Source organism: Muntiacus reevesi, chromosome 22 (assembly GCF_963930625.1).
Source record: "Muntiacus reevesi chromosome 22, mMunRee1.1, whole genome shotgun sequence".
In the NCBI taxonomy this organism is placed as follows: Eukaryota; Metazoa; Chordata; class Mammalia; order Artiodactyla; family Cervidae; genus Muntiacus; species Muntiacus reevesi.
Genome location: NC_089270.1, coordinates 35643622 through 35715710, shown reverse-complemented (window position 1 = coordinate 35715710; position 72089 = coordinate 35643622).

Sequence of the window (72089 nt, the reverse complement as noted above, 5' to 3'; positions counted from 1 at the left end):
CTATGACCTAAGAAACATTATTGATTTAAAACTGAATAATATAGTTTTCTAACACACAGTTCTTTGGCCTAAATAACTTCTAAACTGAATTCTTTTACTTATTGTTTATTGAGTTCAGATTTTTCACTGAATCTCTGTATATACAAAAGGGAGAAAATAAAATGAACTAAAAACAGTGTGATTTTGCCATGTTACTTTTAATCTTGATATCAAGGTTGTATATCAAATCCCTTAAATTTCTTCAATTTATGAAGAGAATTAATCACTCTGGTGAATTACTGTATAATCACCAAATGAATTAAAAAATGCACAAAAATAAATGTTTCTTTGGAAAACAAGAAAATAAAGGAAAGAAAAATTTCAAAACTGCCAAATAGTAGGCTAGTGTGTAATAGTGAATGTGAAAGAGGCAAGTTCAGAAGAAATAAAAATTTTGAGAATTAAACTTAAGACAGACAGCTTTAAACACTGGTTAGGAAATTTTGTTATAAAAATCTATTACATGTCTAGAAAGGCTGTCCCCATTGTGTTTAAAGGTTAAGATTTAGTTTTAGACTAAACTAAAGGACAGGAAATCAGTTCTGAATATTCATTGGAAGGACTGATGCTGAAGCTGAAGCTCCAATATTTTGGCCACCTGATGCAAAGAACTGACTCATTGTAAAGACCCTGATGCTGAGAAAGATTGAAGGCAGGAGGAGAAGGGGAGGACAGAGGATGAGATGGTTGGGTGGCATCACCGAGTCAGTGGACATGAGCTTGAGCAAGCTATGGGAGCTGGTGATGGACACAGAAGCCTGGCATATTGCAGCCCGTGGGGTTGCAGAGTCAAACATGACTGAGCAACTGAGCAGACTGACTGAATTAGTATTAGACATTTAAGGCTCTTTGTGGTATATGAACCATTTGAAGGGACACCTTTTGAATTTATATATTAAACTGTGCCAAGAAAAAAACAGAGCTGCTCTTCTCTTAACAGAAATTTTCAAATAATGTTATCATGTTCCTACAAATATCCTGACTATATAGAATAAGCATTATTTGCTAGATTTATTTTTAGGCATAATGATTTTGTATGATCTGTTAATATGTGTTTAGGGATTATAAGCAAGAACATTAGAATTTTTATAACAGAATGTCAACATAGAATTAAAGGAGAATGAGTTAAGATGTTACTATGGGAATGGTTGTTTATTTTCTTAACAAAGAATCTTTTAAGATGACTTTATATACAAAGGCATCTTATCTGTGAATCTTATTCATCCTACTGAATATGTAGATGTCCTTTTATTTTATTTTATTCTAAAGATTCTGGGGCAAATTTATTAATAGTAGAGAAAGGAAACATACATTTGCCTAAAACTATGCAGTATTATTGATTTGAAATGCCTTATGCAAAAATAATCAACATTTCAGTGACAATATTTGCAATGACCTAAGAAAACTGTTAACTTCACCATGTAAAGAAGGACATAATATATTCAAAATAAAACTGCACATGATAATATATGAAATTACTGTCACAAAATATTTGAATATTCAGGTTTGTTTCCTTGAAGAATACTTTTTTAAAACTAGGATAGTTACAAATAGTGGGAGTTGTTAACAATCTGTCACCCAAAATCAGAAAACAATGAGGCATTATCTGGAAAATGTAAATTTCCCTTGACATAGTAATAAAATTCATATTCAAGTTTAGTGATTTTAAAATTTTTCTTTCAAATTATCAATAAAGCTCTTCATCTTCAAATCTAAAAATAAAATTAGACGTCATGGACAGATGAGCCTGGCAGGCTACACTCCATGGGGTAACAAAGAGTTGAACAGACTGAACATCTAACACTTTCACTTTCACACTAAAGAATAATAGAATTCTTCCAAAATAAACAAGAAATTTAAATATGAAGAAAATTCAACTAAAGTTATTTTGACTTGAAAACATCTAAACTACGCTCAAGATATTACTCATATGAGGGAGGTGTGATGTCTTTTTTCCTTATAAATTTACTCTCAAGTAGAGAAATGATTCTGTGATCATGTATGTTTAAATGCATCCCCATTCAAATCCATTACTAATATTCTCACTGAAAAAGCAAAATATCCAGAGCTGCTTTTCTGGGTTATTATACTAAGAACAAGATAAAGTTATTGTAGAAAAATATGGGCTGTATATTAAAAAAAAAAAAAAAAAAGTGGTTTCAAAACTAAACATCCAAAATGCAGGTTCAAGTTTTTTGTTTGTTTGTTTTTGTTTTTTTATGTATTAACCCGAATGCAAGATGGTATGTTATTAGCTTCGCTCTACAAATGAAGAAATTGACACCAACAGAGAGTAAGTAACCTTCCTGAACTAATCTGGCAAGTAAACCTAGACTAAAACCCAACCAATTTATCCACAACGTTCAAGTATTTCTCTGCTAGAAAATACTATGTATATATAGGGAAAGAGTAGCTCAGATCAGTTCAGTCACTGAGTTGTGTCCGACTATTTGCATCCCCATGGCCAGCAGCATGCCAGGCCTCCCTGTTCATCACCAACTTCTGGAGCCTAATCAAACTCATGGCCATTGAGTCGGTGATGCCATCAAACCATCTCATCCTCTGTCCTCCCTTTATCCTGCCTTCAATCTTTCCCAGCATCAGGGTCTTTTCAAATGAGTCAGCTCTTTGCATCAGGTGGGAAAAGTACTGGAGTTTCAACTTCAGCATCAGTCCTTCCAAAGAATATTCAAGACTGATTTTCTTTAGGATGGACTGGTTGGATCTCCTTGCAGTCTAAAGGACTCTCAAGAATCTTCTCCAACACCACAGTTCAAAAGCATCAATACTTCAGTGCTCAGCTTTCTTTACAGTCCAACACTCATATCCACACATGACTACAGGAAAAACCATAGCTTTGAAAAGATGGACCTCTGATGGCAAGTAATGTCTCCACTTTTTAATATGCTGTCTAGGTTTGTCACAGCTTTTCTTCCCAGGAGCAAGCACCTTTTAATTTTATGACTGAAGTCACAATCTGCAGTGATTTTGGAGTCCCCAAAAAATAAAGTTAGTCACTGTTTCCATGGTTTCCCAATCTACTTGGCATGAAGTGATGGGACCAGATGTCATGATCTTAGTTTTCTGAATGTTGAGTTTTAAGTCAACTCTTTCACTCTCCTATTTCACTTTCATCAAGAGACTCTTTAGTTCCTCTTCACTCTCTGCCATAAGGGTGGTGTCATCTGCATATCTGAGGTTATTGATATTTCTCCAGGCAATCTTGATTCCAGCTTGTGCTTCATCCAGCCCTCCATTTTGCATAATGTACTCTGCATGTAAGTTATATAAGCAGGGTGACAGTATACAGCCTTGACCTACTCCTTACCCAATTTGGATCCAGTCGGTTGTTCCATGTCTGGTTCTAACAACTGCTTCTTGACCTGCACACAGATTTCTCAGGTAAGGTGGTCTGGTATTCCCATCTCTTTAAGAATTTTCCACAGTTTGTTGTGATTTACAGAGACAAAGGCTTTGGCATAATCAATAAAGCAGAAGAAGATGCTTTTCTGGAATTTGCTTGCTTTTTATATGAACCAACACATGGCAATTCAATCTCTGATTCTTCTGAATTTTCTAAATCCAACTTGAACATCTGGAAGTTCATGGTTCACGTACTTTTGAAGTCTTGCTTGGAGAATTTGAGCATTACGTTGCTAACATGTGAGATGAGTGCAATTGTGCAGTAGTTTGAAGATTCTTTGACATTGTCTTTTTTGGGATTAGAATTAAAACTGAGCCCTTCCTGAGTTTTCCAAATTTACTGGCATATTGAGTGAAATACTGAGACCACTGCTGAGTTTTCCAAATTTACTGGCATATTGAGTGAAATACTTTCACAGCATCATCTTGTAGGATTGGAAATAGTTCAACTGGAATCCCATCACCTCCACTAATTTTGTTCATAGTGATGCTTCCTAAGATTCACTTGACTTCACATTCCAGGATGTCTGGCTGTAGATGAGTGATCACACCATCATGATTGCCTGGGTTGTGAAGATCTTTTTTGTACAGTTATTCTGTGTATTGTTGCCACCTCTTAATTTCTTCTGCTACTGCTAGGTCCATACCACTTTTGTCCTTTATTGTGCCCATCTTTGAATGAAATATTCCTTTAGTATCACTAATTTTCTTGAAAAGACCTCTAAGTCTTTCCCATTCTGTTGTTTTCCTCTATTTCTCTGCACTAAGCAGTGGGGAAGTCTTTCTTATCTTTCCTTGCTATTCTTTGGAACTCTGCTTTCAAATGTGTATATCTTTCCTTTTCTCCTTTGTCTTTCGATTCTCTTCTTTTCAAAGCTATTTGTAAGGCCTCCTCAGACAACTATTTTCCCTTTTTTTTTTCCCTTGGGGATGGTTTTGATCACTGCTTCCATCCATAGTTCTTCAGGCACTTTGTCTATCAGATATAATCCCTTGAATCTATTTCTCACTTCCGCTGTATAATCATAAGAGATTTGATTTAGGTCATGCTTGAATGGTTTAGTGGTTTTCCCTACTTTCTTCAATTTAAGTCTGAATTTGGCAATAAGGAGTTCATGACCTGAGCCACAGTCAGCTCCCAGTTTTGTTTTGTTTTGTTTTGTTTTGTTTGTGACTGTATAGAATTTCTCCATTTTCAGCTGCAAAGAATATAATCAGTCTGATTTCGGTGTTGACCATCTGGTGATGGCCATGGGTAGAGTCTTCTCCTGTGTTGTTGTAAGAGGGTGTTTGCTATGACCAGTGCTTTCTTTTGACAAAACTCTGTTAGCCTTTGCCCTGCTTCATTTTGTACTTCAAGGTCAAACTTGTCTGTTACAACAGGTATCTCTTGACTTCCTACTTTTGCATTTCAGTCCCCTATAATGAAAATGACATCTTTTTTTGTGTTAGTTCTAGAATGTCTTATAGGTCTTCATAGAAGCATTTAATTTCAGCTTCTTCAGTATTACTGCTTGGGGCATAGACTTGGATTACTGTGTTATTGAATTGTTTGCCTTGGAAAAGAACGGAGATCATTCTGTCACTTTTGAGACTGCATTCATGTAGTGCATTTCAGACTCTTTTGTTAACTATGAGAGCTACATAGCTTTCTTAGTGGCTCAGACAGTAAGGAATCCATGGGCAATTCAGTAAATAATCCATGGGCAATTGTTGTCCATAATGCATTTCATCATGAAATGGATCCTCTAATAAAGATTTCCAGGGAATTGGGGAAGGAAATTCGCATTAAGGACAACATAGAACCTTAATACAAACTCTTATTCAGAGATTTATATCTCTAACAATGCAAGGTCTTCCCCTTTCTTTTGAAAGGATATAAACTACTTTTTTATTAACCAGAATATTTAAGTTCAATTCACCCTTTCTTCAAAGCAAAGTTGGCTAGGCATATCATCCAAACACCAATTTTAATGGTACTGAAACATGCTTCATACAAGAATTTTCTTTTCCCTCTTTCACTAGTGAAAGTGAAAGTTGCTCAGTTGTGTCTGACTCTTTGCCACCCCATGGACTGTAGCCTGCCAGGCTCCTCTGTCCATGGGGATTCTGCAGGCAAGAATACTGGAGTGGGTAGCCATCCCCTCCTCCAGTGTGTCTTTAACCCTCTCCCCCTACAAAGTCCCCAAATTATCCAGTAGGTTAGAACCTAGAAGCAACTCTAATGGAAAGAGAATGAGATCTGTTTTTCTACATGCTGCATAAATTCAACATTTTTTTTGACATTTATCACATGACTCAAAGATTTCTAGGTATCAAATATACAGTAGTACAAATTACAAAGCTTTCAGAAGAATAATAGAAAACTAACCAAGTGGAAATACATTTGTTCTACAAAATTATATTGATATTAATAATTCACAGAACATTACTTTCTGAGGAGCTAAATAAAAATTAATCATGATGAATTTTATTTTACATTAGCATGTACAAAGAAATGTTTAAAACCATACATCTTATAGAAGAGAAAAAGTTGTCTTTGCAAAAATGAATCAATGAATTTGGGAGAGAAATATGTTTTAAGAGATGTGAAAGTGTACCCTTCCCTAATTGATAAAAATGCTACTATATGGCTTCCCTGGTAGCTCAGACAGTAAAGAATCTGCTTGCAATTTGGGAGACCTGGGTTTGAACCCTGGGTTAGGAAAATCCCCTGATGAGGGTGTGGCAATCCATTCCAATATTTTTGACTGGAGAATCCCCATGGACAGAGGAGGCTGGTGGGTTACAGTCCACTGGTCACAGAGTCGGAAATGACTGAATGACTAAGCTCACAAAGGTATAAACAAATAAATCATAAACAATGGTATCTGACAATAATGCAAGAAAATTTCAATTCTTTTATAAGGGAAACAGCTAATTATCAGAGATGTATTTTGATGAAACTTTTCTTCTTTTCCTTTCTGAAAACAATTCAACAAAATAGGAGCTTGTCACAGTAAGAGGATAAGAGAAACCTGCATGAAACGGAGAATTTGACATTTAGATATCACTTTTAATTTTATACAGACTTCTTCTTAAGGAACTCAACTAGCGTAATTTGTTGGTTGCTGAATAAGTGGATTTTGAACAAGATAATTTATTAATTTTTTTTTTTCAGATTTTATCTGTTTCTAGACTGTTTCTAACGGTCATATAATAATTCACGCTACCCAGTGTATTTCCTCTATTTCCCTTTCTGGTCCATTTCTTATTTTATTCTATTAATATTTAAACTCAGAAGCAGACTCATTTGTGATCAATGATTAATTTAAATTCTGTAAATAACAAATATTTTATTTAACAAAGAAAAAAATAGAAAACTAGTTCCCGAAAACTACAAATGTGAGAACTATTCTGAGATGAATGGACTTCTTATGCATTTAAATGACATCTGTCAAGAAATATAGTTCTATATTAATACTGCACAGGTCACTGCAACTTATACAGTAAAATTACCAAAGGGAAGATATACATCATCTAAAAATGAGCAAAGCAGAAATAGTTTTATAGATACTCTGAAAATTGAAACAAAACAAATACCACAAATGTATACACTCAAATCTATTAAATAAAATACAGATTAAAAAAAAAATTAGTTTTGGGAACATTTCAGGGACTGTAATAAATTAACAAGGAGATATTTCTTAGGTTGGTGATCTTATGAATTAAAAACTATCAGAGAATTTCCCAATGGCCCAGTGGCTAGGACTCTGTGCTTTCACAGCTGAGGGGCTGGGTCCAATCCTTGGTCAAGGAACTAAGATCCTATAAGCCACATGAAGCAGCCAAAGATAAATAAATAATCAAGCAGCTTTCTCTTATACAATAGTTCCAAAAATATTGAATGTATTTTCACAATATGTTCAAAAGTTATCCAGTGTATTTGTTCATTTTGGATAGTATTTCTTTTTGAAATCACAGACTCTCTATTTTTTATCACCTTTTAAATTTTATAGTTGTTTTAGATTTATAGACTAAATTGCAAATATAATACTGTGTCCCATATCCAGACACATCCAGTTTTCCCTACTGTGAACATGTTATATTTGTACAGTAACTTGTCACAATTAATGAACAGGTATTGATGCATTATTATGAACTAAATCTATACTCCATTTAGATTTCCATAATTTGTAACTGATGTCCTTGAGACTGTCCCAAGATCACATCCAGAATGTGACATTACATTTATTCATCCTGTCTTTTTAGATTCTTCTTGATGGTGACAAAAAACTTTCTTAATTATAATAACTGACTTTAGTTTCTAAGGCAGAAATTTTAAAAAAGTAACTTCTTTGTAAACATGTAAACCAGGAATTTTTTTAAAAGATTAATTTGGTAACTAATGTGAACTGATTACCTGACTATAAGTAATGATAAAAAAAAAAATCCTCATTCCTTATTTACAGTTCTGTTACCTAGAACTCACAAACCAAGGTATTTTGTTTGCATTTAATTTAAATATAGCATAAATATAAATAATAGCGCTAGAAATTTTTAGCTATTTGCTAAAAGTCTTTGTTCATATCTTCTTGGCACAATGGAACAAAATTTATATCATGTTTTAGAGTTAGGGGCTTCCTAGTTCGTGCAGTGGTAAAGAATCGACATGCCAAAGCAGGAGATTCAAGAAGTACAGGTTCAGTCCCTGGGTCAGGAAAATCCCCTGAAGCAGGAAATGGCAACCTGATCCAGTATTTTTGCCTGGGAAATTCCATGAACAAAAGAGCCTGGCGGGCTATAATCCATGGAGTCGCAAAGAGCCAGACACGAGAGTGACTGAGCACACACACATTTTAAGTTAGGGTTAAAGGATACTGTGAAGGTGTATCCAGTGCAGGAGCATCTATCCCCATGAAGTAGAAGTGTACTGCTGGGATGTTCTTCCCATCCTGTAGTTTAGGGATTTTTATGGTGGTTTCATAACGGATTCATGATCCATTGTTTACTCAGTTTCCAGCCATTCTCAGTGGATGAAATGTGGGACTAAAAGTTACAGTTTCTAATCATGGCTTGGGCTTTTTGGTAACCAATCACCATTCTGAAGCCATCCAAGTGCCTAATAAGATGCACTTTAACAGAACAAGTGACCCACTTGTTCTATCACCCATGAAACACAAAGGGATTTAGGAGCTCTCTGTCAGGAGCCAGGGTCAAAGATAAAAATTAGAACAGAAGATGTTCATAGCACCCTGATGAGTCAGGACATTATAAGAGTTTTAGAAGTTCTTTAACAAGAACCAGGATCCAAGAACAAATTTTAAAACAAAGATGCTCCAAGCACTTCTATCATTGGGGAAATTACAAAGGTTTTAGGAGTTTTGTGTCGGGGAACCAGGGGCAAAAGTCATATATTTCTTATTACATCTCTTGGGCTTCCCTGGTAGCTCAGACGGTAAAGCATCTGCCTACAATGCAGGAGAACTGGGTTCGATCCCTGGGTCTGGAAGATCCCCTGGAGAAGGAAATGGCAACCCACTCCAGTATTCATGCCTGGAAAATCCCATGGACCGAGGGCTACAGTCCATGGGGTCGCAAAAAGTCGGACACAACTGAGCTACTTCATTTCACTTCATTTCTGTTACATCTCTAGCCACAAACTCCTTATAGAAAAATGATCATAAAAGTCAAAAGACACTGGCACATTCCTAGAATCCAATTCAGTCATTAATAATAATCCAGTCCACCACCATACCATATTGAAAGGTTTTCCAGGGCAAGACCATTCCATTTTGCTTTTGATCTTGTCAGGTTCTAAAGGCAGAAATGGTCTTAGAAATACACAACTTCACTTCCCCTTCAGGAATTTGGTATAATTGATCTCTGAAATGACATCTCTTGTTGTAAGATTCTTTTGAGGTAATTAATGTAAGTGTAAATTTCTCTTAATAGTAACCAATTTATTTATTGCTTTATCCCCAGCTGCTCTTTTATTTTCCTCATTTATACTTAAACTCTTCCACCTCTGAAGAACACACTAAGTTAAGTCATTGTGTTGGTCTAGATTTCAGGAAATAATAATAATATAACACGTTTCTCCCCTTGAGCCCACTCCCATTCACATAGAGTAGGTTACATAGGTGTAGAAGGACTGGGGTATCTTTACTGCCAGCCAATAATACTGAATTCACTGTTAACTCTAATTTAGCCAGATGTAGCAAAGGCATAATTTGCCCCATAAAGTTCTTAGGTATTCTGACATAAAGCTTAAAATATAGCTTCAATTTTTGCTTAGGAATCATCCCTGCTCCTAGTACTTAAGGTAGTTTTTGGAGCCTTGGTCCTATGAAATCTGCATCAAGTAGGGAAAATAATGTTGATGTAATGTGAGCAAGAAAGAACAAAGTATGGTCTTTATACTAGCATCATCCAACACTTGTCAAGAATTGCACAGTTCTACCAGCATCCTGCCCACTTGCTTCCCAGATCCAGTAGAAAAACACAGAAATCTATCTGGCGTGGTGTCCCTTTTATTTCCCTCCACTTAAGTGTAAGCATGGGCTTATTACATGATGGCTCAGGTGATAAAGAATCTGCTTCCAATGCAGGAGACCCAGGTTCGATTCCTAGGTTAGGAAGGTCCCATGGAGGAAGAAATGGTAACTCACTCCAGTATTCTTGCCTGGAGAACCCCATGGACAGAGGAGCCTAGCAGGTTACAATCCAAGGGTCACAAAATCAGACATGACTGAACCACTAATGCTACACCCGCTTGAAAGCATGTAAGCCAGCTCTTCATGCCTATCTCTCTGTTTTAGACAACCAGTGTTTCAACTGCCCATTCTAATTCTCTATTAAACTATTACCCTGAGGAGGCTATCTTTGTGCCTACAGATGGACATTACAGGCTGTGCATGTGTGCATACTCAGTTGCCTCAGTCATGTCTGACTCTATGACCTCATGGATTATAACCCACCAGGTTCCTCTGTCCATGGATTTTCCAGGCAAGAACACTGGAGGGGGTTGCTATGTGCTTCTCCATGGGATCAGGGATTGAACCCATGTCTCTTGCAGTTCTGGCATTGCAGGCAGATTCTTTACCATTGGGCCACTGGAGAAGTTCCATAAAGTGTTTTCCTTGGTATGAATAAATGATGACTTGCCATCCAAATTGGCACAGTAAATACTATTCTGGTTCTTTATCATTACTCTTAGTTTGTGTACCTATCACCCTTAAAGCAAAATCTGGTCAAGAATTAGTGTCTTATTCCTATCAAATTGGAGTGCTCACTCACCTAGAGCCAGACATCTTGGAATGCAAAGTCAAGCAGACCTTAGGAAGCACCTCTACAAACAAAGCTAGTGGAGGTGATGGAATTCCAGTTGAGCTATTTCAAATTCTAAAATATGATGCTGTGAAAGTGCTGCACTCAATATGCCAGCAAGTTTGGAAAACTCACCAGGGGCCACTGGGCTGGAAAAGTTCATTCCAATCCCAAGGAAGGGCAATGCCAAAGAATACTGAGACTACTGCACAATTGCACTCATTTCACATGCTAGCAAAGTAATGCTCAAAATTCACCAAGCTAGGCTTCAACAGTTCTCAGTGAACTGAGAATTCCAGACGTTCAAGCTGGATTTAGAAAAGGCAGAGGAACCAGAGATCGAATTGCCAACATTCGTTGGATCATAGAAAAAGCAAGAGAATTCCAGAAAAAAAAAAATTATGATTTATTTATGATTCATTGACTATGCTAAAGCCTTTGACTTTGTGGATCACAACAAACTGTGGAAAATTCTTCAAGAGATGGGAATACCAGACCACCTGACCTGCCTCCTGTGAAACCTATATGCAGGTTAAGACATGACAGTTATAACCAGACATGGAATGACATGGATCAAAATTGGGAAAGGAACACAACAAGGCTGTATATCGTCACTCTGCTTATTTAACTTATATGCAGAGTACATTATGTGAAATTCCAGACTGGGTGGATCACAAGCTGGAATAAAGATTTTTGGGAGAAATATCAGTAACCTCAGAGATACCAATGACACCACCCTTATGGCAGAAAGTGAAAAGAAACTAAAGAGCCTCTTGATGAAGATGAAAGAGGAGAGGGGGAAAGCTCGCTTAAAACTCAACATTTAAAAAACGAGATCATGGCATCTAGTCCTATCACTTCACGTTAAATAGATGCGAAACAATGGAAACAGTGATAGGCTTTATTTTCTTGGGCTCCAAAATCACTGCAGATGGTGGCTGCAGCCATAAAATTAAAAGACGCTTGCTCCTTGAAGAAAAACTATGATCAACCTAGACAGCCTGTTAAAAATAAGATACATTACTTTGCTGACAAAGATCTTTAGAGTCAAAGCTATAGTTTTTCCAGTAGTCATGTATGGATGTGAGAGTTGGACCATAAAGAAGGCTGATCATGGAAGAATTGATGCTTTGGAACTGTGGTGTTGGAGAAGATTCTCGAGAGTCCCTTGGACTGCAAGGAGATCAAACTAGTCAATAATAAAAGAAATTAGTCCTGAATATTCTTTGGAGGAACTGATGCTGAAGCTGAAGCTCCAATATTTTGGTCACCTGATGCAAAGAGCTTACTCACTGGAAAATACCCTGATGCTGGGAAAGATTGAAGGCAGGAAGACAAGGGGACAACAGAGGACGAGAGGGTTGGCTGGCATCACCGACTCAATGGACATGAGTTTGAACAAGCTCCAGGAGATGATGAGGGGCAGGGAAGCCTGTTGCGCTGCAGTCCATTGGGTCACAATGAGTTGACATGACTGAGGAACTGAACAACAACCTGTCAAGAGCTGCTTATGGTCAGCCGGGTCTACCAACAGCAGTTTGATTTGTTAGCTATGTTCAGTGTCTTCCCCACAGGAAATCAGTCACACAGATATCTGAAGTCTTTGTCTATTTTGCTGACAGAATAGTTCTTACTAACGTTTTTGTGCCTCAGAAAGTGCAAGAATACTACATCTAGATTTAATCCATCTCTCTTTGGTGCAGAATCTTCATGCTGGCTCAGTTCATGGAGCCAGTTGGCCACCTTAAGTAAGCACATGGTGAATGTACATGTCAATTTCCATTGTCCTCTGAGCCTGGAAGGGTGTTCTTCCAATGAATATTAATATGTCCTATATATTGCACTACTTACATTTCCATAAGACTGTGTCTGAAAATGCATTCCCTTAATAGACCCAGTTCTCCATTGCCCTTCTATCTGACCATATTGTCCAGGCAATTAGTCAATGCTAATAAGTCAGTAAAAATCCAACCACAGGGGCTTTTTACCATTTTGAAACTCCTTCATCATTGCTAGGATTGCAGAATGAAATTCAGCCAGCAAGCTCATTTTTCACCCACTCTTTGATCAGAATGTCATCCTTAAAAATAGGATGTTGTCCATTGGCCTTGGAATTCCCACCCACAAACCAAGCAGCTCTTTGTTGGTCACTAGACAGCTGTTCAAAGGGTACTGTCCAAGTGATGACAGAATCTTGCATCTCCTCATTCAGTTCCAAAGTTAGCCCTAAGTGAAAATAGGCTTCCTGATACTGAGGCATCATCCTTGCATTCCTCAAGTAGCAAAATTCTGAATAAACCATTTTATTATAATTATGGATCTTTACTGGGGACTTCCCTCCCCATTTGCCATTTCAAGAAAATTAGAGATACCATGGGAACATTTCAGGCAAAGATAGGTTCAATAAAGGACAGAAATGGTATGGACCTAACAGAATCAGAAGATACTAAGAAGAGGTGGCAAGAATACAAAGAAGGATTGTACAAAAAAGATCTTCCCCACCCAGATAATCACGATGGTGTGATCACTCACCTAGAGCCAGATATCCTGGAATGTGAAGTCAAGTGGGCCTTAGAAACCATCACTAATAGCAAAGCTAGTGGATGTGATGGAATTCCAGTTGAGCTATTTCAAATCCTGAAAGATGATGCTGTGAAAGTGCTGCACTCAATATGCCAGCAAATTTGGAGAACTCAGCAGTGGCCACAGGACTGGAAAAGGTCAGTTTTCATTCCAATCCCTAAGAAAGGCAATCCCAAAGAATGCTCAAACTACCACACAATTGCACTCATCTCACACGCTAGTAAAGTAATGCTCAAAATTATCCAAATGAGGCTTCAACGGTACAGGAGACCTGGGTTCAGTTCCTGGGTTGGGAAGATCCTCTGGAGAAGGAAATGGCAATCCACTCCAGTATTCTTGCCTAGAAAATCCCATGGACAGAGGAGCCTGGCAGGCTACAGTCTGGGGTTGCAAGTGTTGGACACGACTTGGTGACTAAACCACCATCATAATATACTCAAGTAAAGGAGATACAGCTATTTCACATATAACCTGTTCAAATGTACCAATTTTCCTCCAGACTTTCATCCCATCAACACTTATGTCCCTAACTGTAGCCTCCATTAGATTTCATCAGTAGGTTTTGACTTTACAGTTTTAGGTGGGGGGGGGTGGTCTCTAGTATGACATAATACTCACATAAATAATTTTTAAAAAGGAGACACAACTTCCTATCTAAGGCATGTTTAAATATTCCAATTTTTATCATAATTCTATCAATCTTTACATTTTTATATTCTTCCAATTTAATTGTATCCACCATTAGAGCTTTACAAAAGGGTTTAGTCTATAGTCTTGGGGCTCCCATATCACTTTATGGCATATGAGAATCAATTTTCCTCCATTTTCTAATAACATGTTCCACATTTCCATCTGAGATTTCACCAGGAACACCTTTAACATTTTTCTTTTTCTTAACATTCTGTTCATTATCACCACTAGTACCACCTGGGAAGTCAATGTATTCTCTAAGATGCCAGAAATTTTTATTTGTAGCTCTCTTCTTTTTTTTCTGATTTCTCATCAGAATTTTCATTAACATCTACATTTCCAGTAGTCTCTTAAGACTGTTGTTCTTTCTTTTTTCCTATCATGCATCTCAAAACTCTTTCAGCATTTATCCCTGCCTAATTCCAAACCCACTTCCCTCAGCAGCACTACACTTTATGACACCAAAATTTATATTAGCTACAAAGTGTTCCAGGCTTCTCTCTTTAAGCTTATAGATGACAGTATTTCTCTGTTTCTTTACATTGTATTCCCTCTGTTCATGTCTATGCATGGGTGCTTCAGTCATGTCCAACTCTTTGTGACCCTATCAACCCTTATGAGCCTTAGCCCATCAGGCTCCTCTGTTCATGGGATTCTCCAAGCATCAATACTGGAATGGCAAGTGACCTTCCTGATGAAGGGATCAAACCAACTTCTTATGTCTCCTGCATTGGGCAGGCAGGTTCTTTACGACTAGTGCCACTATTGGTTCATACCACTTCAATGGGAAGCCCATTCAAGTCTATATCTCTGTCCAAAATTTTCCTTTTTGTAAGAACAACAGTCATTTTGGATTAGAGTCCACTGCAATGACCTTATTTTAATTAACTGCCTCTGTAAGTATACACTTTCCAAATAAGGTCACATATAGAGTTACTAGACATTAAGAATTCAGTATATCTTTGGAGGGAGCACAGAATTAAAACTATGACAATGGCCTACTGAGAAAAAATCTTTATCACATTTCATAACAATTTTATGAAAATAATAGAAATTTACCTTTTTCCATAAATCATAATGAAAATGTATGATTATTATACATTTGCCATCATACACTTCCTAAATTACCAGATATTTTAATTATTTCACAACAAGGAAATATAATTCAAGAAACATTAAAGTTTAAAAATTACTGAGACATTTTCTTCCCAACTAGAAGAGTCAATATGCTTGTCTGCACAGACACTTTTGATCCTGCCACATGGCTAGGATGGCTGCAACAAGTGATAGAATCTCAGGATATGCTTTAGAATGATATTATTTTTCTGGTTTTATTTCTCTTCCACGTAAGTCACTACATCATTTGGGAACAGAAATATGAGGTTAATTGTAACATTACATTTGCATGAGTTGATATCTATGGTTAAACGTTAGCCAAGGTCATATTTTACTTGAATGAAAAAAATATTACTTTATATGGGGAATTTTCTAGGTGCTTTGACATAACAAATACCATCACACATAACCACGTTTTTTGGTCTAAGAACCTTCATTGATAAATCTGTAAGAAGAGTTTTTGGGTCAGTCCTATGGTTTGGGATGCTTACTGTAGGATGATGACCACTAGCATTTCGTTACCCTTTCCTATCTGGGTTATATGGGCTTCTTAAGTGGCTCATTGGTAAAGTATCTGCCTGCCAGTGGAGGAGACCTGGGTTCACATGCTGAGTTGGGAAGATCCCTGGAGGAAATGGCAACATACTCCAGTATTCTTGCCTGGAAAATCCCATAGACAGAGGAGCCTGGCATGCTACAGTCCATGGGGTCACAAAAGACTCAGACATGACTTAGAAACAAAACAACAACAGCATCTGGCTTATAGTCAGAATATGAAGTAGCACTTAAACATTTGGAGAAAAAGTCTACAAGTAATAAAAGCAGGAGAGGGTGTGAAGAAAAGGGAGCCCTCTTACATTGTTGGTAGGAATGCAAACTAGTACAGCCACTATAAAGAACAGTGTGGAGATTCCTTAAAAAACTGGAAATAGAACTGCCATATGACCCAGCAATACCACTCCTGGGCATACGCACTGAGGAAACCAAATCTGAAAGAGACACGTGAACCTCAATATTCACCGCAGCAGAGTTTATAATAGTCAGGACATGGAAGCAACCTAGATGCCCATCAGCAGATGAATGGATAAGAAAGCTGTGGTACATATACACAATGGAATATTACTCAGCCATTAGAAAGAATTCATCTGAATCAGTTCTAATGTGGTGGATGAAATTGGTGTCCATTATACAGAGTGAAGTAAGCCAGAAAGAAAAACACCAATACAGTATACTAAAACATATATATGGAATTTAGAAAGATGGTAACGATAACCCTATATGCAAGACAGGAAAAGAGACACAGATGTAGAGAACAGACTTTTGGACTCTATGGGAGAAGGCGAGTGTGGGGTGATCTGAGAGAACAGCATTGAAACATGTATATTATCAAGTGTGAAACAGATCACTAGTCTAGGTTGGATGCATGAGACAAGTGCTCGGGGCTGGTGCACTGGGATAACCCAGAGGGATGGAATGGGGAGAGAGCTGGGACGGATTTCAGGATGGGGAACACATGTAAATCCATGGCTGATTCATGTCAATATAAAACAAAAAAACACTATAATATCTTAGAGTAATTAGCCTCCAACTAATAAAATAATTGGGGGGAAAAAGAAAAAAAAAAAAAACTCTTGGAGAAGATACACTGATAAATGTGATGGCAAGAATACTGAGAAATTGAATGATTATCAAACTCTGAAATTTACTTTGAAATAAGTTCTGACATTTTCTAAATCCAGTCAAGAAAATAATCCCATCATCTGTCAAATGATGAGGATCCAGAGTAGTGTATTAGCCAAATCTCCAGATTTAGTTTCTCTGCAGTCTCATTTTTCTAGAAAAGTTACAGACTTTTGATAATGTAGGGTAACAAAAGTGTAACATCCTTCTCACTAATGTATAGGTACTTTCCTGAAATGCTGGTATGATGCTTTATTTTGAACAACTGTTTTTCTCATTTCAAATACCTCTCATGTGAGCATTTTTTTTTTTTTTAAGGTTTATACAATTATAAATTTTCTTTGAACTAAAGTTCAAGGCAGTTTTTTGAACCACTTGATTTACTTTTCCTGCCTTCAGTATGGCATAGCTTGATACAGCTGGAAGAAAAACTCATGCTGTCAAGATGCCTCCTTCAGTTTATTAGCATCACATCATTTGAGATAGGAATGGTGGATCCAATGATCAGTAACTTATAATTTTAATGTAGAATTAGTTGCTATCAGAATCCAAGTATGGCCTCTTTCATATTTTTTTCTTTTTTTGTACTTTGTTGTTTTATTTTCTTCCTGGTAATGCTTCCACTAAATAGAGTGTCCAGGGTACAGGAAATTCATGTAGATGTTCAGGAAGTTTTTTGTTTTTTGTTTTTTTAATCTCAAATCTAGCTTATTGATTATAAAGCTGCGTAAACTATAAGTCCTCTACCCACTAAAATATCTGACAATGCCTCTTTGGAAGATGTTATAGTCAAGGTTATAAAGCTGGCTCTTAATCTCATGAATGTCCCAGTAATATATGGAAAGTATAGGGGATCGACAGCCATTAGCATTAAGTAGCCCTTTAGTCCTTGAATGTAAAGTTTTACCTGAGCCGGTAAGCCTATAATCACTGAAACATTCTTGAATTCCTGAGATGGAGAAAACTGAATAAAATTTAAATGCAAAAATCTCAAAAGATTTCCAAGGCTCAGTTTCCTGTCTCTAAATAAAGCAGAAACCTTTTCAGATAACCTTCAGGATTGTATTCTTCACCTCTCGGGAATGTACTAGAAACATCCTCAGATATTCATGGTATTCATGCTATATTTCCCCACCATTGATGTTTCAGGTTCATTTTAAGTAATCTTTGCTATAATGGCATGTAATACTTTGCCAAATTCTATTTAAGGAAACTTGTTCTTTTCAGAAATGATCAGATTCTGACTGTTCTGGTGTCTTAAGAAATGATCATCATTTGCAGAACATTTTGAATTTACTAGTAAACTAATCCAACTCAAGATTGTTATTAGATGTTAATAAATGCCTGGAAAAAATCAGTGGGCAAATGGGTTTGGATTTCTTTATGAAGGATTTTGATTACTGTATCCTACTTAGCATAGAAGCCAGTCAAAAGCATTTTCTCTGGCTTCAGATACTTGTTTCTTGATATTTAGATTTATTTTAATCACAACTGTTTCAGTAGTAATGACTATATCATGAAACAATTCCTAAATCTAAATGTTATTCTTGGGCAGTACGGGACTTTCATTAGTAGTTAAAAACCTTCCCTGCTTCTATAATTTAAAAAATCATGTACAACTCCAGAAACATGTCTATTCTCACTATAGATGTTGACACTTTAGAGACTTGACATGTTCCAGTAAGAGCTATCAGCAGAGCTATTTATGCTGATTTAATATATGGAAGACCACTGGATCTTTTTATCTATTGAAACCAGTAATTCTATATTTAACCTCATATTTTTCCTCCTTGTTTAATGTAAAAGTCATCTACAAAGAAAATAAAAACAAATTATCAAATGTCTTTTAAATAATAAGCTTTAAATAATAAGTTTGAGGCAAGTGAACTCGTGAAGAGCCAACTGACAGTCACTAGGTATTATTTCATCAGGAATGCCCACTAATATGGCAAGATTTAAGCTGTTGGATGAGTACAGGACTGTGTAAGAAAAGGATAGTCTTCTATATCATATGAGATTAACAAATTGGCAGAAAAGTGTTGCACATTATCAGAAGTTAAGTTTGGAGAAAGGAATACAATAATAAATTTAAATTATTTCCCAGAATAAAATTGGCAGACTAAAATTCTACTAACTATGCGGAAAAGGCTACAGCCCAAAGAGAGTAGTCACACAAGTATTCTTGCCCAGAAAATCCCATGGACTGAGGCGTCTGGCAGGCTGTACAACATATGGAGTCACAGTCAGACACAACTGAGCATGCATGAACAGATGTCAAAGATACTATGTCCAAAATCACACTGCAATGTGCTACAGTTGATGATGTCACTTTGTTAATGAATGGACAATATTAAAAGTATATTCAAATTTTTCATGCACAAAGGATAGGTAAGAAAAACTTAAGAGCACAGATGAAGAAAACTTAAGAGCATGGAGGAATGATTGAAACTCTGGTATTCCAGTGCCTCACCTTTGGAAAGTCTATTTCAGAGAAATTGGTACCAACTGGTAACTATATTGTAGGAGAGGAAAAAGACTTTTTCTTCTACCCTCCTACGTTTTCTAGTGAGGCCCTCATAAATTAAGACTGACAAAAGGCAGTTTAACAAGAGAAAAACAGTTTACTAACATGTGCATCACACATACAATCACACATATAGAGGGAAGCATTTAGGAATGAGTTAACTCAGGATATTTGGTGGATACTTGATGTGTTGTTCAGTTGTAACTGACTCTTTGCAACCCCATGGGCTACTCTTAGCAAACTCTTCTATCCATGAGATTTTCCAAGCAAGAATACAAGGGGGTTGCCATTCCTTCTTCACAGGATCTTCCTGACCCAGGAATCAAACTCTCGTATCTTACATCTGCACTGGCAGGCAGGTTCTTTAACACTAGTATCACCTAGGAAGCCAGAGTAAATCAGGGGGTGAATTAAAACTTAGGCTTATATAGCATTTTAGCAAAAGAACAATAAAGTTTTAGAGAAATAACCAAACAAAGGGAAAAAAGACTGAGTTTAGAACATGGTAAATTGTGGGAAGAAAAATAGGTGGAGGAAACTAAAGGAAGATGAAGGCTAGTTAGTAAGATTTTCTATTTAGATTTTTCTGATGCTGGCTCTGGGATGATAAAGATCTAGAGTTTTCTCTGGTGATCAATTTCTGTCCTTCCTGATAGAGAAGGAAGAGAGCACGCCTTTACAAATTTACATCCCGCTTTCACACAAATAGGGGGAGGGCAGAGAAATTTTCTCATGTCTGCTTTTTCTCAACTAGCTTTAGTTAAAAATATCCTGTATACCAAAGTGACATAATCTGCTACTCTTCAATACCTTATCATTCTCAAAGCTCCCCAAATTCTCTCTTGATGGTTGGTTAAGGAAAGTTCTGTGATCCACAAACAATCCACTACTGCTTGCTTTGTAGACAGTATGCAGCAGACAATAGACAGGAGATTAGTGGATTTGTAATGTATCTTTGAAGACACAGTGACCCTTTACAGTAAGTTTGTTTTATATTTTTAGAAAAATAAAGAAATTATACTGCTAACATTTTCTTTCAGATAAACAGAGTATTAAATCATCTACATTTTAAGAAAATTGGTGCCTTTCTTAAATGTAAATTGGTTCAAGAATTTATACAGATAGTGAGAAAAGATTTAGCACACAACTGTTCAAGTGTATTGTTGATTTTCTCAACTGAAATCAAACAAAAAACAAGTAAATAGATATTGACTTTTCAGTGCACCAGTCAAGTCAAAAAAAAAAAAAAAAAAGATAGCACAGTAAAATAAATAGAATCTAAAAAAAAAACATAGGCAAGAATAATATTTAGATTGGTAACAACCAGAAAATAAGATATAATAAGCATATGTGTAGCCCCAAGATCCCGAACAACATTATAACCTTGCCCTTGAGATTTCTTAACTAGAAGATAAGGGACCTATTATAGTTGTGATCAAACATCTCTGTACACAGTTCTGTCTCTTACTGTTTTAGAACATATTAAGGGAGTTCAGCCAAAGATTTTCTAGTATCATTATTACTAGGTTTTTAGCACAGAAAAGGAAAACATCCTTCTTCTTATAATATACAAGATAGAGAATTAGCTAAAATTAATGAAAGGAATCTAAAGGCTGGGTTATCAAATCCAAAATGCATTCAGGGTCTTCCCAGGTGGCTCAGTGATAAAGAATCCATCTGTTGATGTGGGAATCATGGATTCAAGCCCTGGTCTGGTATGATCCCACGTGTTGCAGAGCAGCTAAATACCTGTGCCACAATCACTGAGCCTGTGCTCTAGAGCCTAGGAGCCACAACTACTGGAGCTCACGTGCCCTAGAGCCCATGGTCTGGAACAAGAGAAGCCATCACAATAAGAAGCCTGCACACTGCAACTAGAGATTACCTCCTGCTCTCTGCAACTAAAGAAAAGTCCATGCAGCAGCAGACCCAGCACAGCCAGAAAAAAAAAAAAAAAAAAAAAAATCAACAACAGGATGCATTCAGTATAAAATCAGACCCAGATCCTCAAGAAAAGAAGATTGAAGTGTTAAACACAAATTGGCCCTTGCCATGGGTGCTTGCCATCTACTTCTACAAGGATGAAATCAAGTGCTGCCACAGCTGCTTACCTCCAACACCCACTGAAGGAGCTTAGGATGGAGAAGAGAAATAAGGCACTCCATATTCCAGGAAAACTGACAGGACAGGTCTTAAGTTACTTAGATATTCTCAGGAGCTGATTTTATAAGCCCAACTCATATTTCCTCATATCCAAAAAAGGACTAAAATCCTTCATGGTGTCTCTCATGACTAGCTGAAGCTTCACGAGACCAGCATAAACTTTCTAAAAAATAAATGTGCTTGATTGCATGTAATCCCTCTTTACCAAAATCACTTATGTTCTGTCCTTCCCCTCAGTTCTTTGGAGCAGTTTCTCAGAGCTATTCGAGGTGCTGTCTCTTGAGCTGCAGTCCTCCTATTGCTCCAAACAAAACTTAACTGGCAACTGTCATAGTATGCATTTTTTTTTTAAAAAAAAAGTCAGCACAAGGAACCTTTGATGGGCTCTAACTTCATTGAAAAACCTGATCCAGGAATGGAGAGAGATTTATTTTCAATCCAAGTATTGGCACCAAATTCTACAAAGGAACATTTGCTATGAGATTGCAACATATGTTCACACTTTATTCCCCAAACACTGCAGCTTAAGAGACATCTTAGGAAAGGAATTGCTCTGCTACCTGCTGGGGTGAATGGTTTACATTAGGTCATAAACAACATAGGAGTCATGGAAGGTGAACTTAGGTGCAGTCTTACATGTCCAAGGTCAGAGAGTATGTGCAGGTTACATGTCCAGATGGGGAAGACTTCTCATTGAACAGGCACAGGAAGAAGTCTCTGGGCTAAGATCAGTCACTTTCATGTTTAATTATGTTATTTACAATGTATGGGGAATTCACCATGGGCTTGTACAGCAAAATCAAAATTAAACATCTTAATTTAAAGAAAACAAAAATAAAGTTTTATTATTCAGATAAAGTTTTATTCATGAGAAATATAATTTACTTGGGAATCTAAGGCCTATAGTTTGATTTTTTTTTCCAGTTATCTAAAAGGTGTGATCTTCTTTGAATGATACATTTTAAAATTCAGGGGGTGGTCCTAATATGGCGGAGGAATAGGACGGGGAGACCACTTTCTCCCCCACAAAATCATCGAAAGATCATTTGAATGCTGAGCAAATTCCACAAAACAACTTTTGAATGCTGGCAGAGGACATCAGGCACCCAGAAAGGCAGCCCATTGCCTTTGAAAGGAGGTAGGAAAAAATATAAAAGATAAAGACAGAGACAAAAGAGATAGGGACGGAGATCCATCCTGGGAAGGGAGTCTTAAAAAAGAGAGAAGTTTCCAAACACCAGGAAATACTCTCACCGGCAAGTCTGTAGGGAGCCTTGAAACTGGGTGACATAACCGGGAGGAAAAATGAGTAAATATTTAAACCCCACATATTATGTGCCTTACAGCAATTCCCAACGGAGAAGCAGTGCAAACGCTCGCATCCACCACTAGCAAGCAGAGACTGGACAGGGAGGCACTGGCTGCATTGCTTAGGGTAAGGACCGGGCATGAGGGCCCCGAGGGCAATCTGAGGGAACTAACTAGAGACAGCAGCCCAGACTGTGGGATAGCTATCCTGCAAAAAGCCCTAACCTAGTAACCGCCAGGCCCGCTCACACAACAGAAGACTGAGCAGAGCTAGCCGGCTGCGGACTGGCCCATCCCGTGCTGGAGACAGGCAGGTGTGGGCAGCCAGAGCTGGAAGGGGGCAATTGTGGCGCCACAAAGACCTCATCTAGCAAACTGCAAGCAGGCTTCCTTGCTAACCAAGACTTCTTGGGATTCTGGACAGTTGACATCCACTGGGAGGGTTGCAGCCAGAGATCAGCTCCCCAGAAGAGACACACCACACACCTGAGAAGGCGTGCCAGTTGTACACCCAGAAAACCAAGCGGCAGGGGCGGGGAGGCGATAAGTCGCAACTCCCAACTGGGGGTGACTGGGCTCGCCAAGCACCTGGTCACCTGAGCTGCTCGGACCTGAGAAGAGCACAAAACGCAGGCCCAAGCAAGTCTGTGCCTTTGTGGAGTACCCGAGAACCTGAACCTGAGCGGCTTAGACCTGGGAAGGGCATGCAACCCAGGGCCCGCCTCAGACAGTTCCCGGCAGAGCAACCTAGAGCCTGAGCAGTGTAGACTGGGAAAGTGCACATGCCGTGAGCGGGGGCGAACCCAGTGCGGCAGAGACACTGAGCACTCCCCACGCTCACCAGTGAGATTTGTTTGCAGTGTCCCTCCCGCCCCACAGCACGACTGAACAAGCCTTAAAAAGTGACCACCCCCGCCCCATTGTGTCAGGGTGGAAATTAGGCACTGAAGAGGCCAGCAAACAGAAGAAGCTAAAATAAACAGAGGGAACCACTTTGGAAGTGACAGGTGCAATAGATTAAAACCCTGCAGTTAGCACTGACTAAGTATAAGCCGGATCAAGGAACTATCTGAAAATGAACTGGCCCTACATTGTCCACAAAAACACCAGAGAAAATCCTAGATATATTTTTACTATTATCATTTTTTTTTAATTTTTAGTTTTTTTTAAATAAGCCCTCTATTATTACTTTAATTTTCATTTTTATAACCTACAATTACTTTGCAAAAAAAAAATTTAAAGCAAACTTCATATATATAATAATATATTATATATAATATAAATATAAATAAATGCATAATATATATTATAGATAATATATATTATATATGTCAATATATTATATACAAATATAATATATAATATATATGTAATATATAAATATTAGATATGTATATATATATAAATTATATATAATTTTTGTGACTTTGTTTTTTTTTTTTTTTTGTTTAATATTGTATTTTTGAAAATCTAACCTCTACTCTAGATTTTTAATCGTTGTTTTTTGGTATTTGCTATCAATTTTGTACCATTAAGAACCCAGTCTTCAGTACCCATTTTTACTTGCGAGTGAGATTACTGGCTGGATTGCTCTCTCCCACTCTGGACTCTCCTTTTTCTCCACCAGGTCGCCTCTATCTCCTTGCTCCCCCATCTCTTCTCTACTCAACTCTGTGAATCTCTTTGTGTGTTCTGGGCTGTGGAGAACACTTAGGGAGCTGATTTCTGGGTAGATCAGTGTCTCTTCTTTTGATTCCCATTTTTATCCTCCTGGTCACCTCTGTCTTCTTCCTCCCTCTTCTCTTCTCTGTGTAACTCCATGAACATCTCCAAGGGATCCAGACTGTGGAGAGTACATAGGGAAGTGATTACTGACTAGCTTGCTCTCTCGCCTTTTGATCCCCCCTCTTCTCTTCCTGGTCGCCTCTATCTCCCTCCTCCCTCTTCTCTTCTCCATGTATCTCTGTATACCTCTCCAGGTGTCCCTCACTGTGGAGAAATTTTTCATCATTAACCTAGATGTTTCATCATCAGTGCAGTATAGATGGAGAAGTCTTGAGGCTACAGGAAGAATAAGATTGAAAACTAGAGGCAGGAGGTTTAGTCCAAATCCTGAAAACACCAGAGAACTCCTATCTCCAGGGAACATTAATCAATAGGAGCTCATCAAACGCCTCCATACCTACACTGAAACCAAGCACCATCCAAGGGTCAATACGTTCCAGAGAAAGACATACCATGCAAATTCTCCAGCAACACAGGAACATAGCCTTGAGTGTCAACATACAGACTACCCAAAGTCACACCAAACCCATTGACATCTCAAAACTTATTACTGGACACTTCATTGCACTCCAGAGAGAAGAAATCCAGCTTCATCCACCAGAACACTGACACAAGCTTTCCTAATCAGGAAACCTTGACAGCCACCCGTCCAACCCCACACACAGTGAGGAATCTCCCCAATAAAGCAGAACCACAAACTGCCAGAATACGGAAAGATCACTCCAAACACAGCAATATAAACAAGATGAAAAAGCAGAAAAATACTAAACAGGTAAGGGAACAAGATAAATGTCCACCAAACCAAAAAAAAAAAAAAAAAGAGGAAGAGATAGGGAATCTACCTGATAAAGAATTCCATATAATGATAGTGAAAATGATCCAAAATCTTGAAAAAAAATTGGAGTTACAGATAGATAGCCTGGAGACAAGGATCAAGAAGATCCAAGAAAGGTTTAACAATGACCTAGAAGAAATAAAAAAGAGTCAATATATAATGAATAATGTAATAATTGAGATCAAAAACACTCTGAGGGAAACAACAGTAGAACAACAGAGGCAGAAGATAGGATAAATGAGGGAGAAGATAAAATGGTAGAAATAAATGAAACAGAGGAAAAAATAAAAGAGAATTAAATGATCACTGGAGTACATGTGTCTCTTTCAGTTCTGGTTTCCTTGGTGTGTACGCCCAGGAGTGGAACTGCTGGGTCATCAGCAGACGAATGGATAAGAAAGCTATGGTACATATACACAATAGAATATTACTCAGCCATTTAAAAGAATACATTTGAATCTGTTCTAATGAGATGGATAAAACTGGAGCCCATTATACAGAGTGAAGTAAGTAAGAAAGATAAAGACCAATACAGTATACTAATGCATATATATGGAATTTTAAAAGATGGTAATGATAACTCTATATGCAAGACAGAAAAAGAGACACAGATGTATAGAACAGATTTGGACTCTATGGGAGAAGGCGAGGGTGGGATGATCTGAGAGAACAGCATTGAAACGTATATTATCAAGTGTGAAACAGATCGCCTGTCCAGGTTGGATGCATGTGACAAGTGCCCGGGGCTGGTGCACTGGCATGACCCAGAGAGATGAAATGGGGAGGGAGGTGAAAGGGGAGTTCAGGATGGGGAACACATGTAAATGCATGGCTGATTCATGTCAATGTATGACAAAAACCATTACAAAATTGTAAAGAAATTAGCCTCCAACTAATAAAAATAAAAGAAAAAAATAATTAAATGAAATGAAGACAAACTTAGAGACCTCTGGGACAATGTTAAATGCCCCAACATTCAAATTATAGGAGTCTCAGAAGAAGACGAAAAGAAAGACCATGAAAAAATACTTAAGGAGATAATAGTTGGAAACTTCCCTCAAAATGGGTAAGGAGATAATCACCCAAGTCCAAGAAGCCCAGAGAGTCCCAAACAAGATAAACCCTAGGCGAAACACTCCAAGACACATATTAATCAAATTAACAAAGATAAAATGCAAAGAGCAAATATTAAAAGCAGCAAGGGAAAAGCAACAAACAACACACAAGGGGATCCCCATAAGGATAACAGCTGATCTTTCAATAGAAGCTCTTCAGGCCAGAAGGGAATGGCAGGACATACTTAAAGTGATGAAAGAAACACACACACACACACAAAACTTACAGCCTAGATTACTGTACCCAACAAGGCTCTCATTCAGATATGAAGGAGAATTCAAAAGCTTTACAGACAATCAAAAGCAGAGAGAATTCAGCACCACCAAACCAGCTCCCCAACAAATGCTAAAGGATCTTCGCTAGACAGGAAACACAGAAAGGGTGTATAAATTCAAACCCAAAACAATAAAGTAAATGGCAACGGAACCATACTTATCAATAATTACCTTAAATGTAAATAGTTTGAATGCCCCAACCAAAAGACAAAGACTGGCTGAATGGATACAAAAACAAGACCCCCATATGTGTTGGCTACAAGAGACCCACCTCGAAACAAAGTACACATACAGACTGAAAGTGAAGGGCTGGAAAAAGTTATTTCACGCAAATGGAGACCAAAAGAAAGCAGGAATAGCAATACTCTTATCAGATAAAATAGACTTCAAAACAAAGGCTGTGAAAAGAGACAAATAAGGACACTACATAATGATCAAAGGATCAATCCAAGAAGAAGATATAAAAATTATAAATATACATGTACCCAACATAGGAGTACCGCAATATGTAAGACACATGTTAAAAAGTATGAAAGGGGAAATTAACAATAACACAATAATAGTGGGAGACTTTAATATCCCATTCACACTTATGGATAGTTCAACTAAACAGAAAATTACACTGTAAAAGCAGTGCTAAGGAGAGGGTTCATAGCAGTATAAGCTTACCTCAAGAAACAAGAAAAAAGTCAAATAAATAACCTAACTCTACACCTAAAACAATAGAAAAGGAAGAAATGAAGAACCCGAGGGTTAGTAGAAGGAAAAAAATCTTAACCATTAGACAGACTCATCAAGAAAAAAACGGAGAAAAATCAAATCAACAAAATTAGAAATGAAAATGGAGAGATCACAATAGACAACACAGAAGTACAAAGGGTCATAAGAGACTACTATCACCAACTATATGCCAACACAATGGACAACTTAGAAGAAGTTGACAAGTTCTTAGAAAAGTACAACTTTCCAAAACTGAACCAGGAAAACAAAAAATCTTAACAGACACATCACAAGCATGGAAATTGAATCTGTAATCAGAAAACTTTCAGCAAACAAAAGCCCAGGACCAGACAGCTTCACAGCTGAATTCTACCAAAAATTTAGAGAAAAGCTAACACCTATCTTACTCAAACTCTTCCAGAAAATTGCAGAGGAAGCTAAATTTCCAAACTTATTTTATGAGGCTACCATCACCCTAATACCAAAACCTGACAAAGATGCCACAAAAAAGAAAACTACAGGCCAATATCACTGATGAATATAGATGCAAAAATCCTTAACAAAATTCTAGCAAACAGAATCCGACAACATATTGAAAAGATCATACATCATGACCAAGTGGGCTTTTTCCCAGGGATGCAAGGATTCTTCAATATCCGCAAATCAATCAACGTAATACACCACATTAACAAATTGAAAAATAAAAATCATATGATTATCTCAGCAGATGCAGAGAAAGCCTTTGATAAAATTCAATATCCATTTATGATTAAAAAAAAACCCTCCAGAAAAAAGGAATATAAGGAAAATACCTCAACATATTAAAAGCTATATATGAGAAACCCACAGCAAACATTATCCTCAATAGTGAAAAATTGAAAGCATTTCCCCTAAAGTCAGGAACAAGACAAAGGTTCTCACCATACTATTCAACATAGTTTTGGGAGTTTTGGCCACAACAATCAGAACAGAAAAAGAAATAAAAGGAATCCAGATTGGAAAAGAAGAAGTGAAACTCTCACTGTTTGCAGATGACATGATCCTCTACATAGAAAACCCTAAAGACTCCACCAGAGAATTACTAGAGCTAATCAATGAATATAGTAAATTTGCAGGATATAAAATCAACACATAGAAATCCCTTGCATTCCTATACACTAACAATGAGAAAACAGAAAGAGAAGTTAAGGAAACTATTCCATTCACCATTGCAAAGAAAAAAATAACACACTAAGAATATATCTACCTAAAGAAACAAAAGACCCATATATAGAAAACTATAAAACACTGGTGAAAGAAATCAAAGTGGACACAAATAGATGGAGAAATATACCATATTCATGGATTGGAAGAATCAATATAGTGAAAATGGGTATGCTACCCAAAGCAATCTATAGATTCAATAAAATCCATATCAAGCTACTAATTGTATTTTTTAAGAACTAGAACAAATAATTTCACAATTTGTATGGAATTACAAAAAACCTCGAGTAGCCAAAGCAATCTTGAGAAAGAAGAATGGAACTGGAGGAATCACCCTGCCTGCCTTCAGGCTCTATTACAAAGCCACAGTATGGTACTGGCACAAAGACAGACATATGGATCAATGGAACAAAATAGAAAGCCCAGAGATAAATCCACGAACCTATGGACAACTTATCATCGACAAAGGAGGCAAGAATATACAATGGAGAAAAGACAATTTGTTTAATAAGTGGTGCTGGGAAAACTGGTCAACCACTTGTAAAAGAATGAAACTAGAACACTTTCTAACACCATACACAAAATAAACTCAAAATGGATTAAAGATCTAAAGGTAAGACCAGAAACTATAAAACTCCTAGAGGAAAACATAGACAAAACACTCTCTGACATAAATCACAGCAGGATCCTCTATTGACCCACCTCCCAGAATTTTGGAAACAAAAGTAAAAATAAACAAATGAGACCTAATTAAAATTAAAAGTTTTTGCACAAGAAAAGAATCTATAAGCAAGGTGAAAAGACAGCCTTCAGAATGGGAGAAAATAATAGTAAATGAAACAACTGGCAAAGAATTAATCTCAAAAATATACAAACAACTCCTGCAGCTCAATTCCAGAAAAATAAATGACCCAATCAAAAAAATGGGCCAAAGAACTAAACAGACATTTCTCCAAAGAAGACATACACATGAAAAGATGCTAACATCACTCATTCTCAGAGAAATGCAAATCAAAACCACAATGAGGTACCACTTCACGCCAGTCAGAATGACTGCTATCCAAAAGTCTACAAGCAATAAATGCTGGAGAGGGTTTGGAGAAAAGGGAACCCTCTTACACTATTGGTGGGACTGCAAACTAGTGCAGCCACTATGGAGAACAGTGTGTAGATTCCTTAAAAAACTGGAAATAAAACTGCCACATGACCCAGGAATCCCACTGCTGGGCATACACGCCAAGGAAACCAGAACTGAAAGAGACACATGTACCCCAATGTTCATCACAGCAGTGTTTATAACAGCCAGGACATGGAAGCAACCTAGATGTCCGTCAACAGACGAATGCATAAGAAATCTATTGTACATATACACAGTGGAATATTACTCAGCCATTAAAAAGGATGTATTCGAATCAGTTCTAATGAGATGGATTAAACTGCAGCCTATTATACAGAGTGAAGTAAGTCAGAAAGAAAAACACCAATACAGTGTACTAATGCTGTTGCTGCTGCTAAGTCACTTCAGTCATGTCCGACTCTGTGTGACCCCATAGACAGCAGCCCACCATGCTCCCCGGTCCCTGGGATTCTCCAGGCAAGAACACTGGAGTGGGTTTCCATTTCCTTCTCCAATGCATGAAAGGGAAAAGGGAAAGTGAAGTCACTCAGTCATTTCTGACTCTTAGCAACCCCATGGATTGCAGTCCACCAGACTTCTCTGTCCATGTGATTCTTAAGGAAGATTACTGGAGTGGGTTGCCAGTGCCTTCTCCAGTATGTTAATGCATATATATGGGATTTAGAAAGATGGTAATAATAACCCTGTATGTGAGACAGCAAAAGAGACACAGATGTATAGAACAGTCTTTTGGACTTTGTGGGAGAAGGTGAGGATGGGATGGTTTGGGAGAATGGCATTGAAACATGTATATTATCATATGTGAAATGAATCACTAGTCCAGGTTCGATGCATGATAGAGGGTGCTCGGGGCTGGTGCACAGAGGGATCAGAAGGGGAGGGAGGTGGAAGGTGGGGGTGGGGTGGTTCAGAATGCGGAACACATGCACACGCGTGGTGGATTCAAGTCAATGTATGGCAAAACCAATACAATATATAAAGTAAAAAAAAAATAATAGTAATTCAATGAACTAGGAATTCCCTAGTGGTCTAGTGGTTAAGACTTTGAGCTCCCAATGCAGAGGGTCTGGGTTCAAGCCCTGGTCAGGAAACTAGATCTCACATGATGCAACTAAGAGCTTTTATGCTGCAACTGAAAATCTCACAGGCCCCAGTGAAGAAAGAAGATTTCAAGGGCCACAACTAAAACCCGGTGCAGCCAAATGGAAGAAATCACTATTTTTTTTTTAATTCAATGAGCATCATAAAGCATGATAAATTCATACCAAAGAAGATTGAAGCATACTTGACTTTCAAATGTAATAAATTTACCTTACATTAAAATAAAAGGTTTGAGCACTGCTGTAAGCAGTTTAATAACAACTCCAAAAATAATCTACCACCTGTTATAGTCTGTTAGATGAAAATATTTTTCTTCAATTTGATGCAGCATACTATCAGTATTAGAAATGGTGTGCTATAACTTAAAACATTTCTAAACTTAAGCATTAATGTATATAACAAAAAAACTTAACTTAGAATCCCACTATATCACAGCAATTTATTTTTATTTCTAGCAAAGTAAATTTTTTCTACTTGTTTATATATAAATTTTATTTTAACTATAAAATATATGAAGTATCATAAATAATTATAATTTACATTTAGATTTTGCATAGTTTATATACTAAGTGCCTAATTTATCTCAGGAACAAATCTGTCTTTAAAACAGTGCCATTTCAAATGATTTGTTGAATAATTGAATAATGTTTTCTTCTCATTAATCCAAGGTCAACATTAAAAAAAAAGTCTCATAATATTAAAAAAACAAATCTTGAACTTTAAAAGAATTCCTATTCAAAATAAGGAAACACCTCCCATATTACTGTCTTTCCAATTCCCACAGTAGCTCTTTATGTTATTGAGGGTTTCACAATTCATCTTAACTAAATCTGATTAGCCAACAAATCTTATGTTTTATATTACTTTATGGTTTGCATTATTATCCACAAAAATGGTTTACAATATCTAATTGAATATTTATGTTCACCCACAGTCCATTTGGAACAAATGGCAAATGACAGTTTAGGGAGACACAAGTATGAATGTTCAAAGACGAAGAAAATAAAAAAGAAAAGGCACCAGAAAGAAAGATCCCTGAATGATGAACAGCAGTACAAAGTAACAGGGAAGCATAAACTGAAAGATTGTGATCTGCATATTCAGAGATCAAGAAGAACTTAATCTGTCCTAAGAGAGTTAGGGGATTTAAATATTAGGTTGCTTGAACATGAGAGTTTGGATGGGACTTTGTTAAAAGTCATTATAAACAGTAGTTTAATCATTATAAACAGTAGTTTAATCTCTGTAAACAGAGAGCTGATTGCCAATAATGATACATTGCCTTGAAAATGTGTGCAAGGGAGCCTGACTAGCTGTGGGTTAGGATTGATACTTAGGTGAATTATGTCTGATGCATGATCTCTGAAGAAGATAATTTAGCTTCTCGACCAGGGACCGGGCTTGATCACTTAAGAGCTTCTATGTAGCAGAGTTTTATTAAAGTATAAAAAGGGACAGAGAAAGCTTCTGACATAGACATCAGAAGGGGGACAGAGAGTGCCCCCCCTTGCTAGTCTTAGAAAGGGAGCTATATACTTTTTAAGTTGGCTATTGGAATAAATCAGAATATCTCAAGGTTGTAAAGATCTAACCAGATCCACTCCCACAATATACATTTTAAAATAGCAGGATTAGAACTAACAATAGAAAGAACTTATCAGACCCATTCCCACAACTAGACTTTAAAATGACAGGATTATTCAGGAGGTTCTTAAGAAGGAGAAACATGTTCTCAGATACATTGTTGTTATATAATTATTGGTACAGTGTTTAAAGGAAAAATATCTTTGAGCAAGATGAGTTGTTTTGTTGTGCAATCATGAGCTTAAAGAAAAAAAAAAGTCTGTCCTTTTCTCCTTCTTGAGAACTCCAGACCCTATCTCCACCTCTCCTCCTTGAGAGCCCCACACCCCTTTCTGCTCCTCAGGGACCCCAGATTTCTCATCAACCTGACTAGGAATTGACTCTCTCATTCCCCTCTTCTTTTAGGAGAATTATGTTGCCAAGGGAAAGGGGTGTCATTTTCACTCCATGACTACTTCCTGCTGTTGTGGGGTGTCACCCCTAAATTATTCAGGTGACATATTTTCTTAACTCTCACATTGAGGGTCTCTGATTGAGGCGCCCAAAATAATATAGTTGGGGGAGGCTGTGGCACGAATATGACCTTGGACAACCATTTGTAACTTAAAAGCTTTTAGATAGTTAGAAACAAACCACATGGTACAGTTACAGATATAAGACAAAATAGTCATTAAACCAAGTTAAAACATAATCAAAACTAAGAGTCAGAGTTTGCCCATAGTTAAGGTACAATATGTTATGCCAGTCCTTCTTAGGATTGTTAGATGCTATCACAGAGTTGAAGAAAGTCTTTTTCTTGAAGTGGAGAAGCCCACCATGTTGTCTTCAGTTGATGAAGAGGAAGTGCTCCATAGACCCAGCAGTTAGGCCGATTGTGGAGGCTGGGTCAGGGGTCACCTCCTGGAGTCCTCCTAATATCTGCTGAAAAGATGAAAGCTGAGTCATATAGTTAACTATAAGGATTTAGGATCTATGACAATATCTGTGTGCAAAAAAAATGGTCAGCCATTGAGACAGTCCCTTCTTCTTAGGAGTTCAAGCCTTCATTAAAGCTATGGGTAAAACTTTAAACCAATTGTCTTGCACTTCCTGACTTAGCTTATAGGGGTGTCTTTTAATAATATCATTAGCCTTTTCAAACTTTCCTGAAGATTGGGGTTTCCAGGAACAGTGTAAATGATATTCAATTCCTAGAGCTTTTGACACCCCTTGAGTTACAGCAGCTTTAAAGATGGAGCCATTGTCATTCTGAACTTTAGAATTTAAGATCCCACTTACATCATGAGAAGTCAGTACAGTAAGATTTTGCCCATTAGTAAACTTATGAGCTTCAGGCATTAGCAAAGCAATAGTAGTAATTACCCTTAAGCAATGTGGCCATAGCCTTTATTTTCAGTAACAAACTAAACTCTGATCCTGTGGGCAAGCTCAAAGTTGGAGCCTGCAGGAAAGCAGTTTGAGGAGCCTAAAAAGCTTTTTTAGTCTCTGGGGACCAGACCAGCTTGTCAATTCGGGCCTGCTGAGTCTCAGTTACAAGTTTGTATAAAAGCTGGGCAAGTTCCCCATAACCCAGAATCCAAATGCAGCAATAGCCTGTATACCCAAGAATCCTCTCAATTGTCTTAAAGTCATAGGTAGAGGATGATTTAATACAGGTTTAATTCTGGAAAGCATCCTTCAAATCAATGACTGAAAATTATTTGGCTCATTCAGGAAATTCAGACAATACATTGTAAGGATTAAGCACTTATTATTTGCATCTTGAAAAGTCTCCATTTATCATTTGACTTTTTTTACACCCCAAATAGGAATGTTGCATGGATTATTATAGGGGATTAATAACCCCTATTCCCTTAAATTTTCAATTATGGGTTTTAAACTTTTCTTAATCTCAGGCTTTAGTGTGTTCCATTTTTGATGTGGAGATAGGTGAGGGTCTTTGAGTTTGAAAACGACAGGAGCAACATTTTGTATTTGACATACAGTTTTTCCATCAGCCCACACTCTGGAATTTACATTTTGTTCAATTAATGGGACAGAAAGAACAGGCTCCATATTCTTGAAAATAGAGGCCTGGGCCTTGTTCAGTATATCCCTCCCTAGAAGGTATGAGGGAGACTCTGGCATGATTAGAAACTCAAGAAAATAGCAGAGTCTCAGCTGCAGCTTAACAGATGACTGAAATAATAGCATTTGGCTCGACCAGATTAACCTCATTCTGGTAGTGGATTGGGAGGAAGGGGGATCAGGGACTTCAGTGAGCACAGAGAAACAACCAATGTCCAAAAGGAATAGACTGATTGGCCCCCCACAGTAATTTACACCCAGAGTTCCTTGGGTATTATTAGGATGGGAGCTTGTGTGAGGACCCCCAGGGCACCTTCAGTCCTGCTTGTCCTGAGAGTCCCACCCCTGGGACCTGTGCCTTAGAGGACAGTCTTTTCTCCAGTTCTTCTCCAGTATGGTCCTTTGTAGACTGGACAGGGAGCTGTGGGTGGCTTAGATTCTTGAGGGTAATCCCACTTGAGGTGCCCCTCCATCCCACAGTAATAACAAGTCCATCTCTTTTCACCTAGGCATTTATCCTCAGGCTGTTTCAGAGCAGATCTAACAGCCACTGTTGCGGCTTCAGTCTTTTGCCCGGTTCTTTTTTCCTCTTATTTTCCTCCTCATATTCTCTACCATAATATACCGTCTGAGCCAGCTGCAACAGTTTGTTAAAGACTGATTTGGTCCAAACGCCTATTTTCATAACTTACGGCAGATATCTGGAGCTGACTGAGTGAGAAATCTATCTTTTAAGATTCCTCCTCCTTCTGAACTTTTGGCATCAGTGTCAGTAAACTTGCAGAGAGCCTCCCATAGTCTATCTAGGAATTTACCAGAAATTTCCTTCTTTCCCTGTTCTATGTCAGTCAACTTAGCATAGTCTAAAGTCTTAGAAATTACTCCCTTGCGTCCATTAAGAATACATCTGACAAAGAAGCTCTGTTATGGAAACTGCTTGGCTCCCAGTAGAGAGGAGGGATATTTTGTGTTTCTTCTTTCCCCTTATCTCACATTCAAACTATTCATCTCCAAAAGTAGTAGCTTCCCTCAGAACTCAGCTCTCGAGTCAGGAGTCCACATCTGTCCCAAAACATGCATTATATAACTCCAAATAAACTCATGTGAAGTCACTCAGCCGTGTCCAACTCTTTGTGACCCTGTGAACTGTAGCCTGCCAGCTCCTCTGTCCATGGGATTCTCCAGGCAAGAATACTAGAGTGGGTTGCCATTTCCTTCTCCAGGGGATCTTCCCAACCCAGGGATGGAACCCAAGTCTCCTGCATTGCAGGCAGACGCTTTATCCTCTGAGCCACCAGGGAAATGGTTAGTCCCATAAAGGCTTCTATGTACCTTTTGGATCCTCTAAGTAGTCTCAACCACAACTGGGACTGTTTGAATTTCTACCTAGACTGAGGCAACGCCTCCTGGAAAGGTGCCCGGATTCTCAGCCTGTTCAGTTTAGAGCCCCGGATACAGGGGCAAAGTAAGAGGGTAAGAGGATAAGAAAGAGCTGAAGGTTTCACACCCAAATGCACCCTTAGCACATAAGTCTGGCATATCTGGCAGAGAGATAAAGAGCAACATATATGGCACTTCTATTCATTTCTCTTGTTTTCTATAGAACCAGTCTAGTTGTAAAACAGTGTTATAATTGAGAGACCCTTCAACAAGCCAGCGTTCCCTGTCTTACAAAGGATACTGTGGCCATTCAGTATCATAGAAGAAAATCAGGTGTGTCTTTATTAAATTCTAGGGATCAAACTTGTCCCCGTTTTTTAGAATACATTTTAAAGGAGTGGTCTTTGAACTATTAGTTCCCATCTGTAAGAGAGAAAAAAGCGGCATCCAAAGCCATGGCTTCTTCCCACTGGAGGTGTCCCTCCCTGCTCTAGATGGGAGTGTAGACAGACTTTACACTAAAGCTTTCCTTCTCCGGTCGCATTTGGTCTGTCCCTTACAGACACAGGCATCCTACTTGTCCCTCCCCGTTCTACCACCGAGGCGAGATGAAGATACACCAGGTGTAGACCTGATGGCATCCCAAATTGATTTCCAGTTCCTTACCACCAAGACCTTTGTTTGATTTGCCCTTTTCCTCTGATGCCACCTGGGATGGAGCAGAATAATTTTCTGGAATGTTTCCCAAGCTAGGACTACTAGGGGAAGCATCCATCTTACGCATGCCTGTGAACTTTCCCGAGTACAGTCCTTACCGCAGCAGAAGCAGTGAGTTATAAAGGGACGGAGACAATCAAGATGTCCCTTCTGAGTGTTACCACACCAGTATCTGTGATAGTAAAAGAGGTGGTGGAGGATCAGCTAGCAAAGAAAAAGTGATTTTTGTCCTCGAGCTATTTGGGACAATCATTCCAGTTCATTCCCACAGACTCCACAGAAAGAAATATCTAAAGAGTTGAGACAAAAACCGCCAGAGAGCTTCCTCTGCTCCACTAAGAGCTAGTGCTACAAAAGAAGAAGCCCATTGCACTTCCAATCTGACTAGATCCTGCAATTCCCGATCTGTGTCCTCAAAAACCTCATAGTCACCAGCAGTGCTTATATCCATATAGATTCGCTTTCAGGTCACTGGCCCCTGAAGCAGGCAGCCAAGAGAGTGACTTCTAGCCTGAGAGATGCTGCCAAAGCTGGCTCTCTGCCTTGCTCCCAAGCGTGCCTTATAACTTTTGGCTCCTAGCGAGGCTAGGTGCTTCCATATATGGGGTCTAAGTAAAAGTACATGGTAATAGCATGGATTGCAAGTCGCTTGAAAGTCTATGATCCAATAGATTAGGTTAGTAATTCTAACTCCCCATGCAATTATGAAATGGTCAAAGAGACCAGGAGAAGGTGACTGAGAAAGGAAAGTTTGGTTCACATGCTTCGCCAATTTCTTGCTGCTCCCCTCACAGGGACGTTGGTTGTCCCTTGGCAGTGACAGGTCAGTATAAACCCCCAACAAGGCTGCCCTTTTTAGGGCTTCTTTCCTTCTTTATGAGGCATCTCCATACTGCAGAGCAGGGCTCAATGCTCACTTCGTGCAGGGTGTATTATTCATTCACACAAGCACACCACAGAGTTGGTTAAGTAAAGCAAAAAATATGTATACTGAGAAAGCAGAGAGACTAGAGCTCTGAGTCTTCTTACTTTGTCCTGAAGACCCTGGATGAGCCCCCAAGAGGATAGCTTATGGTGAATGGTCAGATCATGGCTTATGGTCAGATTCATGATCTCTGAAGAGGATGATTTAGCTTCAGGACTAGGGACCATGCTTGATCACTCAAGAGCTTTTGTGTAACAGAGTTTTATTAAAGTATAAAAAGGGACAGAGAAAGCTTCTGACATAGACATCAGAATGGGGACAGGGAGTGTCCCCCCCTTCTTAGTCTTAGAAAGGGAATTATATACTTTTTAAGTTGGATATTACAGTAAATCAAAAGAATGCCTCAAGGTTGTTAAGGTCTTACCAGATCCACTCCCAAAGTATACATTTTAAGATAACAGGATTAAAGAACTAACAATAGAAAGAGCTTACTAGACCCACTCTAAAATGGCAGGGTTATTCAGAAGACTCTTAAGAAGGAGAAACATGTCCTCAAGCAGGAGACATTGCTGTTTTATAGTCATTGGTACAGAGTTTAAGGAACACCATACCTTTGAGGCAAGATGAGTTGTTTAGTTCTGCAATCATCAGCTCTGGGCTTAAAGAAAAGAAGTTTGCCCTTTTGTCCTCCTCGAGAACTCCAGACCCCTTTTACCTCCTCTGGGACCCTGGACTTCTTATCAACCTGCCTAGGGATTGACTTTCTCAGGATGTCATATGAAAACAGGAATTATGTAAAACTATGGATTTCCAAAATAGAGTCCTCCAACTTTATGTGATACTGAGGGTGCTGCCTGGAATACTGATAGCTTCTGCTTCTCCAAATTCTCCAGGGAGCAGATTGGAAGCTTCTTTCCTGGGGTAACTGACCACCTCAAAATAAAAATCTATAAACACTAATATTAAAGAATTTCCCAGTGAAATGACTGGACCTTGCCAAATCACAGTAATTTAAATATATCACTTAGTACCTTACATAAGCAGAGAATTTGTGATCAGCTTTTAAGTGTTTTAAATATGAAGGGGCAACCAAAGTTTACCATATATTTTTGGAAATGGTCTATAATTATGGTTTATCAGGGAAAATCATTAAGTCATTGCCTGATATAGGGCAAGAAAGGATGTTTAAAGAATGCAGAAGTTATGAAATAAATCCTTGATTAGCATACAAATGTGCTTATAGAATTATTCACTAATATCTCAAACTTTGTTAGCAGTCATTTTAGGTTGGTAATCAAGTTGAGTGATTTTTCTCTAATAAAACTCAACTATTTAGCAACAGCTATTCAGTTTACATATTTCTGGCATTAGATAGTTTAAATAATTAGTGAATAAGTCTCCCAGGTCATTATAGTTTAACAAAACTATACTCATTGTACTTTATATCTAAATATGTAACATAGTCTTATATTCACTAGGGCTATAGGTCATATATACTAAGTATTTTCAATTATACTTACTTGTTTTCTCCTCCTTAATACAAAAGTTATTTCTCCCCTCTATCTACCATACTTTGCAGAGAAGAGTAGGAGCTATTAACTGATTTATGTCTCCCCAGAAGTTACATCGAAGTCCTAACTTTTGGTATCAGTGAATGTTATGTTATTTGGAAATAGGGTCATCTTAAGGTGAAGTCAAGAGGCAGTAAGCTGAATACAGGAAGCAATATTTTTGCCACAAAAATACCATGAACAATATAAAGAGGCAAAAAGATATGACACCAAAAGATGAGTCCCCCAGGTTGAAAGGCATGCTACTGGAAAAGAGTAGAGGGCAATTGCCAACAGCTCCAGAAAGAAAGAAGTGACTGGGCCAAAGCAGAAATGGCTCGCAGTTGTGGATGTGTCTGGTGGTGAAAGTAAAATCCAGGGCTATAAAGCACAATACTGCATAGGAACCTGGAATGTTCGGTCTATGAATCAGGGTAAGTTGGACATGGTCAAGCAGGAATTGGCAAGAGTGAACGTCAGTATCTTAGGAATCAGTGAACTAAAATGGATGGAAATTAGCAAATTTAATTTAGACAGCCATTATATCTACTACTTTGGGCAAGAATCCCATAGAAGTGGAGTAATCTTCATGATCAATAAAATAGTCCTAAATGCAATCTCGAAAATGTGCTTGGGTGTAATTTCAAAAACAGCAGAATGATCTCAGTTCGTTTCTAACGAAAACCATTCAAGATCACAGTAATCCCATTCAGTGCCCCCACTACTGATGATGAAAATGCTGAAGTTGAACAGTTCCATGAAGACCTACAAGATTTTCTGGAACTAACACAACAAAAGATGTCCTTTTAGGGTATTGGAATGCAAAAGTAGGAAATCAAGAGATAACCTGAAATAACAAGCAAATTTGACCTTGGAATACAAAATGAAGCAGGGCAAATGTTAATAGAGTTTTGCCAACAGAACACACAAATCATAGCTAACCCCCTTTTCCAACAACACAAGAGATGACCCTATACAAGGACATTACTAAATGGGCAATACTGAAATCAAATTGATTATATTCTTTGCAGCCAAAGATGAAGAAGCTCAGTGTAGTCAGCAAAAACAAGACCTGGAGCTGACTTTGGCTCAGATCATCAGCTCCTCATAGAAAAGTTCTGGCTTAAATTGAAGAAAGTGGGGAAAACCATTAGGTAATTCAGGTATGACTTAAATCAAATATTTTAAGATTATATGAAGGTGATAGTAGAGGTGGAGGTGAAAAATAGATTCAAGGGACTAGATATGGTAGACAGAGTGCCTGAAGAACTTTGGACAGAGGCCCGTAACATTGTATGGGAGGCAGTGGACAAAACCATCCCAAAGGAAAAGAAATGCAAAAAGGCAAAGTGGTTGTCTGAGGAAGCTTTACAAATAGCTGAGGAAAGAAGAGAAGTGAAAAGCAAAGGAGAGAGGGAAAGGTATACCCAACTGAATGCAGAGTTCCAAAGAATAGCAAGGAGAGATAAGAAAGATTTCTTCAATTAATAATGCAAAGATATAGAGGAAAACAATAGAATAGAGAAGACTAAAGAGCACATCAAGAAAATTGGAGATATCAAAGGAATATTTCCTGCCAGGACAGGCATGATAAAGGACGGAAACAGTAAAGATTTAACAGAGGCAGAAGAGATTGGGAAGAGGTGTCAAGGATACACAAGAATTGCACAAAAAAGGTCTCAATGACCTGAATAACCACAATGGTTGGTTGCTCACGTAGAGTCAGACATCCTGGAGTGTGAAGTCAAGTGGGCCTTAGGAAGCATCACTATGAACAAAGCTAGTGGTTGTGATGGAATTCCAGCTGAGCCATTTAAAACACTAAAAGATGATGGTGTTAAAGTGCTGCATTCAATATGTCAGCAGATTTTAAAACCCAGCAGTGGCCACAGGACTGGAAAAGGTCAGTTTTCATCCCAATTCCAAAGAAGGCAGTACTAAATAATGTTCAAACTACTGAATAACTCTGTTCACTCCCCATCCTAATGCTTATGCTCAAAATCCTTTAAGTTAGGCTTCAACAGTACTTGAATTGCAAAATTCCAGATGTACAAGATGGGTTTAGAAAAGGCAGAGGAACCATACATCAAATTGCTACCATTCATTGAATAATAGATAAAGCAAACTAATTCCAAAAAAGCATCTACTTCTGTTTCACTGACTATGTGAAAACTTAACTCTGTGGATCACAACAAACTGTGGAAAATTCTTCAAGAGATGAAACTACCAGACCATCTTACCTGTCTCCTGAGAAACCTCTATGTGGGTCAAGAAGCAATAGTCCAAATCCTACATAGAATGTTTATTTGGGCTCCAAAATCACTGCAGATGAAGGCTGCAGCCATGAAATTAAAAGATGCTTCCTCCTTGAAAGAAAAGCTAAGACAAACCTAGACAGTGTATTAAAAAGCAGGAACATCATTTTACCAACAAAGGTCCATATTGTCAAAGCTATGGTTTTTCTAGTAGTCATGTATGGATGTAAGAGTTGGGCCATAAAAAAGTCTGAGCACTGAAGAATTGATGCTTTTGAACTGTGGTGTTGAAGAAAACTCTTGAGAGTCCCTTGGACTGCAGAGGGATCAAACCGGTCAACCCCAAAGGCAATCAATCCTGAATAATCTTTGGAAGGACTGATATTGAAGCTGAAGCTCCAGTACTTTGGCCACCTGATGTGAAGAGTTGACTCATTAGACAAGACCCTGATTCTGTGAAAGATTGATGGCAGGAGGAGAGGGGTACAACAACAGAGAATGAAATGGTTGGATGATATCACCAACTCAATGAGCATGAGTTTGGGCAAGCTCTGCGAGATGGTGGAGGACAGGGAAGCTGGCATGCTGCAGTCCATGGGGTCACAAAGAGTGGGACAGGACTGAGCAACTGAACAACAACATGGAACAGGGGATTGGTTTAAAACTGGGAAATAAATACTGCATAATTGTATATTGTCACCCTGCTTATTTAAGTTATATCAGAGTGCATCATGCAAGATGCCAGGCTGGCTGAGTTACAAGCTTGAATCAAGTTTGCAGGGAGAAATATAAACAACTTCAGATATGCAGATGACACCACTCTAATGGCAGAAAGCAAAGAGGAACTAAAGAGCCTCTTGATGAGGTTGAAAGAGAATAGCAAAAAATCTGGCTTAAAAGTCAACATTCAAATAACTAAGATCACGGCTCCCAGTCTAATCACACCATGGCAAACAGAAGGGGATAAGTGGAATCAGTGACAGATTTTCTCTTTCGGGCTCCAAAATCACTGCAGACAGTGACTGCAGCCAGGAAATTAGAAGATGCTTGATTCTTGGAAGTAAGTCTATGACATCATAGACAGTGTATTAAAAATCAAAGGTGACACTTTGCTGACAAAGGTCCCTATAGTCAAAGCTATGATCTTTCCAGTAATCCTGTACTGATGTGAGAGTTGGACCATAAAAAAGGCTGAACGCCCAAGAATTGATGCCTTCAAATCGTGGGGCTGGAGAAGATTCTTGAGAATTCCTTGGATACCCCGGAAATCAAGCTAGTCACTCCTAAGGGAAATCAATACTGAATACTCATTGGAAAGACTGTTGCTGAAAATGAAGCTCCAATACTTTGGCCACCTGATGAGAATAGCTGACTCATTGGAAAAGACCATGATGCTGGAAAAGATTGAAGGCAAAAGGAGAAAGGTACAGCAGAGGTTGTGATGGTCGGATAGCACCACTGTTTCAATGGACATGAATTTGGGCACGCTCTAGGAGATGCTGAAGCACAGGGAGACCTGGAGTGCTGCATTTCAAGGGATCACAGAGAGCTGGACACCACTTAAGTGACTGAAGAACAACCACAGCAACGTGAAGTCATACTGGATTAGTGTGGGCAGCTGAAATCTAATGACTGGTGTCCTTATGAGAAAGAAATATAGAAATTCAAAGACACAGGGAGAATGTGTCCCTGGAAACAGATTAGAATGATGTGTCTGCAAGGCAAAGATTTGTATGCAACTATCAAAAGCTGGGAAGAAGCAAGGTAATAACCTCTCCAGAGCTTTCAGAAAGAGGCTGATCTTGCTGTCACTTTGATTTTGGATTTCTGGCCTCCAGAACTGTGAGAAAATAAATTTCTCTCTTTTTAAACTGACTAGTTTGTAGTATTTTGTTGTGGCAACCCTAGGAAACTAATAGACCTGAGTAACTCTAGCTTGCAGCAGTTAGTTTATTATGGATTCCATCTCAGTGTCAGTAATTGCCAGAATATGAATGTGGGTTTGATATATATATCCCATCATTCTAAATTGGCCTAACTTATTAGCTTTATTTTGCTGCTGTCCTGCCTCCTAACCACATGGTTTAAATTTTCTTCCTTTCCTTGACTTTTTTCATCAGAATGGAGGATTATAGAGACTTTTTGCTTGGGGCTGGTATTTATTTCATCATCTCTATTCACTTTTAAGATGTAAAATGGTTTGGAGAAGCAGTGCCTTTAAAACCATAGCATTGGGTTTAAAAACCACAGATTCTAGGATAATAATACCTTGGTGTATATTATAGCCCTGATAAGTACTATTTGAGCAATTTACCTTGTGCTCCTAGCGCACTCAGTTTCATCTTCTGTAAAATGAGCACAAGAATAGTAACTAACTCATAGGACTGTAAGAATTAAATGAGTTAATAATCCAGGTGAAAGACTTCCAACAGCTCTAGGATACATAAGTCACCAAGAATTAGCTGTTATGTTTCTTAAAAAGAAGGAGCTCCCATTTTCTCAGGATCTCTTTCTTTTACACTGCATGCTGCCTGCTCAGTTGCTCAGTCATGTCTAACTCTTTGCGACCCCATGGACTGCAGCCCACCAGGCTCCTCTGTCCATGGGATTCTCCAGGCAAGAGTCCTGGAGTGGGCTGCCATGTTCTCCTCCAGGGGATCTTCCTGACTCAGGGATAGAATCAAGTCTCCCACAGCGCAGGCAGATTCTTTACTGCTGAGCCAATGATGTCTGCCCTATAATTTATTAGACTCCCTTGATATAATAAATGCTTATGGCAAATGGTTTAATAGTGAAAAACCTTTTAAGATTTTGCTATAAGTTTGGTAATGTTTCTAGAGTTAGGATAATATATGACTATATCCTTTTATAACACTTGGAAATAATTTTTAAAAAGACTTTTTTTTTTCAAATCCCTAATTTTATATCCAATGTCTCTATGTGTTTGCTATAATGACTCATTCATTGCTAATTTAGAAAATATTTAATGACCTGTAGTGGATTAAACCATCAAGTTGAAGACGATTACTGTTTCAAGAGTAAGCTTTACTATCTCACAACATGTTACTTTTATGTGTCATCAGAAGAACAACAAAAAAAAAATGTGAAAACTTTTAGAAAATTAATCTCTATTGCTCATCATATGCTCACACAAAGAATAAAGATATAAATATTCTTCTATACTTTACCAGTTTTGAACTTTTCTCACTGAACCACAATATTTCTGAAACATTAGTGATTATAAATTATATATGAAATTTCTCAAATAAGCTATCTCAAATATTACTGAGCACCTTGATACCAGTTACAAATTTAAATTTACAAGATCAAATCTGTAATTTTTCCAAGTAAGAGAAATCTGAGTGCCATATAGTAACAGGAATTTTTAGAGGCTAGAATATTATAAGTAAATTAAATTTAGATAAATAGACTCAGTTTAGGAGAACAACTCCCAAAAAGGAAAGTATGTTAAATGCTTAAAATAACTAAGAAGTTAGAACCAATAGAATGAATTAGATTTCCTAATATTATTAAGAATTTTTACTGTCATTTGATCATGATAGATGTATTATATGTTTAATTAATAGAAAAATACAATATAAAGTGTTCTTGTCTTTTTAAGTGGAAATATAATTGACTGAACAATATGTTTCTATTTTCCAAGCCTGTATCACACAATATTTTTATGACTACTTTGATATAATATGTAAAAATAGTTTCCATTTTACTTAAATCAATACTTCAATTATTCAATATACATTTTGAATATTTATTATAGCCTGATAGAAATAATCAAGTACAATATGCTTACAAATGTTTAAAATGTTTAGAACTCTGAAAAATACATTATAATTGTTTACTGTAAGTATAGTAGATTATAACATAAAGCTGTAGATTTGACTGTAATAAATCTGAATAAATACCAAGCAAACTATGAGTGAGAAAAATCAGTTCCTTCTATATAAAGGCTTCCCTGGTGGCTCTGTGGTAACAAATCTGCATGCAATGCAAGAACCACAAGAGACATGGGTTTGATACCTGGGTTGGAAAGAACTCCCTGGAGGAAAACATGGCAACCCACTCCAGTATTCTTGCCTGGAGAAAGCCATGGAGAGAGGGGTCTGGCAGGCTACAGTCCATAGGTTGCAAAGAGTCGCAAAGCTTGAACATGCCTGAAGAAACAAAACATGTACACATATAAATTCACATATTTTCAACAAGAAAGTAATTTGACTAAAATATCAGTTGAACAGCATCTGTTCTTTGAATAAGAGAAAACAGCCTTGGTTTAGAGCAGAATAAGACAAGTTAAAATATTTAATGTCTTGTCTCTCTCTGTCTTTAATGATATGAGGAAAAAAAATAAATCTAAGGTAATCAATCTAAAGCCTTTTATTAACAAAGATTTAAAATAGTAGTACAAAAAATTAAATTTAATTGTGATATAGATGTTAGAGAGGACTTCGACTTTCAAAGGGAACTTCATTTAATATAAAACAATGAACATAAGTAAACTGAGAATCAGAATTACAGGCTCAAATTTCCAAAGCAATTGAATCTCAGTAGAAAGCTTTGACTTGTCTCTAAGTTCAAAGGTCTTTCCAAAATACAATTTTTCAGAGAAATAAGAAAGAACAATCAAAGGATACTATTTGATTACCCAAGATCTGATATTAGTAATCAAAGTAGTTATGTTTTTTAAACACATAAAACCACAGAAAATATTAGCTCCATTTTTATTTCACATTGTATCATTTTCTAAATTATCAGTGCAATAATTTTGTTTATTTTCTTTGCCCTTTGAGTTTACAAATAATAGTATAATGGTAGCATACTTCTGCTATTTGGTAAACATTTATCCATTCATTTATTAAACAAACATTTATTGAACCCATAAATATTAATAGAAATCTAAGGTCCCTTAGAAATGAAATATATTACCAGAGAATTTAAAAGCATTTGGCAATTTCTTTCAGTCATATCTGTGATTATGAGACATCATGATGTAATTAGTTAACAACTGTAATAAGAGCATTTTCAGTAAACATGTTAGAAAACAATTTTATGCTGATAGTTTTAACTTTCAAAGTATGTATTTTGAAAATGTGAACAGACACACATCAACATAATCATTTATAATTCTACACTCAGAAAATAACAATGTTAAAATTTTGGTGTATATTAATTCCAGTCCTTATTTCTATCCATTTATAATTGTAATTTACTTTTAACATTAATTGACTCACAATGAGAAGCAGAAGGAGGTTTCCCAAGTGGTAAAGAACCATAAGAGACGAGGGCTCGACCCCTGGGTAGGGATGATCCCCTGGAGGAGGGCATGGCAGGCAACCCACTCTAGTATTCTTGCCTGGAGAATACCATGGGCAGAGGAGCCAGCAGGCTACAGTCCATAGAGTCGCAAAGAGTTGGACAAGACTGAAGCAGTTAGCATGCACACTGGAGAAGCAGAAGAAAAGTAATTAGAATCAAGAGCTCTTGAGCTAGAGAGTGTTAATCCAGTTCTGCTACTTTCTTCCTCAACAACCTGAGGATTTATGCGTATTATTATCTGATCTCACTGTGTCTTATTTCTCTTATTTGGTAAATGGGGAAAAATAATATAATCAGTCACAAAGAATTTTGCAAATATTCAATTAATTAAAATATGTAACACTTAGATTAGGGTGTGACAAATAATAATCTATATCAATGATAATCACCACTAATGTATTCCTATCTGGTAACCTGCTTTTCACCTAATAATTATAGAGAATAGTGAGTGCACTGAAATTATTCTCCACTTAATTTTGAGGACTGAAAATAATAGTAGTTAGTCCAGATATTTTTAGCTAACTGTACTTGTAATACTGCATGCAGTGGTTATGTGTTGTATGTTTAAACAATCCTCAGCTATGGGTATCTAGACATTACTCTCTTCCTCCCTACCTTTATGTTTATATCTCTATATTTTTGGTTTTAAATGCAAAATAATACACTTCTATTCAAATTAAATTAAGCTTTATTGGGGTTTCACTGGCCAAATCACCGAAGTCCAAGAAAAGTAGAGTTGAGGGCTTTGGAAAAACTGTAGATAGGAAAAGATTTTGAATGCTCTTTCTCTTTTTTCCTGTCTTTGTGCTTATTTTGTTTGTCTTTTCATCCTTTTTGCTACTTTTCTTTAATGGGCGTCTTCCTTTCTCTGGCTGTAGGGAAGAGTTTGAGATCATGATCACAGAAGAAACAAAATTAGAATTATCTGTCTTCTGAAGTTATATACTACACCCTAGAATACGAAGATAATGTGAACATGCTGTCAAACTGGGTTGTTCTGCTCTGTATTTAAACTTAAGTGTCATAAACTTCATCCAATTTCTCTTGTCTCATTCTAGTCAGGGAAGTAAGCATGACCTGCCATCTGGTGGAAGTGAGGTAAATGATTTCAGGAGGAAGCAAGGAATATTTACACAAGGGTAGAAAATGTGAATGCTTACTGGAAACTTACAGTGAAATAAGTGAACTGCACAAATAGATCCTGAAATGAGGCAAATTAAGGACCACATATAGCATGCTTCAATTGTTACTTTGTGTTGCTTATGTAGTACTTTTTCAAAGAAGCCTGACATGAAATGAGATATCTTCTAATTTTAAAATTAATTTTAAAATGGTTATTAACAAGAACAACAACAATAAAACATTATTAATAAAACTGAAAATCAACTTCAGTCCAAAGACCATGATTTTCTGCTTCCTAGTTTTAAAGGGAAGACTTGCAGATTCCTTTTATTACAGTACTAATAATTCTAAGTGTTTTGATATGCATTTATTGAGTGAGATACTTGGAGTAACCAGAATTAGATTTGAGTCTTCACGTTGTTTTGTTCTTTTTATTATAATGTGAACATAGTTGAGATTTTGGACCTCGTGTTCCTCATGCAAACTCAGATTCTAAAATCTAGTTTACTGATATGAAAATACATTGAAATAATATGTATTAGGCACCAGAACAATAGGAGTATCTTAGCAAATTTACTTCCTTACGTCACATAGTTTTTTCTAAAAATTCTGTCACAAAAATAAGATATTTAAAGGGAAAAAAGGAACAACAAAGACATGTGGACAAAAACTGAGAAAAGTATTTGCTCTTAAATATATGTTTACATGCTACAAGCAAAAGTATGTTAACATCAAAGAGGAATGCCTGTCAATTGATACTTGTGAATAAACAGGTTAACATTATTTGTAAAGGCTCTGTGAAGAGATAGTCTATAAACAATAGAGCAATCAGCATGAACAGTGCAGTACAGAACTTGAGATGTAAAAGAAAAAAAACAAAACTGAAGGGAGCGAGACTACATTGTCTTTCTTGATAATTTCTGATACTTATTTCTTAAGTGTTATCATCTGAGAATCAAGATTTTCATGTAAATTTATCTTATATCCGTGATTATCTATTTCTACTTTAATAAAATCAGCCATATTTGATTCCAAACGCTCGGGAAATTTTAAGGAAAGCTTTGCAGAGCAAAGCAGTATCATAAGCAGGATGGCAATCACAATATTTTTTAAATTGGGTTCAGGGGGGCCATTTATTCCATCTGTTATTTCAACTAAACTGCATTTCTGCCTTGAAAGTGTTTCATGAGACTCTAGTGAATGAGGAACATTTGTGATTCATTTTAGTACCAGAATATTCCAGAATAATTGGCTTTTAGTGGAGAGCTGCCATCATGAGCCAAGTTTTAAAATATGCTATTTTGCAGAATTTTGTGGCCATGGAGGGATACTTTAAAAAGATATTATATTGGCATGTGCTACTACTAAAATGTGATTTTACAGTTATTAGCCAGAAAAGGATCCTTTTAGGATACAATATATATAACAGCACAGCCCTGGACAGAGAGATTTCTCCTATATTTTGTCCACTACAGAGACATTAAACTATGGCTTTGTACATATGTGACGTCTCCAAAATGGCATAATTAAGCTTTTAAAATAATTAGTCTAAAATTAATTTAATGTTGTTGTTGTTGTTGTTTTTCCATTATGGAAACAAGGTAAGTGATGACTATTCCATGACAAAAGTCATGACCATCATATTTACATGGCCAAAATAATTAAATGTACTATATATTAGGATTAAAAAATGGAAGAAAAGATAGAGTTTTTAGTTAATTTAGAATGAATTATCAATGTGTATTCCTAATCAGGGGACTACATTGGTAAGAAAATTAAGTAAATAATTATTGAGTACTGATTAATTTCCAAAAATGTAGAGATGCATTTTTTAAAGAATATAAAGTGATGATATACAAGTTAATCACTACACAAATTAAAAAAAAGTGTTTACATTATTTATTTGCTTGTTTGTTTTTACTGATGATGTTTGTCTCAAGTGCCTTATTATTTAACTAACTGAAAAGTTAGACCTGGATGGGGAAACAGATTTCGTTTTCAGAATTTATTCAAAATAGATAAGAAACAAACAATAAAAATCACACTATGACAAGTACTGTGGTAAAGATTTTCCCAAGGTGTGTGGGAACACAGAGACATAATTAGAATAAATAAGTTGATACGGAGAAATAATGAAAGGAAAATGTTTCTGGAGTATTTAACATCTAAGCTAGAATTTGAAGATCATCAGATTATCAGGGGGTTTATTGGAATAGAATGGAGCTAGAAAGATTTTTCAGAATTCACTGAAATACATGGCTTAACATTTTCTAACAGATAGAAGAATAAACAAAGAATAAATCATTCGTATACTAACAAGTAAAAAGGCCATAGACAAAACAGCCTAGCCCACTTAAATACTTACAAGTAGCTCTGCAATACTGACAAAATTTAGAGGAAAACATCAGAATAAGACATGACCCTGAGAGAGTAAACTTTTTATGAAAGGGGTTTGGATATTCCATCAAAAGATTATTGAAATAATTAAATGTTTAAATATTTATATATTTTATACATTAGCAGTACTGAGGATTGTCTGAGAAAGACAGATCTGGATAATAATGATAATTTAGACTATTGCAGTAATATTGGAGAGATTTTTATGAAATTTTGATTGGTAGCAGGAATAAAGAGATTCCACAATAGTTAAAAAAAAAAAAAAGATAATATAACTCAATGATCAGTTAGGTATAAAAGCTGAGAGAAAAGGAGCCTAGAATGTTTTTGAGATATAAATATGTACAACAAGAAGAATAGAGCTTGCACCATAGAAGAAAATTCAAGATTTGGAGCCAGTGTGAGGCTAATTCTAAAAACGCTAAATTTGAAATACCTTTCTGAAACTTGGGAGAATGTCTAGGTTTTGTTTTCAGTTATTACTACATGAGAGGAGCTATGCTAGGTGTTGAGACTCTTCATTTTTAATGTTATGTAGTGCCAATTAAAGCAAAAATTTGCATACTAGTTTTACATGATGAATATATAATAGGAGAAAGAAAAATCCTCTCTCACCAAGCCCAATATTAATGTGAAGAATAGAGGAAAACCACCTGAGGAAGAAGAAACTAAGACTGCGAGTGAGAAGAATAAAAAATAGGAAGTTATGCTATCATGGGATAAACATATAATTCATCATTCAAACTGTTACATTTTTTAGAGTTAAATGGGTTATTATTAATAATTATACCAGGGCAGAAGATGCAAACCCAATCTGCCCTCATCAAAAGGAGAATGCCTGGTCAACCTAATTGTCTTGGAAGCCAAGAGACAAGAGACTTACATGAGGAAAGCTATAATCATTAGTTCAAAATGCTAAAGAGATTTCAGGGGACTTAAAGATTGGAAAATTTTCATTTGTTCACTTACAGACATTAAGAGATATATTAGTTTTCTAGGCCTGTCACTACAAATCAACAGAGACCTAGTTGTTTAAACAACAGAAGTTTGTTTTTATCCAGATCTGGAGTCTAGAAGTCTGAGATCAAAGTATGAGCAAAGGTGTTTTTTGTTTGTTTGTTTTTCCTGAGGCCTTGCTTCTTGACCATCTTCTTTCTGTCCTCACGTTATCTTCCTTCTGTATATGTCTGTGACCTGATCTCTTCTTCTTACAGTATTAGTCATACTGGGTAAGAGCCCACCCTAATGACCTCATGTAACTGAATTACCTATTTAAAGACCTTATTTTCAAATACAGCTGCATTCCATTCCAAGGTGTGGGTTAGAATTTCAGCTTATGAATTTGAGAGAGGGAGACACAATTCAGACCACAATAATAAATAAATGTAATAAAATAGAGTTTGATGAATTAATAAGGTAAATTGCATTGTGCTTACTGTTGTTCAATGATACAGATTAGTAACTGTACATACTGAATGCAAACTACTTTTTGGACAAGATTTAATTAATATTAGGAAAGTAAGATGGAAGAGATGTATAAGTTCAAGGGAGGAAAACCGCTTACATAGACACACATCTTGGGCATCCTTTCTTAGCTGTAGATGGATACTCTCATAACTGAGGATGAAGTGACAAGTGGCATATCACTGTACCTGGCTTCCTGAGTGGCTAAGTAGAGGTCAGTGATACAACCAGGAAGCAAGAGGCAGGTAGACTTCTATAGAAAAATGTTAACCTATAGGAAATAGAATATGGGTGTAAATAAGGTTGATAAATTCCATATTATTTCATTTTTCCTGGATGATCCTACTGATTCCTCATTTTTCTCATTCTGTTGAATAAGTCTCATGTGCCCAGGGAAGAAGGTCCCTTAGAAAGCAACTATTAGATTAATTGTACTATCACCATGTATTCTTTAAAAGCAATTTTCAAAGGTAAAAACACCTTACAATATCTTATTTAACTAATACGGGCCATTGAGATTTCTTGCTATCATTGTTATTTTAATAAAACTGCAATTGTGTTTTTGTACATCAATATTTTTGCACATTTTAAGAAATTTGCTTAACATATTTTACAATGAAAAACTCCTTGTCAATTTCTTAATAAATGAAATTTTTTATCAACTTTTGTTTTTACTTTTTTAAATTTTATTTATTTATTTATTTTATTAGTTGGAGGCTAATTACTTCACAACCTTTCAGTGGGTTTTGTCATACATTGATATGAATCAGCCATAGAGTTACACGTATTCCCCATCCCCATCCTCTGCCCCCCTACCTCCCTCTCCACCCGATTCCTCTGGGTCTTCCCAGTGCACCAGGCCCGAGCACTTGTCTCATGTATCCCACCTGGGCTGGTGATCTGTTTCACCACAGATAATATACATGCTGTTCTTTTGAAACATCCCACCTTCACCTTCTCCCACAGAGTTCAAAAGCCTGTTCTGTACTTCTGTGTCTCTTTTTCTGTTTTGCATATAGGGTTATCATTACCATCTTTCTAAATTCCATATATATGTGTTAGTATACTGTAATGTTCTTTATCTTTCTGGCTTACTTCACTCTGTATAATGGGCTCCAGTTTCATCCATCTCATTAGAACTGATTCAAATGAATTCTTTTTAACAGCTGAGTAATATTCCATAGTGTATATGTACCACAGCTTCCTTATCCATTCATCTGCTGATGGGCATCTAGGTTGCTTCCATGTCCTGGCTATTATAAACAGTGCTGCGATGAACATTGGGGTGCATGTGTCTCTTTCAGATCTGGTTTCCTCAGTGTGCATGCCCAGTAGTGGTATTGCTGGGTCATATGGCAGTTCTATTTCCAGTTTTTTAAGAAATCTCCACACTGTTTTCCATAATGGCTGTACTAGTTTGCATTCCCACCAACAGTGTAAGAGGGTTCCCGTTTCTCCACATCCTCTCCAGCATTTATTGCTTGTAGACTTTTGGATAGCAGCCATCCTGACTGGCGTGTAATGGTACCTCACTGTGGTTTTGATTTGCATTTCTCTGATAATGAGTGATGTTGAGCATCTTTTCATGTGTTTATTAGCCATCTGTATGTCTTCTTTGGAGAAATGTCTGTTTAGTTCTTTGGCCCATTTTTTGATTGAGTCTTCAATAGTTTTTTACTCTTTTATTATTTTTCTAAATTTTTATATTGCCTGATTCTTAAGAGAACTTTTTTTTTTTTGTTTTAGGTAAAATTCACTACTTTAAAGTATAAAGCTTAAATATATTGATAACAATTTTTATATTTTAATACAGAGATATTTAGATTTTACCAATACATGATGATTTTTACATGCACAAAAATAGTTAAAGTTTATTCTTGAAAATTATTTCCATTTACACATGACCAAGGGAGCCTTTCTCCCATGGCTCAGCAGTAAAGAATCCACCTGCAAGTCAGGAGTCACAGGAGACACAGGTTCCATCCCTGGGTTGGAAACATCCCCTGAAGGAGAACATGGCAACCAACTCCAGTATTCTTGCCTGGAGAAACCCTGGACAGAGGAGCATGGTAGAGCATAGTCCATATGGTCACAGAGTCAGACATGAGTGAAGCAACTTAAGTGTGCACACACACATGACCGAAGAAGTTAACAGCTATGTAATGCAAACATTTAATCATTTATCAGAGTAAACTTCCATGAAAAAGTCCTACATATATTGTCTATTATTGAGATAAATCATTTATATATATTTTTTATTGTTGTTTGACTATTGAAATCAACAGACAAAGAGTTAATTTTCTTTTGGAAGATGTTAGTGTGTATTCACACTGAAGTGGTAAATTAAATAGTTTGGTTCATTACTGAAAAGGAAAATAGTAATCATACTTTCATAAACTCATACTTTATATCATTTTGTTAGTTTTGTGTTGTGATAACAAATTATCACAAGTTTAAGGGCTTAAGTCCAGACTGTCCTGTAAATCTCAGCAACTCAAAAGTCCCAAATCTCACCATCTAAGTTAATAAAGTAGATATAGGTGAGGTTCTGTATGCAATGATTTAATGGCTGGGGGGAATCCTTTATGTCTTTGAACCTGTGAAAATCAAGCTAAAAACAATGTACTCTCAAAATACAGTTGGTGGGACAATCACAGGATATCAGTTTTAGACACTTTCATTTGTAAACAAAAGATCATGGAAGGAAAAAGGAATTATTAGTTTCAATCAGTTTCAAAATTAATGTAAAATAAACAGCATTATGTTCTAAGACTTGAGAATTACTCTGTCCCCTGGGATCAGTGGTAGTAGTTTAGTCGCTAAGTGGTGTCCCACTCTTGCAAACCCTCGGGCTGTAGCCCACCAGGCTCCTCCGTCCATGGGATTTCCAAGGCAAGAATACTGTGGTGGGTTGCCGTTTCCTTCTCCAGGGAATCTTCCCACCCAGAGATCCACCTGCGTTTCCTGCATTGTAGGTGAATTTTGTACTGACTGAACTGGAGGAAAACTTCCAGGATTGCTACCCAAATCTAAGAAGTCATCCTTGTTTTCTTCATGGACACTGTGTTTTATGTGTTTAAAACTAAGTAGGTTTCATCTGCAAAGTCCTCTTTTTCTACATAATGTAACATAGTCACAGCATTATGGTGGGGGCATTGGATTGACAGGCGTTAGTTTGCCTGTTACAATCAGTTAGTAGAAAAGATTTTGAATCTAAAATTGTGAGCACTGGATAGAATGTGAATTCAGATGAACCAGGCAGCTTCTAAGTATTTACTTTTTGAGCTACAGTTTGTACTATTATTCCTGCCTCAGATATTTTCTATTCAGATTACAATATGAAATGGATGAACGGTAGAACTGAGCTATCTCAGTTTGATTGGAATTTAGATTGTTAACAAGTTAAATGAATCTTGATGATTTAACTCAAAATCATTAAACACAATGTGTTAAACACAAAAAAGTACTATTTACATCACTGTGAACTCAATGGCAAAAAATGTTAATTGAATAATGTGTAGTTTTTCAATTTAGAAAAGTTTAGCTTCTGTAACAATATATCTAATATTTTTCTTTAATTTAATATAATGTTTAGAATACAGTGTAGATTCAAATTGAACTGACCATGACAGAGATAATACTGTTGAATGAGCTCAGGTTCAGGGACTGCTTTTTATACTGGTGGCATGTAAATATGTGATAATAAGTCAATCATAAACATTTTAGTAAAAATTGATTTATCTTTATTCATTTTCAGAAAACATTCCTATGAAATAATCACTGGGCCAAATCATGAGTAATATTAATAAAAGCAATTATTTTTATTTCATTAAGCAATTCTGGAGTTAAAGCTATTTCAGTATTTTAAAAATTTAACTTCATGTTCTCTTGGGTTGAATAATATGTTATAGACATATATTTCTCAGAGAATATATATTTTTTCCACACTCATGTACTATCTTTCAAGGAAATAATCTTTAAAAGTAAATCAAAAGAAAAAAATATTCTTAGTTTTTCATAGAATCTAGCTACTAACATTTTGACAAAGCTCTACTTTCAAATATGTGTCAACCAGATAATTTATACATAATGTCGGACTTTCACTACTCCATTGATAGTCTCCTTAATATGTGTATTGAAATTATCAATTTCTATGACTAATTTATTTTAATGTACTGAATTCTATCATCAATGAAAGGATCCCTATCAATTTTATTTTACATATTCAAAGATGTTTTTGAAGAAAAAACACATTTAAAAAAACAGATAAATTTTATATTTTTGATATGGTTATTTTTGTATTTTTATTAAGTTAAAACATAAATTTCAGTTTTTAAGCAAATTATATTTATTAAATTCACTCATTTTCAATTTTGTGTGGTTAAGACAAATTTTGATGAGCTAAAAAACTTTTCTAGGACTTTTGATCTAGCCAGAATAAAGTAACAGGGACTATATTTAACACACACTATGTGGAAATTAGAACACTGGACAAAATATGTAAAGAGATGTTTCTCAACACAGAATAATGCTCTCTGGGAGAAAGGGGACCAACAAGAAGGCCTGCTATTGACTCAATGACTATAAAAATTTTGGAGCAGCAACATAGAGAGCAAGACCACAACAAAGCTTAACTGAGCAGATAAATGTCATAGTACAGTGAAGCCTAGGTCAGAATTTGCAGGGTGCAGTGTTGGATAAAAGAGGCAGTAAGGGAACAGAGAGAGAGAAAAAGAGAGAGAGAAAGTTTGCATCTCAGAGGTCTGCAGAAATGTCCCCTCAAATTTTTGGCTGTTACTGATCTACACATGTAGGAAAGCAACCACCTGAAGTCAAAGAGAGCATTACTAGAAAGAAATAGCAGAAATATCCCTGGTGCTCACAAAGGGAATAATTTAGTTGCAACAAGCCAGGTGGAAAGACCTCAAAATACCTGAGCACCATAAAGAGTTCTGAGAATATTTCCTCTGAGAATATTCCCTAGTCTACAGGTTGTTCTGGACAAATCATGTTTAAAAGTAAGTGTCAAAAGATTTACAATGATTCTAAATAAATCTGACTGTTCCTGAGAACAATAAAAGCCAGCATTATTTAAAGGTTAACAAAAATAAAAACAAAAAAAAATACTAGCTTCTGACAACATAAAATTCAAAATGTTGTGCTCATAATTTAAAAATTAGCTAGTGTGCAAAAAATATATAAAACTACAAAATTAAACCTGTAACATGGAGAAAATTTCATCAATAGAAACATATTTAAATGACAGAAATATTAGAATTATCTGACAAGGGTGTTAAAGCTGCTACAATAATTATATTTCATGGATTTAAGGTAAAAGAGAAGACATGATCATGATGAAAAGAGATGTGTGTGTTTGTGTGTCTTCAGTCACTCAGTCATGTCTGACTCTTTGGAATCCCATGGACTGTAGACTACCAGGCTCTTCTGTCCAGGGGATTATCCCAGCAAAAATACTGGAATTGGTTGCCAGTTCCTTCTCCCTAGGATCTTCCTGACCTGATGGTAGAACCCGCGTCTCTTGCATCTCCTGCATTGGCAGGTGGATTCTTGACCACTGTGCCACCTGGGAAGTCTGAGAAGAAATGAAAAAGACCCAATGGGACTTCTAGAGATGAAATACATATCTGAAATTTAAAAAAATCAATGACTAAATTTTACATATAATTAGACATTGCAGAATGAAAGATTCAGTGAAACTGAAGTCATAGCCCTAGAGTACATCCAAAATAAAAAAGGAAGAGAAGAAAACTTTTGAATATTAAATTTGGGAAAACTGGCATTAGAATAAAATCTTCATCTTTCTGGCACTTTCAGAGCCTTAAATAATTATCTTTTATAAAAATATATTAAATTCAGAATAGGTGATATAATCAAATAAAACACTTCATTGAGTCACTTTATTGTCCATTTGAATTAATTTAAAAGTAGAAAATCTCATGAAATTATTGATGCCTTATGTTTATTAAAATGTATGTTTATCATTGAGAGCATATTAAGCTACATTTATCAGAACTTCAATATTAGACTGAAGTTAATTTCAGAAAGTCAATAATAAAACTAATAGTGACTAAAATGTCTTTTCTCTTAGCCATTAAAAATGGCAGAAACATATCCAGAGAAAATTAAAAGTCAGATAAATATTAACATCCATGTTGATGGCCCATATTTATTTTAAGCATACATTATTATAAAATTGATTAATATAATATTTCCTGCTGTGAACCCAGTTTAGTGAGACATATTAGCTATTTTGAAGAATAAAATTAAAATAAAGTTATAAATTGAAACATTACTTTCATGTGGCCCTGTTCTTTAATTACACTGATTTGGTTCACATAGAACAGTTATTCACAGATTAATTCTAATATGAGATTTTATACTCTACATTTAGCATAAGAACTCACAGTATGAAATTTATTCCTTAATTAAGTATCAAATGTTATGGATGACTCTTAAAGATGATGTTTTCAACACATGAGTTTACATATTATTCTCCTTGAAACTCTATTAAAAGCACCATGGAGATGAATAAAATATATATGTATAAGACAAAAAATGGTAGTATAAGAGATCTATAAGAGTATATATATGAGAGATCTATAAGAGTATATGAACTCTATTAACCAACTTACTATAAACCTGATGAGACTGTTTTATTTCCAAAGAGGATAAAGTAGCTTACAGTACACAATACATTCTACTGAAAAAAATTGTGGAAAAGTGAGTATAATATAAAAGCATTTAATCAACAGGTATTAAGGAAGTATGGAAGCAACAAAAACTAAAGGGGATAATACCACTTATGACAGAATAATTTTGAAGTGGTAAATATACCTTTGCCAAGATCTAAGGATGTATTAGGCAGGAGACTGGAAACCTCAGTGAAAAATCTCTTAGAAATAAAGAAAATTTCACTGAAGAGGGAAAGATTTGCGTTCACAGCCTGCCAGGCAGACATCAGCATTTGCCAGTGAATACATTAGGTTTTATTCATAAAATTGCCACAATAGCATGATCTGAATGACTCTTCCCCAACAAAAACATACAAGATGGCCAATAGGCACATGAAAAGATGTTTAACATCACTAATTATTATTGAAATGCAAGTCAAAACCACAATATCACCTCACATCTTTCAGAGTCTGTCTTATTAAAAAGACAACTAATAAGAAGCACTGAAGAAGATGTGGAGGAAAAAAAAAAACCACTTGTGAAAATGTAACCTGGTGAAACCACTATGGAAAACAGTTTGGAGACTCTCAAAAAATTAAGAATAACACTACTATCACATACAATCCAATGATTCCACTTCTGGGTGGTGAGCTGAAGAATATAAAATTATTAATTCAAAAAGAGGTATGCAACCCTATGTTCATTGCAGCATTATTTATAATAGTCAAATCATAGAAACAACTTAAGTTCCCTTTGGCAGAAAAATGGATAAAGAAGATTATGTGAAGATTTTATACACACACACACACACACACACACACACACACACACAATGGAATACTGCTTAGCCAAGAAAAGATAAATTGTGCAACCGGCAACAATATGGATGGACCTTGAGGACATTATATTAAATGAAGTTAGTCAGGCAGAGAAAAACAAACTATATGATATCACTCATGCAAAAAATATTAAAATAAGTAAATGAATAAGCTAACCAGCCAAACCAAACAAAAACAAACACATAGCTACAGAGAACAGAATAGAGGTTAGCAGAGTGAAAGGAGGAGTCAACAGTATAGTCACAAAAAGAAATGATTTTGGTGGTGAGCATAACATACTGTAAACAGAAATTGAAATATAATGTAGAAGTCAAATAAATGATGCCATAAATCAATGTTATCTCAAAAGAAAAGAAAAAAGAAAGATACCACTTTAAAGGACTGTTACCTACTAAACACTCATTCACTGTTGGAGAAATGCAAAATATTAGAGACACAGGAAAATAATTCATCAAATTTTTACATAAATATATTCTACTAATCATCCAGCAATTCAACTTCTATGTATCTGCACAATATAAACAAGCAAACAAACAAACAAACAAAAACAAAAACAAAAAAAACATATATTCTTACAAAGCCCATAGGCCAAGAATGACTCTAACCCAGAAGCACCCAATTTGCACCAAGTGATGAATAGACTAACAAAAAGTAATATATACATACAATTGGATACTTCTTAGGCAAATAGTGAATGAAGTATATTAAGCAGAAAATATAAATCCCCAAAACGGTGTGCTAGAAAATAGAATCAAGACAAAAAATACTAATACAGTATAATATCATATGTATGAAATGTCATCTTTGCACATCATTAGTTGTCTAGGTTAAGAATGAGGGATGAAAAGAAACATAAGGGAATTTCAACAGTGATGAGATGTTGTAAAATTTGATTATAGTAGTGTTTTATGACTCTCTCAAATTGTCAACATTTGTTGGATCATGGAGAAAGCAAAGGGTTTCCAGAAAAATATTTACTTCTGCTTCATTGACTACACTAAAGCCATTGACAGTTCATCATAATAAATTGTGTAAACTTCTTGAAGAGATGGGAATACCAGACCACCTTACCTGTCTCCTGAGAAACCTGTATTTGAGTCAAGAAGAAATAGTTATAATAGAACCAGACATGGAACAACTGACTGCTTCCAAATTGGGAAAGTAGTATGACAAGGCTGTATATTGTCACCTTGCTTATTTGTTTTCTGTGCAGAATTCATCATGTGAAATGCCAGACTGGATGAACCACAAACTGGAATCTAGAGTTGCTGGGAGAAATATCAACAACCTCAGATATATGGATGACACCACTCTAATGGCAGAAAGTGAAGAGGAACTAAAGAGGTTCTTGATGGAGATTAAAGAGGAGAGTGAAAAAGCTCTCAATGTTGGTTTGAAATTCAACATAAAAAACAAAGATCATGGCATCCAGTCCCATCATGTCATAGCAAATAAAAGGGAAGAAGTGGAAGCAGTAACAGATTTTCTTTCCTAGAGCTCCAAAATCACTGTGGACAGTGACAACAGTCATGAAATTAAAAATGCTTGCTCTTTGGAAGGAAAACTATGACAAACTTCGACAGTGTTTTTAAAAACAAAGACATTACTTTGTTGAAAAAGGTCCATAGTCAAAGTTATGGTTTCTCTAGTAGTAATGTATGAATATGAGAATTGGACCATAAAGAGGGCTGAGCCCTGAAGAATCAATTATGGTGCTGGAGAAGACTCTGGAGAGTCTCTTGGACAGCAAGGAGATCAAACTAGTCAATCCTAAAGGAAATAAATCCTGATTATTCATTGGAAGGACTGATGCTGAAGCTGAAGCTTCAATACTTTGGCCACCTGATGCAAAGAGCTGACACATTGGAAAAGACCCTGATGCTGGAACAGACTGAAGGCAAAGGAGAAGGGATTGGCAGATGAGATGGTTAGATAGTATCACCAAGTCAATGGACGTGAATTTGAACAATTTTCAGGAGACAGTGGGGTACAGAAGTGTCTGGCATGCTGCAATCCATGAGGTTGCTAGAAGTCAGACATGACTTAGGGGCTGAACAACAACACTACAAAGTCTCTAAGGGTTTTGCATTTACCAAAATTCAGTTATGGTATGTGAAAGTACCTCACAAAAGCTTTATGAAAATAGTACAAGTTCTATTATGTACATGTATTCCAATGAAGGTGCTACTTGTTCAAAATAAATCTCAGAAAAAAAAAAAAAAATAAATAAATAAATCTCAGTATGTGTGGTTGTTAAATTAGGTATTTTTCTCTATTGCAGAGGCATAAAATCAGCATCAACATGATTATAATGTAATAATGATGATTGCAAACAATATGTATTTACTTACTATGTGATGGGCACATTAAATTCTTAAAGAGTCATGAAAAACATGCTATCATCATATTCATTTTACAGATAAAACTGAGTTACCAAACTACTAATTTATTCATCCAAAGGTGCAGAGCAACAAGTTGCAGAGCTGGCATGTGGACCTAGTGACCCTGTCTCTAGGGTCTCTGCTCTAGTCTACACTACACTAAACTATTTTGTTCGTTATCCAATGATGGTTTATCAACAATAATGTAGAAAAGAAGCCAAATGGCACAATATTTAGAGAGATATAAAAATTATCAATAAAGGAATATTTATTAATCATAGTGAAATAAATTAAAAAAGGTCAGACATACAATTACAGCAGAAAGCTCAATATACAATCCTTTGAGGCTTTATTTTTCTTACCACCTGGCAAGTTGAGTATACAAAATACATAAGAGAAGAAGTGGGCAGCCCTGTGAGGGAACTTTATCTTATTATGAAGACTGAGTTCTACTACTCATAATGTATTCCAATATCACTTTTATCATTCATAGTCAGTGAAACAACTTTTCTGTAAGTAAAGTTTAACTTTGTAATACCCTGCTATGCAGTTGATAGCCCACATAAACCTTAACCTTGAAAGAAATACATAGCAAAGAGAATTGAAAATATACTGTTGAGAACCTATCTGCTATTTAAGATGAGAGCATAGTCTATAAATATAAGAAATAATTGCAATAGATGCAATATCATAGCTCTCACATGCCTCCATACATTATGAATATTAGCTGTAGGTTTTTAAAATGTACATTGCTTTTGGAAATTTAACTGTAGGAAAGTTACTGTTCTTTGAACTTATGGTAAAAATATTCACCAAGTTTTTGATGTGAAGTTTTATACAGGATGAGATAAAGTTTGTATCATTAAAAAATGATTTCAGTATTGCTTCTGTTTTATTAAATTGCATTTATAGCACAAGATTCCAAAGCAAGTAAATATGATGATGAGAAACGAAGAATATATGTATCCAACAAATTAACACTTCACTCTTTAGTTCACAAATATTCAATAAAAGCTTAATTTATTTTAAAATGTCTCTACTCCTTTACTCACTCATGTGAAAATACATTGAATTATACACTTAAGGTCTTGACAACCAGCAATAAACTAGATTTTTAAACAATGCTTTCCAGAAACAAACACAAATAAAACTATTTGAAAACAATAGAGAATTAACTATTAACTTTTTCTAGAGAAAAAACTCTAGAGAATTAAAGTAATTTATATTTAAGCAAAATAACAATATCAGTTGTGAAAAGTAAATGACTACTTCCAGAATATAAATTTTCTTTTTAAAAATGTTTGTTCAGAAAAACAGTTGACATTGTTATCAATTTATGAGCCTTCGGTCGAGAGTTTTCAAAATAACATTGCATCCAAGGAAACATTAAATAGGAAGATATATCAGAAATGCTATGCAGTCATAAATTTATTTTAGAATTGGTGTTTTTTATCATACTCACCAGGCAGAAAGAAAGCTTTAAAGTTTTACTTTGACACTATCACTATTAAAGGCCAAACTATAAATTCTAAATAATTGTCTTCAAAGTTCCAAGCTCACAAACATTTTCCAAGCTTCATACATCAATATTCTCTGTCTGTCAGTTTTGTAGTGTACAATATTTGCATTATCACATTCTCTTTTGCATTTTCCCTTCCGTAGTTTTTATTTATCTCTCAACCTCTCATTTTATTAGAGCATTTAGTTCAGTATGTTGAAACCTATAGCTTCTATTTCCTTTTAAAATGTTATAACAAATATGTTTATCCAAGTACTCCAGTATCTATTACATTGAAAACTCAATCTCTCAATGCTTTAGGCAAATCATTTTATAGTAGAATTCCTAAAACAGGTAAAGATTTAATTTTTGTAAAACATGGATGTAGTATGTCCAGGGCCCCAGGTTACACAATTATAGCAGGCCTCTCACATTGGAGTTGACATAGCTAGTGGCCTCACAGCACTATAATCCAGAGATTTCTTGACTTTTAGGCTGTTACATAATTTTCTTCCACCTTCCTCAACTCTTTCTAGAAAATAAATTCATAGCTTAAGTACAATATAAACATATTTTCACTTAATCATACTAATCACACAAGGAAAGAGGACGATTAACACAAGAGGAAAAACAAAACAAACTGCCTCAAGTACATTAAAATATGCTCAATACATAACATAATATTATTTGCTCTCCAACATACCACTCATTTTCCTTATAGGGCTTAAAGTGTTCTTCACATAGTTGAGTATGTAGCCTTTTTGTGATTAAGAGAAGTATTTCTGAATTTTTATTACATAGATGCTACAAAGAAAATGCTGTATCATAAAATAGAGTACTAAAGGGTCAAGCCTGAAAAAAATAAATAAGTTAATATTTCACTGAATTATTGGCTCAGAGCCCTGTTTTAACATAAAATTTGCTAACAAGTTGATGTTTTTCTCATAAGTTGGCTGCACAATTTGTACATATATATGTTCAGTTCAGTTCAGTGGTTCAGCCGATTTTTTGCGACCCAGTGGACTGCAGCACACCAGGCCTCCCTGTCCATCACAAACTCAGCTTACTCAGACTCATGTCCATTGAGTCGGTGATGCCATCCAACCATCTCATACACTGATGTCCCCTTCTCCTCCCGCCTTCAATCTTTCTCAGCATCAGGGTCTTTTAAAATGAGAACACTCTTTGCATCAGTGGGCCAATGTACTAGAGTTTCAGCTTCAGCATAATTCCTTCCAATGGATATTCAGAACTGATTTCCTTTAGGATGGACTGATTGGATCTCCTCACAGTCCAAGTGACTTTCAAGAGTCTTCTCTAGCACCGCTTTTAAAAGCATCAGTTCTTGGGCACTCAGCCTTCTTTATGGTCCACCTCTCACATCTGTACCTAACTACTGGATAAACCATAGTTTTGACTATGTGGACCATTGTCGGCAAAGTAATATCTCTGATTTTTAACATGCTGTCTAGATTGGTCATAACTTTTCTTTCAAGGAGCAAGCATCTTTTAATTTCATGGCTGCAGTCACCATCTGCAGTGATTTTGGAGCCCAGAAAAATAGTTTGTCACTGTTTCCACTGTTTCCCCATCTATTTTCCATGAAGTGATGGGACCAGATGCCATGATCTTAGTTTTCTGAATGTTGAGCTTTAAGCCAACTTTTTCACTCTCATCAACAGACTCTTTAGTTTCTCTTCAATTTCTGCCATTAGAGTGGTATCATCTGCATATCTGAGGTTGTTAATATTTCTCCCATTGATCTTGATTCCAGCTTGTCATTTATCCAGCCTGGCATTTTGCATGATGTGCTCTGCATAGAAGTTAAATAAACAGGGTGACGATATACAGCCACACCATCCTCATCTAATTTGTAACCTGTCCATTGTTTCACATCTAGTTCTAACTTTTGCTTCTTTACCTGCATATGGCTTTACAAATGATAAGTAATGTGGTTTGATATTCCCATTTCTTGAAGAAATTTCCACAGTTTGTTGTGATCCGCAGAGTCAAAGGCTTTAGTGTAGTCAATGAAGCAGACATAGATTTTTTTTCTAGAATTCCCTTGCTTTCTTCATGTTCCAACGAATGTTGGCAGTTTGATCTCGGTTCCTCTGCTTCTTTACAACCCAGTTTGTACGTCTGAAAGTTCTCGATCCACCTACAGCTAAATGGTTTTGACCTTATCCTTGTTAGTATGTGAAATGAGGGCAATTGTATGGTACATTGAACATTCTTTAGCTTGCTCTTCTTTGGAGTTGGAATGAAATCTGACCTTTTCCAGTCCTGTGGCCACTACTGAATTTTCCAGATTTGCTGGCATATTTTGTGCAGTACTCAAGAGCATCATCTTTCAGGATTTTAAATATACACACTGTTTCCTTCTTTGAACTTTTTTGCTGCTGCTGCTAAGTCACTTTAATCAGGTCTGACTCTTTGCAACCCCATGGACTGTGGCTCACCAGGCTCCTCTGTCCATGTGATTCTCCAAGCAAGAATACTGGAGTGGGTTGGCATTTCTTCCTCTAGGAGATTTTCCTGACCCAGGGATCAAAACCACGTCTATTACATCTCCTGCATTGTTAGGCAGGTTCTTTACCACTGTCGCCACATGGGAAGCCTGAACTTTATTAATGCATGTCTATTTTGTGTTGTAATGAAATCAAATTTCTGTTTATAAAGCTCAGATAAAGCCTTAGATTATAACAATTATGTTCAAATAACGATGAAAATATTTTCATATTTTTTCAGTCATTTCTGGTACTATTTAACATCATAAAAATTTTTTTTCTTTAATTTCCCGCAACTTTTCTAAATTCATTAATTTTTGACTAAAAACTTTCTGTGTCTGGTTAAGTCCTTTAATTCTTTATATAAGAGGCAAAGTAAATTTAACATTTTTAACAAAGATACAGTAAGACCGTAAACATAGTATAGTATCTATCCATTTAAGAATTGTTTATTAGGAACACGACTTGTGAAAGGCACGTTGAATTCTATTACCAGATAATTTTATTTCATTAATTCCATTATTTCAAACTATAGTATACTTGTAGTGTCTGTATATTGTGTGTGTGTGTGTGTGTGTGTGTGCTCACGCTGTGATGAGCTTGGTTGCTCAGTCATGTCTGACTCTTTGCGACCCCATGAACTGTAGTCTGCCAGGCTCCTTTGTCCATGGAGATTATCCAAGCAAGAATACTGGAGTGGGTTGTCATACCCTCTTTAAGGGGTTCTTCCCAAGCCAGGGATAGAACCCTGGTCTCCTGCATTGCAGGCTGATTCTTTACCATCTGCGCCACCTGGTGGCACAGTGGGAAGTGCAAGAGACCTGGATTCTATTCCCGCGCTGAGAAGATTCACGTGGACTAGGAAACCGCAAGCCACTTCAGTGTCCTTGTCTGGAAAATTCCATGGACAAAGAAAACCTGGCAGGCTGGGGTAGCAAAGAGTCGAACACGACCGAGCACGTGCGTGCGCGCGCGCACACACACACACACACACACACACGTGTGACTGTGTGTGCATGTTTGTTTTGTTGTTCTAAGTATAGAGAAAGTAAAGAAAAATTGACTTAAAATTCAAGAAAATCTAAAAAAAAAAAAACCAGTAAATGGATAGTTAAAGGTAAAAATACCTGCTCATATAAATAGCATAAATGAAATCAAGTAAAATAAAATTGAAGGGTTTTGGCCCAACTCTATTCCCATCCTCCTTTTCATCTCATTCACAAATGAGCAGAAATGCTCTAAACATCAAAAATAGCTTAAGAGGAAAACAAACCTCAAAACTCTGATGTTTACATTCCTAATAATTCTTACACTATTTGAGAGTAAATTTTAAAATTATTTCTCATAAACTTTTGATTGTTAATCTTTGCTAATCATAAATATTATTATGGCATATTTTGCTTATGTTTCATAAATATATTTTATGAAATATACAGAGTCATCAGTAGTTCTATCCCCAAATATAATTTAAGCTCTAGGAACCGAATGAAATTAAAAAATGCTTACTCCCTGGGAGGAAATTTATGATCAACCTAGATTGCATATTAAAAAGCAGAGACATTACTTTGCCAACAAAGGTCCATCTAGTCAAGGCTATGGTTTTTCTAGTGGTCATGTATGGATGTGAGAGTTGGACTGTGAAGAAAGCTGAGCACTGAGGAACTGATGCTTTTCAACTGTGGTGTTGGAGAAGACTGTTGAGAGTCCCTTGGACTGCAAGGATATCCAACCAGTCCATCCTAAAGGAGATCAGTCCTGAGTGTCTGGGAAGTATTGGGGGCAGGAGGAGAAGAGGCGACAGAGGATGAGATGGCTGGATGGCATCACCGACTCAATGGGCATGAGTTTGAGTAAACTCCGGGAGTTGGTGATGGACAGGGAGGCCTGGACTGCCTGTGTTCATGGGGTCGCAAAGAGTCATACAAGACTGAGCAACTGAACTGAACTGAACTGAGGAACCCAAAGTAAAACAGTGATTCCCGCTGCAAGTCAGGAAATCCCTTAGGATTTAGGCTTTCACCTGATAGAAGATAATATCCTGTATCTTCCATGATTGGATCATCCTAGGGGGATTCAAACTCCAAGTCAAGTCACTCAATATTGGAATTGGAGTGAGATAACAAGAGTAATTGGCTCTTCTTTTTGTAACGCCCTTTATTGTGGCCTTGAACTCCTTCAATAATGGGCAATTTACTCTCTTGTTGATGGAAACTTCTCTACTTCAATATCAATGAGAATTTTAAATCTTTGCTTATTTTGAACTGAAGTCACACTGAAGTTTTGATCCACTCATAATAATTCTTTCCTATATGTTATCAGAGAAGAAGTTGAATATCTTAGCCAACATGCATGTATTTGTGTATTTGAAAAGAATTCCAATATCCCTTCTTTACTAAAGCATAATGAGGTTTTTTGACTTTATGAGCATATTCTGAATTTTCATCAGAATCGATCAATTCTAAATTTTGTTTCATGTCCCTGTTACAGTATGATTCCCAGAACTCTTCATATCAGATAAAATTAAATTGAAAAACCAAATTGAAGTTAGCAGTTCCAATATTTTGACTAATTAAATTGGATATTTTTCAACATTCTGATTATGTTTTGCTTATTTAAGTGTCATAGAGTTTCTAAATGCCTATGCAAATTGGCATGTGGATCAGAACAGTAATTTACAAGCCTAAGTGTGAACTTTCATTGAATCATATTTACTTCAATATAAAGTTGCTGTAGTCTTTCCTTAAAAGAAGGAAAATGTTACAAACGTGCATATAAATATGTTTATCTTGAATGCTGCCTTCCATTAAATGTGACAAGATCATTACTTCACTGAATTTTTAATCATCACATGGAGAATTGCTCAGTACATTCTGCATCTGTTAATTTCAGACAGTACAAATCACTAACTCTGCTGATATGATTTGTCTTTATCAATGTCTGCATCAATAAAAGGACAAGTTCAGTTTCAACCTCTTCTGAGGGAAAATATGTAAATTTTATCTCTTTCTCATAGTTCCTGTCAGATATTACATTTTAATGTTATTTCTCTACATTATGCAATTTAGATTTATATTCTACACATATTTCTGAAGCATAAGTTTTTAATCTACTTATGAAATTAAATTTTTTCTAGTCTTATCACAAACCAATCCTGAAACCTTGGTTTTAAAGTGTCATGAACTTGAAATATTACAAATTTATTTGGAGGCATTATGAATTTCAGTTCAGGTCAGTCACTCAGTCAGGTCCAACTCTTTGCAGGCGCATGGACTGCAGCACACCAGGCTTCTTTGTCCATCACTAACTCCCAGAGTTTGCACAAAATCATGCCCATCGAGTTGATGATGCCATCCTACCATCTCACCTTCTGTCGTCCCCTTCTTCTCCTGCCTTCAGTCTTTCCCAGGATCAGGGTCTTTTCCAATGAGTCAATTCTTTGCATCAGGTGACCAAAGCATTGGAGCTTTAGCTTCAAAATCTGTCCTTCCAATGAATACTCAGAACGGATTTCCTTTAGGATTGACTGGTTTGATATCCTTGCAGTCCAAAGGACTCTCAAGAGTCTTCTCCAACACCACAGTTCGAAAGCATCAATTCTTTGACACTCAGCTTTCTTTATGGTCCAACTCTCACAACCACACATGACTACTAGAAAAACCATAACTTTGACTAGACAGACCTTTGTTGGCAAAGTAATGCCTCTGCTTTTTAATATGCTGTCTAGGTTTGTCATAACTTTTCTCCAAGGATGAAGTGTCTTTTAATGAATCTATAATCTTACAAATATGAACAACTTGTATATCTGTAACTAAAACTTGTTCTTTACTAAATTGATGGAGGAAATGCACTACTGCTGTCCTTAGTTGCAATTAGTCAGATATGGCAGCTCTATAGTCATTGTTATCTTGGCCTCTTATCTCTCACTCAGACCAAGCCAGTAACTTTCCAACTGGTTTCCCTGCTCCAAGTGTTGCTTTAAATTAATTCATATTTTCAAAGTATAAAACCAAGCATGACATGTCCTCATTTAAAATCAATCAATAAATTCTTGTCTCCTAGAAGATACTGTCCTGGCTTTCTTGCATGCATCTGAAGTGTGACATGACCTTTTTCTTGCCCACACTCCCACTTCATCTATCAAGACTGAATAAACTGCCTTTGATTGACCCATTCTTTCTATTCCATGCTGCTAACGTGGAATACAAAGGCCATTTCTATCAGGATAATTCATCCTTTAGCCTATCTGCCTCTTAACATTTAATTTCGATATTGTCATCTATTAACTATCTATGCATATATATGTGTGTGTATATGTGTGTGCGTGTGTGTGTGTGTGTGTGTCTTCCCTGGTAACACAGTGGTAAATAACCTTCCTGCAGACTCAGGAGACACAGGAAACATGGGTTCAATCCCTGGGTCAGGAAGATCCCTTGAAGAAGGAGATGGCAACCCTCTCCTGTACTCTTGCCTGGAAAATCCTATGGACACAAGGAATTTGATAGGCTACAGTTCATGGGGTTCCAAAAGAATCAGATACAACTTAGTGACTAAACAACATAGACAGACAGTTAATTAGAAAGATAGATAGATAACTGATGCTTAACAACACAGGAGTTAGAAGTGCTGACCCCTCATGAAGTCAAAAACTAACTCAAGTATAACTTTATAGTTGGCCTTCCTTATGTGGAGTTCCATTGGTGAATTCAACAACTGTGGGTCTGGTGGTACTATAGTACTATTTAATGAAAAATAATCTAAGTGTAAATGGATCTGTGCAATTCAAACCCATGTTGTTCTAGGGTCAACTGGTATTCATATATACATATATATGTATAAATACATGCATACAAACACATATATGAAAGAGAGAGAGAGAGAAAGGGAGAATTTTCCAATAGGCACTTGACTGCTCCATAACATCTATTCTGACCTTTTTGCAATCACTCCTGTTATTAGAAACCAAAGTCTGTATTTAAAAAAATAAATCTATTCATGTCATTAGAATCTTTCAGTGGTTTCCCAATATTTTCAAGAAAATGACAAATGTACTAGAAGTTTTCTGCATAGTGTGCTCATTACCCTCTTTTCTTCTAGTTCTGTTAACTTTTACTCCCCATAACACCTTTTAAAGCCACACATGCTTCCTTTTACTTCCAAAATGCCTGGGATGAGCATTTGTTCCATTTTCCAATTAACTTCTCACTTTATACTTGTTTTGTAATGTTGTGTGATATAGCATTTGACTTGAATATATCACTATTTGTAATATTTTTGAGTGTATGCGTGCTCAGTCACTCAGTGATGTCCTACCCTTTACGATTCCACAGACTGTAGCCCAGCAAGCTGCTCTGTCCATGGGATTTCCCAGGGAAGAACACTGGAATGGGTTGCCTCCTCCAAGGGATCTTCCCAACCCAGGTATTTAACCCGCATTTCCTGCAGCTCTTGCACTGGGAGGCAGATTCTTTACCACTGAGCCACCTGGGAAGTGCCTTGTAATGTTTTGCAATATTTAATTATAATGATAAATTTTAACTAAATCTTGCCAAAAGTTAAAGAATAAGAGGGATAAGATTTGGATAAGTTCTAGATATTCTTAAAAACATATTAAGAGAGAAAGTTGAGGGGTAATAGGTAATTTAGTTCTCCACTAAAAGTAGTTCATAATTTCAGAAAAGATTACAGTGTCTGCATCATTATAATTTGACATCTAAATACCACCCAGCAATATTTCACTCTTTAACAGATATCATACAATATAGGCAACCCCTTGGTTTAATTTCATAAAGTCAATTTAAAGTTCCCCCAAACAATGAGGAAACTAAGGGAAATGTATAGTCTTAAACACCACAGTACATGATAAATAAACACATTGTTCTTTAATTATATAGGTAAGCATTGTTTAAAAATCTAAGGTTCAAATAAGAAAAATGATGCTTCTTTAAGCAGCTCATATCACAATCAAATCTATGAAGACATTGGCAAGTACAAAACTGTGAAAGAATACACTCTAAAACAAAAATTATCTTTCTGTGACTAGGATCCAGAGATTGGTATGATAGTGGCAGCATTCTGCTGTGTCCTGTTAAGAATGAAAAAAGCTTAATCAAAATTTCTTGGATAATTTTACAAGGTAATCCAATTACCTAAAGCTATATCTCCATTCATTATCAAAGCAAATGAACAACAACAGCAACTACAACAACAAAAATCACTACTTAATAATATAAAACATTTTATTTGATGTCCCTTATATTATCTTCATTTAAAGGAAACTACTATGAATAAATTTTGGAAAGAGACTACTGAATTTAAATCAAGCAACCTCAATATTCTTGTTTTACCACTATCTGGGTTTTCAGACTTCGG